The sequence below is a fragment of the Bufo gargarizans genome, unplaced genomic scaffold (assembly GCF_014858855.1).
Source record: "Bufo gargarizans isolate SCDJY-AF-19 unplaced genomic scaffold, ASM1485885v1 original_scaffold_860_pilon, whole genome shotgun sequence".
NCBI classification, from domain to species: Eukaryota; Metazoa; Chordata; class Amphibia; order Anura; family Bufonidae; genus Bufo; species Bufo gargarizans.
Window position 1 is genome coordinate 13,368 of NW_025334731.1, and position 72,089 is coordinate 85,456.

The 72,089-nt window shown below is 49.8% G+C and overlaps 1 protein-coding gene across 1 annotated transcript; it reads right to left on the bottom strand.

Moving 5' to 3' along the window:
- Positions 1–20,533: 20,533 nt before the first annotated feature.
- LOC122924153 lies at positions 20,534–35,074 on the bottom strand. Its single transcript, XM_044275090.1, has 3 exons — positions 34,988–35,074; positions 34,290–34,882; positions 20,534–20,657 (listed from the first exon to the last, which is right to left on the bottom strand). Exons 1-3 carry the CDS (start codon positions 35,072–35,074, stop codon positions 20,558–20,560), a joined length of 780 nt encoding a protein of 259 aa, XP_044131025.1. The 3' UTR covers positions 20,534–20,557.
- Positions 35,075–72,089: the final 37,015 nt, after the last annotated feature.

The window sequence follows — 72,089 nt, forward strand, 5'->3', positions numbered from 1 at the left end:
CTGGCAGAAGTGAAGGAACAGAGGGGCCAGGGAAGAAAAGTAAGCAAAAGACGCCTGCCCAACTGAGGCGTCAGGAAAATCGCCGAAGGGAGAGGGAGATGGGTGAATCCCGGGAACCTCAGGCAACTGGGGAAGCTGGGATGACCCCTGATCTCACCCCTGAGACTGCTGCTACTGCTGAGGCCCAAAGGGACAGTGAGCTGGATGAGGAAATTAGGAGGATCCAGGAAGAGGAAGGTGCCATCTCCTCATTATCCCCCCATGACGGGGGAAGTGGGGGATGGCAAAAGCAGGGTAATAAACGTACAGGGAAAAAGGGAGATTTAAGATCTTCTCCCACCCGCCAGATGCCAAAGGAAGGTACAACCAACCCCCCTCTGATTAGTCTCTCAAACCGGTTCCAAGCCATTGGTGACACCTCCCCCTCCTCAGGGGAGGGAGCCGGTGGGGAGGTTTCGGGAGTCGCGGTGACACCTGGGCCTGCGGGGGACGCCGAGCCTCCTTCTACTGGGGAAAACATGTCCTCAGGGGTGGGGGCTGGCTTGGAGTCAGAGCACAAGGGCAGAGGTGAAATGGACACATCTGTTTGTTTGAAGAGGGGTAAGCCATCATCTGATGAAAAAGTTGGTGGGGGCAGTGGGAAAAGAAAGCCATCTAATTCAATCACCCATGATGGCGGCACTCACTCCGTTGACGCTGGCGTCCATTAATGTCGCCAGCATTAAGTCAGATACGGCTAGATTTGCGGCCTTTGATTTTTTCAGCCGGGTTGAAGCTGACATTTTGTTTTTGCAGGAGACCAGGCTGCCAGATTTGGCATCTGTATTTAAAGCTAAAAGGGAGTGGCGACGCGGATCCTCCTACTGGTCTCTTGCGGCCGAGCCGTATAGCGGGGTGGCAGTCCTTTTTACTGCACCGGTAGAATGCCGACGGGTTATTGAATTAGAAATGGGGAGGTGCCTGATCCTGGATGTCCTCATGAGGGGACAAGAACTTCGTCTAATTAACATCTATGGTCCCCAGTCCAAGTGGGACCGTAAGTGTCTCTTCATGAGGATCAAGCCCTATCTTTTTACAAGTCGGCAGGTGGTCTTTGGAGGGGACTTCAATACTGTCACGAGGCCCCAGGATAGGGGAGGTTCCAGGGACAAGCTGACTTACGACAGCATTGCGCTTAATAAAATAGCTAGTGAGGCTCGTCTGGTGGATGTCCACATCCGGCACACCCCAGGCCACCCGGGGTTCACCTATCATAGGGCTAGTTGTAGGTCTAGAATAGACAGGTTTTATTTAAAGGAGGAAGCCGTCTCTTCAGCCGTGTCCGCTGTGGAGGTGGAGTTCTCCGACCACTGTATGATTTTGTTTTCTCTGAATGTTGCAGAGACCCCCCGAATGGGAAGGGGCTACTGGAGGCTCAATTCGTCTCTCTTGGAAGAAGCGGAGATAAGACAGTCCTTTGAGGATTTCGTTCAGAGCCAGGTACCATTGCTGGATCTCTGCGGCAGTAAGTCTGAGTGGTGGGAGATCTTCAAGGAAAGGGTGGGGAGATTCTTCCGCCAGCTCTCGAGCCTTAGGAGTCTGAGTAAGTATCGCCTGTATCAGGGCCTGAGGAGGAAACTCGAACGTCTTGTCTCGACTGGGGGTAGCCGTGAGGAGATCTCCAGAGTGAAGTCTTTGCTTATGAGGTGTCAGTACGATAGGCACGCATCTTTGGTTTTTGAGAGGGATTACGGGAAATACCGCTCGCCCGACCCTTACAAAAACTGCAGGATGTCAGTGAGTAGTAAGATTGTGTCAGGACTGATTGATAGTACGGGTTCTCTGAGAAGGTCCAGATCAGGGATTCTGGAGGTTGTCAGATCCTTTTACTCACATCTCATGGCAAGGAGGGATCTTGATCGTGATAAGATATCGGCTTTCCTGACTGAAACTGTCCCTGAACCAGGGGTAGACCCCTCTCTTGACGGTTTGACGGAAATGATCAGTGAAGAGGAAGTCAGTCTGGTGATTGAGGGGCTTGCTCCCAAAAAATCACCTGGTCCGGATGGCTTAACATCTGAGTTTTACAAGACCTTTAAGGACACCTTAGTTCCCCTCTTGACTGAGGTATTAAATGAGTGTCTCTCCTCGGGTACTCTACCAAAGTCAATGAGGAGGTCGGCCCTGATCATCCTGTCAAAGGGTAAAGATCCTTTCCACATTGAGAATTGGCGTCCCATAGCGCTCCTCGGTGTGGACAGAAAGATTTTGGCAAAGGTGCTATTTAATCGGCTGGTGAAGTTTGCACCCCAGCTCCTTTCTGGGGCCCAGCATTGCTCTGTTCCCGGCCACAGTACTTTTAGTGCTGTGCTCAGTGTCCGGGAGGCCGTGGAGCAGGGCAGGGCAGGTCACTGGAAGGGGTACATGCTGTCCTTGGATCAGGCAAAAGCATTTGATCGTGTTAACCACGAGTACCTCTGGTCTGTCCTTCTGAGATATGGCCTGCCCGGGGGGTTTGTTGATTGGCTTAAGACCTTGTATGCAGGGGCAGAGAGTTTCCCGCTTGTGAATGGTTGGATTGGGCGTCCTTTTGGGGTGGGATCTGGGGTTCGCCAGGGTTGTCCTCTGAGCCCGCTTTTGTACGTGTTCGCGATCGATCCCTTCCTTAGAGGGGTTGATCGTGGGCCGTTGGCGGGCATCGGGATGGACCGGGCGGCTCCGGAGACTACACTGAGGGTGGTGGCGTATGCTGATGACGTAACTATCTTTGTGTCTTCGAGAGGGGAGGCAGAGTGGGTACTGTCTGAGGTAGAGCGCTACTCAGAGTCATCTGGGTCCAAGATCAACCGAGATAAGTGTGAGAGTCTCTGGCTGGGAGGTGGAGATCCTGGTTTTGATCTCCCGGACACCCTTCCAGAGCCCCAGGAATCTACAAAAGTCCTCGGCATTGAATTTGGCCAGGGGGATTACCCCCATCAAAACTGGGATAGCAGGCTTAAGATTGCCGCTCAGAAGGTGGACCAGTGGAAGGGTTGGTCTTTAACCCTCAGGGAAAGGGTGAACATTATCAAAACCTACCTGATCCCTTTGCTGTTATATCTGGGCAGTGTGTGCGTCTTGCCGGAACCTTTCTGGACTCGGGTCTACAGTCTGTTCTTCCAGATGTTATGGGGAAACAGACTGAACCTTGTCAAGAGGGAGGTTACTTACCGTACGAAGAGACTAGGAGGGTTGGGTATGGTCAACCCTGTGGTGTTCCTGGTGAACACCTTTATTAAGATTAATCTCTCGAACCTCTGGCAAGAGAGGGCTCCTCTGTGGGTAGCCTCCTGTCGGGGATGGTTTCGGCCTTTCTTCCAGGAATGGGAGACAGGGGGGCAAGTGAAGGATCTCCGCACACCACATGGGCATCTCCCGGCTTATGCTGCCCTGGTTCTGAAGGTATTACGTCGGTGGGGTCTGGGGATGTGGGAAATCAGGACTCAGTCAAGGAGACTCCTTGACCAGAGGGTTCTGTTGACCCATTTCCAGAAACCTCTGGCCCTCAGGGACTGCCCAGGTCGGGATCTGAGGGTTGGGTTACGGCTTTTAAATTCCAATAGGATCCCCTTGAAGTTCTTTGACTTGACTTGGCGCTGCTTCCATGGGAAACTGTGTGTGAGGGACAATCTGAAGTGTAGGAGCTCTGAGGACAGGGGGTGTCCCCGTGAGGAGTGCGGTGGTGTGCTGGAAAGCATGGACCACTTCCTGCTTCATTGTCCCTTTAACACAGAGGTTTACACCAGGGTGGGGACCTCCATTGGCTGGCCTAGGCTGGTCACTCTCTCCTATGCGGAATGGGCCTATGGAGCATTCAGACACCTGGGTGGTAGGGACCTTTGCACTTTATTCCTAGTCAGCTCAGTGGTCAGGTACTACACGTGGCATGCACGGTGTTTAGTTTCGACGCAACGCAAAATCCTCCCCGAGGATGAGGTGGTTAGGAACATTCTCGGAGACCTGGTGAAGGTGCGCTCTCTGGAGTACGAGAGGTTGGGGGCGGGTAGAGCCTCTCTCCTCTGGAGGGGTTTTGCCTTTAGGGTACCCTAGCCTGTTGTCTCCCCTCCCGGTGGTGGGCTGAAGCTGACACTGTAGATTTTTGTTTTGTTTTGGTGGCTGTATGAGGACATAGGGCTTGCAGGCGCCAAACTTGGGCTTTAATGGGTTGTGTGTGGCTGAAAAGCCTCACGGTGGGTGGTGAGGTTAAGGTCTACTATGTAATGTACTATGTAATGTAGTTTATATGTCTTTATGTCTATATATATTTGTATAGGTTGAGTTGTCGGGTGTAGTGTTAGGTTGGGTGGTGGGTAAATGGGGGGAGGGTTCCATGGAACATTGGGGACTTTGGGACATATAAGAAAATCCTGGGCTGGTTCATGGACGTCTGTTATCATGTACTGGGGGCATGGGATGCGGGACCAGCTCAGGGACCAAAAAAAAAAAAAAAATAAATAAATAAATAAATATATATATATAATATATAAAAAAAAAAAAAAATTGTGTGTTGCATTGGGGTGGTGGTGGGTGGGCTTTTTGTAAGTTTAACTTCTGTATTTGTTAAGTGTAGGTGCAACCGGATCAGGAAGGTTAGTACATGTACATAGATATTGTAAATATTGTACATAGCTGGTGTTCTGTGGCGAGTGGGCTGGACCGGTGCTGTCTGCGCCACGCTGAGGAGCATCATGTCCTGTATGGTTGGTTTGGTCTCTGTTTTATATATTTATTTATCTGTTTGTTTTAAAATTTTAATAAAAGAAATACAGGATGAGTAATGTCTGTACACAGTGACTGCATACTGAGTGCAGCTCTGGAGTATAATACAGGATAAGAAATGTCTGTACACAGTGACTGCATACTGAGTGCAGCTCTGGAGTATAATACAGGATGAGTAATGTCTGTACACAGTGACTGCATACTGAGTGCAGCTCTGGAGTATAATACAGGATGAGTAATGTATGTACACAGTGACTGCACCAGCAGAATAGTGAGTGCAGCTCTGGAGTATAATACAGGATGTAACTCAGGATCAGTACAGGATAAGTAATGTATGTACACAGTGACTGCACCAGCAGAATAGTGAGCGCAGCTCTGGGGTATAATACAGGATTAAGGATCAGTACAGGATAAGTAATGTATGTACACAGTGACTGCACCAGCAGAATAGTGAGTGCAGCTCTGGGGTATAATACAGGATATAACCCAGGATCAGTACAGGATAAGTAATGTATGTACACAATGACTGCACCAGCAGAATAGTGAGTGCAGCTCTGGAGTATAATACAGGATGTAACCCGGGATCAGTACAGGATAAGTAATGTATGTACACAGTGACTGCACCAGCAGAATAGTGAGTACAGCTCTGCAGTATAATACAGGATGTAACTCAGGATCAGTACAGGATAAGTAATGTATGTACACAGTGACTGCACCAGCAGAATAGTGAGCGCAGCTCTGGAGTATAATACAGGATGTAACTGTATCCATCCTATATATTTTTTCTCCTTTTATGATCCATTCCAGATTTTGGCTCCTAACACTGCACCAGAAAACCTGACCATGTGACTGTATACTTACAATGCATCCGGAAAGTCCTCACATTCTGTTCTCTCGCTCCTTGTGCTATCAGTTCCTCTATCATTCTGTCCTGTCCCCATAATAAGAAAGTGACATAAGTCTTCAGCCCCTTTACTCAGTACATACGTCTTCAGCCTCCAGTCTTCTGGATTTGAGGATTTCCTGCAGTTCATCTCTGCAGATCCTCCCCAGCTCTGTCAGGTTGGATGGGAGCGGTTGGTGGACAGCCATTTCCAGGTCTCTCCAGAGGTGTTCCATTGGGTTCCATGTTCTGGCCCCTCAAAGACATTCCCAGTTGACCCTCTGCCGCTCCTGTGTTGTCCTGACCGTGTGCTTAGGGTCATTGTCTTGTTGGAAGGTGAACCTTCAGCCCAGTCTGAGGTCCAGAGCTCTGGAGCAGGTTCTCATTAAGAATATCTCTGGACTTTGTTCCATTCAGCTTTCCCTCCACCCTGACTGGTCTCCATGTCCCCCAGCATGATGTTCCCACCACCATGCTTCACTGTAGGGATAGTATTGGGCAGGTGATGAGCAGCACCTGGTTTCCTCCAGACATGATGCTGCCCCCACCATGCTTCACTGTAGGGATGGTATTGGGCAGGTGATGAGCAGCGCCTGGTCTCCTCCAGACATGATGCTGCCACCACCATGCTTCGCTGTAGGGATGGTATTGGGCAGGTGATGAGCGGCGCCTGGTCTCCCCCAGACATGATGCTGCCCCCACCATGCTTCACTGTAGGGATGGTATTGGGCAGGTGATGAGCGGCGCCTGGTCTCCCCCAGACATGATGCTGCCACCACCATGCTTCACTGTAGGGATGGTATTGGGCAGGTGATGAGCGGTGCCTGGTCTCCTCCAGACATGATGCTGCCACCACCATGCTTCACTGTAGGGATAGTATTGGGCAGGTGATGAGCGGCTCCTGGTCTCCTCCAGACATGATGCTGCCACCACCATGCTTCACTGTAGGGATGGTATTGGGCAGGTGATGAGCGGCGCCTGGTCTCCCCCAGACATGATGCTGCCCACCACCATGCTTCACTGTAGGGATAGTATTGGGCAGGTGATGAGCGGCGCCTGGTCTCCCCCAGACATGATGCTGCCACCACCATGCTTCACTGTAGGGATAGTATTGGGCAGGTGATGAGCGGCGCCTGGTCTCCTCCAGACATGATGTTCCCACCACCATGCTTCACTGTAGGGATAGTATTGGGCAGGTGATGAGCGGCGCCTGGTCTCCTCCAGACATGATGCTGCCCCCACCATGCTTCACTGTAGGGATGGTATTGGGCAGGTGATGAGCGGCGCCTGGTTTCCTCCAGACATGATGCTGCCACCACCATGCTTCACTGTAGGGATAGTATTGGGCAGGTGATGAGCGGCACCTGGTCTCCTCCAGACATGATGCTGCCACCACCATGCTTCACTGTAGGGATAGTATTGGGCAGGTGATGAGCGGCACCTGGTCTCCTCCAGACATGATGCTGCCACCACCATGCTTCACTGTAGGGATGGTATTGGGCAGGTAATGAGCGGCGCCTGGTCTCCTCCAGACATGATGCTGCCACCACCATGCTTCACTGTAGGGATAGTATTGGGCAGGTGATGAGCGGCACCTGGTCTCCTCCAGACATGATGCTGCCACCACCATGCTTCGCTGTAGGGATGGTATTGGGCAGGTGATGAGCGGCGCCTGGTCTCCCCCAGACATGATGCTGCCCCCACCATGCTTCACTGTAGGGATAGTATTGGGCAGGTGATGAGCGGCACCTGGTCTCCTCCAGACATGATGCTGCCACCACCATGCTTCACTGTAGGGATGGTATTGGGCAGGTGATGAGCGGCGCCTGGTTTCCTCCAGACATGATGCTGCCACCACCATGCTTCACTGTAGGGATGGTATTGGGCAGGTGATGAGCGGTGCCTGGTCTCCTCCAGACATGATGCTGCCACCACCATGCTTCACTGTAGGGATAGTATTGGGCAGGTGATGAGCGGCGCCTGGTCTCCCCCAGACATGATGCTGCCACCACCGTGCTTCACTGTAGGGATAGTATTGGGCAGGTGATGAGCGGCGCCTGGTCTCCTCCAGACATGATGCTGCCACCACCATGCTTCGCTGTAGGGATGGTATTGGGCAGGTGATGAGCGGCGCCTGGTCTCCCCCAGACATGATGCTGCCCCCACCATGCTTCACTGTAGGGATGGTATTGGGCAGGTGATGAGCGGCGCCTGGTCTTCTCCAGACATGATGCTGCCACCACCTTGCTTCACTGTAGGGATAGTATTGGGCAGGTGATGAGCGGCGCCTGGTCTCCTCCAGACATGATGCTGCCACCACCATGCTTCACTGTAGGGATAGTATTGGGCAGGTGATGAGCGGCACCTGGTCTCCTCCAGACATGATGCTGCCACCACCATGCTTCACTGTAGGGATGGTATTGGGCAGGTGATGAGCGGCACCTGGTTTCCTCCAGACATGATGCTGCCCCCACCATGCTTCACTGTAGGGATGGTATTGGGCAGGTGATGAGCGGCGCCTGGTCTTCTCAAGACATGATGCTGCCACCACCATGCTTCTCTGTAGGGATAGTATTGGGCAGGTGATGAGCGGCGCCTGGTCTCCCCCAGACATGATGCTGCCACCACCATGCTTCGCTGTAGGGATGGTATTGGGCAGGAGATGAGCGGCGCCTGGTCTCCTCCAGACATGATGCTGCCACCACCATGCTTCACTGTAGGGATGGTATTGGGCAGGTGATGAGCGGCGCCTGGTCTTCTCCAGACATGATGCTGCCCCCACCATGCTTCACTGTAGGGATGGTATTGGGCAGGTGATGAGCGGCGCCTGGTCTTCTCCAGACATGATGCTGCCCCCACCATGCTTCACTGTAGGGATGGTATTGGGCAGGTGATGAGTGGCGCCTGGTCTCCTCCAGACATTATGCTGCCCCCACCATGCTTCACTGTAGGGATGGTATTGGGCAGGTGATGAGCGGCACCTGGTTTCCTCCAGACATGATGCTGCCCCCACCATGCTTCACTGTAGGGATGGTATTGGGCAGGTGATGAGCGGCGCCTGGTCTCCTCAAGACATGATGCTGCCACCACCATGCTTCACTGTAGAGATGGTATTGGGCAGATGATGAGCGGCACCTGGTCTCCTCCAGACATGATGCTGCCACCACCATGCTTCACTGTAGGGATGGTATTGGGCAGGTGATGAGCGGCGCCTGGTTTCCTCCAGACATGATGCTGCCCCCACCATGCTTCACTGTAGGGATGGTATTGGGCAGGTGATGAGCGGCGCCTGGTTTCCTCCAGACATGATGCTGCCCCCACCATGCTTCACTGTAGGGATGGTATTGGGCAGGTGATGAGCGGCGCCTGGTCTCCTCAAGACATGATGCTGCCACCACCATGCTTCACTGTAGGGATGGTATTGGGCAGGTGATGAGCGGCGCCTGGTCTCCTCCAGACATCTGCACACAGGATCTCTGGAGCTCGGCCAGAGGGGCCATTGGGTTCTTGGTCTCCTCTCTTACCATGGCCCTTCTACTTAGTTTAGGGGCGGCAGCTCTAGGAAGAGTCCTGGTTCTTCTTCCATATAAGAATTATGGAGACCTCTGTGCTCCTGGGAACTTTCAGTGCAGCAGAAATGTCTCTGCGCCCTTCTCCAGATCTGAGCCTCCGCACAATCCTGTCTCTGAGCTCTACAGGCAGTTCTCTCCTCCTTGTGGCTTGGTTTTTGCTCTGATGCATTGTCAGCTGTGAGATCTTATATAGACAGGGCGGTGTCTTCCCAAATCATGGCCAATACCTGAATTTACCGCAGGTGACTCCAATCAAGACATAGAGCATCTCAGAGATGATCCTGAGAAATGGAGGCCCCAGAGCAAAATGTCAAGTGTCAGAGCAAAGGGGCTGAAGACTTATGTCCCGAGTAAAGGGGCTGAAGACTTATGTCCCGAGTAAAGGGGCTGAAGACTTATGTCCCGAGTAAAGGGGCTGAAGACTTATGTCCCGAGTAAAGGGGCTGAAGACTTATGTCCCGAGTAAAGGGGCTGAAGACTTATGTCCCGAGTAAAGGGGCTGAAGACTTATGTCCTGAGTAAAGGGGCTGAAGACTTATGTCCCGAGTAAAGGGGCTGAAGACTTATGTCCCGAGTAAAGGGGCTGAAGACTTATGTCCCGAGTAAAGGGGCTGAAGACTTATGTCCCGAGTAAAGGGGCTGAAGACTTATGTCCCGAGTAAAGGGGCTGAAGACTTATGTCCATGCAGTTTTTGTCTTTCCTTCTGATTTCTCACTGATGGCACGAGGAGCGATAGAGCAGAATGTGCGGACAGGGAAGGGGGGGGGGGGGGGGTGAGGACTTTCCGGATGCACTGTTTATAGGTTGTATAATGGTCGGACCGTCCTGGGACACGTCCAGACACCAGTGACTGGCAGCCATTAATCCCAGTGATGTTCCCTTCTACTGCCTTCTTGCAGACGGCTGCGGGGCTCTTCGGGGCGGTCATCCAGCTTTTGGAGGCGCCGCTGCTCTCCTCCGCTCAGTGAGGGCAGGTGTCAGCGCCCCCTGAGCCACACTTTCCAGGTCATGGGCCTATTATCCACATTCGGATGGCTGGCTGTAAGTGGACCCATCTGCGGTTTTCTGTTAACCCTTTCGGCTGCCGATCCCATAACATGAGACCTCCCAACAAGACGAGAACCCCGCACATTAACCCCTTCTCTTCATGAACAGTGACCATGATACCATCTAGTCATGTGCCTGAAGAAGAAACGGATTCCCAGAAACGCGGCGCCCATTATCTACAGTATATTCCCTTTATAAACCTTTCCCCAGTTTTATGGCAGCGTCCCCGGCAGTACACGATGACGTCACACCCGGCAGTACACGATGACGTCACACCCGGCAGTACACGATGACGTCACACCCGGCAGTACACGATGACGTCCCACCCGGCAGTACACGATGACGTCCCACCCGGCAGTACACGATGACGTCCCACCCGGCAGTACACGATGACGTCCCACCCGGCAGTACACGATGACGTCCCACCCGGCAGTACACGATGACGTCCCACCCGGCAGTACACGATGACGTCCCACCCGGCAGTACACGATGACGTCACACCCGGCAGTACACGACGACGTCACACCCGGCAGTACACGACGACGTCACACCCGGCAGTACACGACGACGTCACACCCGGCAGTACACGACGACGTCACACCCGGCAGTACACGACGACGTCCCACCCGGCAGTACACGACGACGTCCCACCCGGCAGTACACGATGACGTCCCACCCGGCAGTACACGATGACGTCCCACCCGGCAGTACACGATGACGTCCCACCCGGCAGTACACGATGACGTCACACCCGGCAGCACACGACGACGTCACACCCGGCAGCACACGACCACGTCACACCCGGCAGCACACGACCACGTCACACCCGGCTCATACACTCACATACTGGGCGCCCTTCATCTCACCTGGCGTGATGACTACCACTCCTATCATCTGCCAGGCATTTCCACTTTGCTTCCCCTAAGACTCAAATCACCTTGTGTTTCACCTTCAGAAAACGAGGCCGATGTCCTCCAGCCTCCGGACCGCGCCATATGCCGTTATACGGTCCATCTGCTGCTGCTTCCTCCCGGCGTCCATCATCAGCGCCCACCCTGCCAGGACCGGGGGCAGACGCCGAGTGACTACTCCCTGCACTATACGTCCGCAAGCAGATACACACAGCTGTGGAGCATGTGGCCCCCACAGACTGTGGCCTCTCTCATCAACACCCTCTCAGAGTGACACCACGGGCAGATAGAAAGCCAGTGTACGTGGCAGTCAGACCCCAGTATATAGGGGTGCAGACGTGGCTGTCAGACCCCAGTATATAGACGGTTGTATATAGCGGTACAGACGCGGCTGTCAGACCCCAGTATATAGACGGTTGTATATAGGGGTGCAGACGCGGCTGTCAGACCCCAGTATATAGACGGTTGTATATAGCGGTGCAGATGTGGCAGTCAGACCCCAGTATATAGACGGTTGTATATAGCGGTGCAGATGTGGCAGTCAGACCCCAGTATATAGCCGGTTGTATATAGCGGTGCAGACGCGGCGGTCAGACCCCAGTATATAGACGGTTGTATATAGGGGTGCAGACGCGGCTGTCAGACCCCAGTATATAGACGGTTGTATATAGGGGTGCAGACGCGGCTGTCAGACCCCAGTATATAGACGGTTGTATATAGGGGTACAGACGTGGCGGTCAGACCCCAGTATATAGACGGTTGTATATAGGGGTACAGACGCGGCTGTCAGACCCCAGTATATAGACGGTTGTATATAGGGGTACAGACGTGGCGGTCAGACCCCAGTATATAGACGGTTGTATATAGGGGTACAGACGCGGCTGTCAGACCCCAGTATATAGACGGTTGTATATAGGGGTACAGACGCGGCTGTCAGACCCCAGTATATAGACGGTTGTATATAGGGGTGCAGACGCGGCGGTCAGACCCCAGTATATAGACGGTTGTATATAGGGGTGCAGACGCGGCTGTCAGACCCCAGTATATAGACGGTTGTATATAGGGGTACAGACGCGGCTGTCAGACCCCAGTATATAGACGGTTGTATATAGCGGTGCAGACGCGGCTGTCAGACCCCAGTATATAGCCGGTTGTATATAGCGGTGCAGACGTGGCGGTCAGACCCCAGTATATAGACGGTTGTATATAGCGGTGCAGACACGGCTGTCAGACCCCAGTATATAGCCGGTTGTATATAGCGGTGCAGACGCGGCTGTCAGACCCCAGTATATAGACTGTTGTATATAGCGGTGCAGACGCGGCTGTCAGACCCCAGTATATAGACGGTTGTATATAGCGGTGCAGACGCGGCTGTCAGACCCCGGTATATAGACGGTTGTATATAGCGGTGCAGACGCGGCTGTCAGACCCCGGTATATAGACGGTTGTATATAGCGGTGCAGACGCGGCTGTCAGACCCCAGTATATAGCCGGTTGTATATAGCGGTGCAGACGCGGCTGTCAGACCCCAGTATATAGACGGTTGTATATAGCGGTGCAGACACGGCTGTCAGACCCCAGTATATAGCCGGTTGTATATAGCGGTGCAGACGCGGCTGTCAGACCCCAGTATATAGACGGTTGTATATAGCGGTGCAGACGCGGCTGTCAGACCCCAGTATATAGACGGTTGTATATAGCGGTGCAGACGCGGCTGTCAGACCCCAGTATATAGACGGTTGTATATAGCGGTGCAGACGCGGCTGTCAGACCCCAGTATATAGCCGGTTGTATATAGCGGTGCAGACGCGGCTGTCAGACCCCGGTATATAGACGGTTGTATATAGCGGTGCAGACGCGGCTGTCAGACCCCAGTATATAGACGGTTGTATATAGCGGTGCAGACGCGGCTGTCAGACCCCAGTATATAGCCGGTTGTATATAGCGGTGCAGACGCGGCTGTCAGACCCCAGTATATAGACGGTTGTATATAGCGGTGCAGACACGGCTGTCAGACCCCAGTATATAGCCGGTTGTATATAGCTGTGCAGACGCGGCTGTCAGACCCCAGTATATAGGGGTGCAGACGCGGCTGTCAGACCCCAGTATATAGACGGTTGTATATAGCTGTGCAGACGCGGCTGTCAGACCCCAGTATATAGCGGTGCAGACGCGGCTGTCAGACCCCAGTATATAGACGGTTGTATATAGCTGTGCAGACGCGGCTGTCAGACCCCAGTATATAGGGGTGCAGACGCGGCTGTCAGACCCCAGTATATAGCCAGTTGTATATAGCGGTGCAGACACGGCTGTCAGACCCCAGTATATAGACGGTTGTATATAGCGGTGCAGACGCGGCTGTCAGACCCCAGTATATAGACGGTTGTATATAGCGGTGCAGACGCGGCTGTCAGACCCCAGTATATAGCCGGTTGTATATAGCTGTGCAGACGCGGCTGTCAGACCCCAGTATATAGCGGTGCAGACGCGGCTGTCAGACCCCAGTATATAGCCGGTTGTATATAGCGGTGCAGACGCGGCTGTCAGACCCCAGTATATAGACGGTTGTATATAGCGGTGCAGACACGGCTGTCAGACCCCAGTATATAGCCGGTTGTATATAGCTGTGCAGACGCGGCTGTCAGACCCCAGTATATAGGGGTGCAGACGCGGCTGTCAGACCCCAGTATATAGACGGTTGTATATAGCTGTGCAGACGCGGCTGTCAGACCCCAGTATATAGCGGTGCAGACGCGGCTGTCAGACCCCAGTATATAGACGGTTGTATATAGCTGTGCAGACGCGGCTGTCAGACCCCAGTATATAGGGGTGCAGACGCGGCTGTCAGACCCCAGTATATAGCCAGTTGTATATAGCGGTGCAGACACGGCTGTCAGACCCCAGTATATAGACGGTTGTATATAGCGGTGCAGACGCGGCTGTCAGACCCCAGTATATAGCCAGTTGTATATAGCGGTGCAGACACGGCTGTCAGACCCCAGTATATAGACGGTTGTATATAGCTGTGCAGACGCGGCTGTCAGACCCCAGTATATAGCGGTGCAGACGCGGCTGTCAGACCCCAGTATATAGACGGTTGTATATAGCTGTGCAGACGCGGCTGTCAGACCCCAGTATATAGGGGTGCAGACGCGGCTGTCAGACCCCAGTATATAGCCAGTTGTATATAGCGGTGCAGACACGGCTGTCAGACCCCAGTATATAGACGGTTGTATATAGCGGTGCAGACGCGGCTGTCAGACCCCAGTATATAGCCAGTTGTATATAGCGGTGCAGACGCGGCTGTCAGACCCCAGTATATAGCCGGTTGTATATAGCGGTGCAGACGCGGCTGTCAGACCCCAGTATATAGACGGTTGTATATAGGGGTACAGACGCGGCTGTCAGACCCCAGTATATAGGGGTGCAGACGCGGCTGTCAGACCCCAGTATATGACGGTTGTATATAGGGGTGCAGACGCGGCTGTCAGACCCCAGTATATAGACGGTTGTATATAGCGGTGCAGACGCAGCTGTCAGACCCCAGTATATAGACTGTTGTATATAGGGGTGCAGACGCGGCTGTCAGACCCCAGTATATAGACGGTTGTATATAGCGGTGCAGACGCGGCTGTCAGACCCCAGTATATGACGGTTGTATATAGGGGTACAGACGCGGCTGTCAGACCCCAGTATATAGACGGTTGTATATAGGGGTGCAGACGCGGCTGTCAGACCCCAGTATATAGACGGTTGTATATAGCGGTGCAGACGCGGCTGTCAGACCCCAGTATATGACGGTTGTATATAGGGGTACAGACGCGGCTGTCAGACCCCAGTATATAGCCGGTTGTATATAGCGGTGCAGACGCGGCTGTCAGACCCCAGTATATAGCCAGTTGTATATAGCGGTGCAGACGCGGCTGTCAGACCCCAGTATATAGCCGGTTGTATATAGCGGTGCAGACGCGGCTGTCAGACCCCAGTATATAGACGGTTGTATATAGGGGTACAGACGCGGCTGTCAGACCCCAGTATATGACGGTTGTATATAGGGGTGCAGACGCGGCTGTCAGACCCCAGTATATAGACGGTTGTATATAGCGGTGCAGACGCAGCTGTCAGACCCCAGTATATAGACTGTTGTATATAGGGGTGCAGACGCGGCTGTCAGACCCCAGTATATACTGTAGACGGTTGTATATAGCGGTGCAGACGCGGCTGTCAGACCCCAGTATATGACGGTTGTATATAGGGGTACAGACGCGGCTGTCAGACCCCAGTATATAGCCGGTTGTATATAGCGGTGCAGACGCGGCTGTCAGACCCCAGTATATAGCCGGTTGTATATAGCGGTGCAGACGCGGCTGTCAGACCCCAGTATATAGACGGTTGTATATAGCGGTGCAGACGCAGCTGTCAGACCCCAGTATATAGACGGTTGTATATAGCGGTGCAGACGCGGCTGTCAGACCCCAGTATATAGACGGTTGTATATAGCGGTGCAGACGCGGCTGTCAGACCCCAGTATATACTGTAGACGGTTGTATATAGCGGTGCAGACGCGGCTGTCAGACCCCAGTATATAGCCGGTTGTATATAGCGGTGCAGACGCGGCTGTCAGACCCCAGTATATAGCCGGTTGTATATAGCGGTGCAGACGCGGCTGTCAGACCCCAGTATATAGACGGTTGTATATAGCGGTGCAGACGCAGCTGTCAGACCCCAGTATATAGACGGTTGTACATAGCGGTGCAGACGCGGCTGTCAGACCCCAGTATATAGGGGTGCAGACGCGGCTGTCAGACCCCAATATATAGCCGGTTGTATATAGCGGTGCAGACGCGGCTGTCAGACCCCAGTATATAGACGGGTGTATATAGCGGTGCAGACGCGGCTGTCAGACCCCAGTATATAGACGGTTGTATATAGCGGTGCAGACGCGGCTGTCAGACCCCAGTATATACTGTAGACGGTTGTATATAGCGGTGCAGACGCGGCTGTCAGACCCCAGTATATAGCCGGTTGTATATAGCGGTGCAGACGCGGCTGTCAGACCCCAGTATATAGCCGGTTGTATATAGCGGTGCAGACGCGGCTGTCAGACCCCGGTATATAGACGGTTGTATATAGCGGTGCAGACACGGCTGTCAGACCCCGGTATATAGACGGTTGTATATAGCTGTGCAGACGCGGCTGTCAGACCCCAGTATATAGGGGTGCAGACGCGGCTGTCAGACCCCAGTATATAGGGGTGCAGACGCGGCTGTCAGACCCCAGTATATAGACGGTTGTATATAGCTGTGCAGACGCGGCTGTCAGACCCCAGTATATAGCCAGTTGTATATAGCGGTGCAGACGCGGCTGTCAGACCCCAGTATATAGACGGTTGTATATAGCGGTGCAGACGCGGCTGTCAGACCCCAGTATATAGACGGTTGTATATAGGGGTGCAGACGCGGCTGTCAGACCCCAGTATATAGCCAGTTGTATATAGCGGTGCAGACACGGCTGTCAGACCCCAGTATATAGCCGGTTGTATATAGCGGTGCAGACGCGGCTGTCAGACCCCAGTATATAGACGGTTGTATATAGCGGTGCAGACGCGGCTGTCAGACCCCAGTATATAGACGGTTGTATATAGCGGTGCAGACGTGGCGGTCAGACCCCAGTATAGACGGTTGTATATAGCGGTGCAGACGCGGCTGTCAGACCCCAGTATATAGACGGTTGTATATAGGGGTACAGACGCGGCTGTCAGACCCCAGTATATAGACGGTTGTATATAGCGGTGCAGACGCGGCTGTCAGACCCCAGTATAGACGGTTGTATATAGCGGTGCAGACGCGGCTGTCAGACCCCGGTATATAGCCGGTTGTATATAGGGGTGCAGACGCGGCTGTCAGACCCTGGCTCTATCACAGCAGTGATCTCTCACCTCTATCATGGCAGTGACCTCACAGCTCGTACTGACCCTGGCTCTATCACAGCAGTGACCTCACAGCTCGTACTGACCCTGGCTCTATCACAGCAGTGACCCCACAGCTCGTACTGACCCTGGCTCTATCACAGCAGTGACCTCACAGCTCGTACTGACCCTGGCTCTATCACAGCAGTGACCCCACAGCTCGTACTGACCCTGGCTCTATCACAGCAGTGACCCCACAGCTCGTACTGACCCTGGCTCTATCACAGCAGTGACCCCACAGCTCGTACTGACCCTGGCTCTATCATAGCAGTGACCTCACAGCTCGTACTGACCCTGGCTCTATCACAGCAGTGACCCCACAGCTCGTACTGACCCTGGCTCTATCACAGCAGTGACCTCAAAGCTTGTACTGACCCTGGCTCTATCACAGCAGTGACCTCACAGCTCGTACTGACCCTGGCTCTATCACAGCAGTGACCCCACAGCTCGTACTGACCCTGGCTCTATCACAGCAGTGACCCCACAGCTCGTACTGACCCTGGCTCTATCACAGCAGTGACCCCACAGCTCGTACTGACCCTGGCTCTATCACAGCAGTGACCCCACACCTATATCAACCAAGTGAGCTAACTGCTCGTACTGACCCTGGCTCTATCACAGCAGTGACCCCACAGCTCGTACTGACCCTGGCTCTATCACAGCAGTGACCTCACAGCTCGTACTGACCCTGGCTCTATCACAGCAGTGACCCCACAGCTCGTACTGACCCTGGCTCTATCACAGCAGTGACCCCTCACCTCTATCATAGCAGTGACCTCACAGCTCGTACTGACCCTGGCTCTATCACAGCAGTGACCCCACAGCTTGTACTGACCCTGGCTCTATCACAGCAATGACCCCCGGCGCTAACCCCGATATTCGGGGTAATAAACATCCTGCGTGTGCGTATTGAGCCTCATTCACACAGTCAGTGCTCGGTCAGTGGAGGCTCCAGTCCTGGTTTTGGTTCAAAATCACTGATGGAAATCACTGACCAAACACTGATGTGTGACTGAGGGCTCACCGTGTGACGCTGGGGTCAGCGCCCTTTCTACTCCCCCCACCCAAGGCCATGATCCGGTTCCCACCCTACGCCTGTCTCTAAATATCCTGGCCAGGTGACTACTTAGGGGCCCCACTGGTATCTGGGGCCCGGGCAGCTGCCTCCGAACAACACCCCCGCCCAGGTACAACATGAGTGATCCACTAGATTCCTGTGATCTGTGTACATCTCCTGGATGCCCCCGTACCCCTATGACATAATCGATGACATCACAGAGTTCTGCAGCAGCTGCAATACAGACGGACGGACGTGCACTGACAACTGTGGGGCCGAATGGAGAAAGAGCCTGGCTCCGGTAGTCAGGGCCCAGTGAAGGGGTTAAGGTCAGCAGCAGAATCCTCGCCCGGCGTCCACAGGAAACGTCCTGGGCTTCAGACGAGGTCTGGGGCTGGAGATAGCGGCACCGGCCGCGTCATGGCGCAAATCTCATTGTGTCACATCCATGAATGACGAGAGAGCAGCTCGTGTGCGTCCAGGGCGCGGCCGCCTCACACTTATCTCGACACGCTGCAGATCTGTGAATGGGGGTCATCTGCCGTGTGCGATAAGGAGAGCACCACGGACAAGGAGGAAGCCTGAACGCCACGCACTACAGAGGGGCAAAGAACACACTCGCCACGGGCGGGGAAGCCTCCCACACTCGCCACGGGCGGGGAAGCCTCCCACACACACTTGCCACGGGCGGGGAAGCCTCACACACACACACTCGCCACGGGCGGGGAAGCCTCACACACACACACTCGCCACGGGCGGGGAAGCCTCACACACACACACACTCGCCACGGGCGGGGAAGCCTCACACACACACACACTCGCCACGGGCGAGGAAGCCTCCCACACACACACTCGCCACGGGCGGGGAAGCCTCCCACACACACACTCGCCACGGGCGAGGAAGCCTCCCACACACACACTCGCCACGGGCGAGGAAGCCTCCCACACACACACTCGCCACGGGCGAGGAAGCCTCCCACACACACACTCGCCACGGGCGAGGAAGCCTCCCACACACACACTCGCCACGGGCGAGGAAGCCTCACACACACACACACTCGCCACGGGCGAGGAAGCCTCACACACACACTCGCCACGGGCGAGGAAGCCTCACACACACACTCGCCACGGGCGAGGAAGCCTCACACACACACTCGCCACGGGCGAGGAAGCCTCACACACACACACTCGCCACGGGCGAGGAAGCCTCACACACACACACTCGCCACGGGCGAGGAAGCCTCACACACACACACACTCGCCACGGGCGAGGAAGCCTCACACACACACACACTCGCCACGGGCGAGGAAGCCTCACACACACACACTCGCCACGGGCGAGGAAGCCTCACACACACACACTCGCCACGGGCGAGGAAGCCTCACACACACACTCGCCACGGGCGAGGAAGCCTCACACACACACTCGCCACGGGCGGGGAAGCCTCACACACACACACTCGCCACGGGCAGGGAAGCCTCACACACACACACTCGCCACGGGCGAGGAAGCCTCACACACACACACTCGCCACGGGCAAGGAAGCCTCACACACACACTCGCCACGGGCGAGGAAGCCTCACACACACACTCGCCACGGGCGAGGAAGCCTCACACACACACACTCGCCACGGGCGAGGAAGCCTCACACACACTCGCCACGGGCGGGGAAGCCTCACACACACTCGCCATAGGCGAGGACGCCTTGTGTTTTGGTCAGATGTGTCACAGAATGTTACTGTGTATCACTAGATGGAATTCTTGGACAGTAATCTACTTTATTGAGTTTTTAGCAGACAATCCTATACCGTGATTATTGGTGGACGCCCAACAGCCGCGCGTCACATAAACCCACAAAGAGAGAAGAAAGGAAACATATTTATTAGAAAGAGAACTTAGAACAGCAGAACAGGAAGGGGGGGGGCAATGGTGAACACAACGGACACGACGAAGACGGTGGACACAACGGACACAATGGAGACGGTGGACACAATGGAGACGGTGAACACGATGGACACGACGAAGACGGTGGACACGACGAAGACGGTGGACACAACGGACACAATGGAGACGGTGGACACAACGGACACGGTGAACACGATGGACACGGTGCACACGACGCACACGGCAGAGCGTGTAGCTATGAGGATCAGACTGTCAATGAGCGGCACTTCTCTTTGGCCCTCGCCATGCATTATGTGACTGAATGTCTATAGGTGCCGTTAATTCTTATAAGGGTCGTGCTTCCGCGTGCGGTGCTGTCCCCTCACCTGTCACCCCTCACCCATCTATATACCGTACTATAGACGCCACCAGGGAAATACCCCCCCAGAACCCGCGCCTCCCCGAGGCTCTTACCAGCATGCCGTCAGCACACTTCTCAGCCATGTTGACGGGAAGAGGTGTCACACGTGTCCTCGCCGCTGGATCGCGCTGGAGAAGGTCGCAGCCGTCTGATCTCACTCCCGGAAATCTCCGAGCTGGAAAAAGACAAACAGCAGATTTATTACGAAGAAAGGAAACGCTGAGAATAAATTTGGGAAAGGCAGGTAAATAAGTCCCTGAAAAAGGGGACGCCAGGTGACAAGACAGGACCGCAGTCCCATGTAAATCAGGCTTCATCACTGTACTAGAACTGTCCTAAAACTAAATTGTGTTTCCATTCATTGCCATTTCCAAGATCTCTGCTTACTGTTAGTGAACAGAAAGAATCCATGGCTGAGGGTTTGTTACAGTGTATCAGTGTAGACAGCCCAGTAACAGCACAAATCAGCACCTTGGAGTCCAAATTGTTTTGTGCACAGGGAATATCTACACTGAAACATTGTAACAAACCCTCAACTGTGTGAGCAACAGGACTAAGTCAGGGAAGGTATTTTTATGTTTTGCTCCATTCACTGACAACAAGCAGAGAGTCCATTAAAAAGCGGCAGAAGTTTTTTATTACAGAGCCACAAAGGAGCCTGCGCCAGCCCCCTGGAGTGACAGTGAACGGGCGTGTTCCCCAAGATGTGAATATGGGGGGTCTCTGCTGCTGACCCCCCTTCTGTGTGTGCAAGAATCAGAATGATCACCCCCATCCTCCTAACCCTTCAAAAAGATGATTATAATGTAGATTACGCTGTGACATCAGGTGCAATACTGAGATACCCTCCAGACCCCAGTATATCCCCGCAGCGCCTCCCGCAGATCCTACAGATCCCTGCAGCGCCTCCCGCAGATCCTACAGATCCCTGCAGCGCCTCCCGCAGATCCTACAGATCCCCGCAGCGCCTCCCGCAGATCCCCGCAGCGCCTCCCGCAGAGCCTCCCGCAGATCCCCGCAGCGCCTCCCGCAGATCCTACAGATCCCCGCAGCTCCTCCCGCAGATCCTCCAGATCCCCGCAGCTCCTCCAGATCCCCGCAGCGCCTCCCGCAGATCCCCGCAGCGCCTCCCGCAGATCCCCGCAGCTCCTTCTATACATCTCCACCTACAGATCCCCATCTCTCTCAGGTCTGGACTTGTATCTGCACAAAATCTTGAGGAATGTCCCAAAGGGGAATAAAAAGTGAAAGAATCTGAAGAGGCTGCCCGAGGAGCTGCCATGGCAAACGTCTCCTGCACTCCGAATCCACATCAGCACACAGAGGCTGCGAGGCATCAGGACCAGGCGGGGGGGGGGGGGGGGCATCAAACATCAGGATCAGGCTGGGGGGGGGGACATCAAACATCAGGACCAGGCATCAAACATCAGGATCAGGCTGGGGGGGGGGCCATCAAACATCAGGACCAGGCTGTGGGGGGGGGGGGGGCATCAAACATCAGGACCAGGCTGTGGGGGGGGGGGGGGCGGCCATCAAACATCAGGACCAGGCTGTGGGGGGGGGCATCAAACATCAGGACCAGGCTGTGTGGGGGGGGGCATCAAACATCAGGACCAGGCTGTGTGGGGGGGGGCATCAAACATCAGGACCAGGCTGTGTGGGGGGGGGCATCAAACATCAGGACCAGGCTGTGTGGGGGGGGGGGGGGCATCAAACATCAGGACCAGGCTGTGTGGGGGGGGGCATCAAACATCAGGACCAGGCTGTGTGGGGGGGGGGGCATCAAACATCAGGACCAGGCTGTGTGGGGGGGGGGGGGGCATCAAACATCAGGACCAGGCTGTGTGTGGGGGGGGCATCAAACATCAGGACCAGGCTGTGGGGGGGGGGGCGGCCATCAAACATCAGGACCAGGCTGTGGGGGGGGGGCGGCCATCAAACATCAGGACCAGGCTGTGGGGGGGGGCATCAAACATCAGGACCAGGCTGTGGGGGGGGGGGGATCAAACATCAGGACCAGGCTGTGGGGGGGGCATCAAACATCAGGACCAGGCTGGGGGGTAGGTATAAATTATCAGGAGACCTCCAGAGGTGCAGCACCTAGAGGGCAGTTGCAGCAGAAATGCGCTTCCTTGTCATTTGAAGGGGTCTCATGGTCGGAGCCAAGAGACACAAGGACCCTGGAGCTGCTGGACACACAGACTGCGGGAAAAGAACTGGACACAGATCAAGCACAACGACCGCCGCCGCCCGGGGCAGGAGGGATTATAGAAGAAGAAGAAGAAGAAAGTCCCTTTATTGTCCCTCAGGGGGGACATTTTGGCCTAAGAGCAGCAATCACATCCACAACAGGAGCAAAATAAGAGTAAAAAGAAATGAAACAGTAAAATACAAGAAAAACATAACACAGAATTTACTTCAAAAAACACTACTGGGTTTCTGGTACCAGTGGTGGTTATAAATCCTCCCCGCTGCTGGGAGGAGGACCTCCGATAGCGTTCCTTGGTGCAGTCACTGAAGGAGCCACCACGGAGTCCAAGAAGGTCTTTAGGAGGGTCCCCTCCACCTCAGTCTCCAGTCCAGGCTGTTGTCCAGGAACTCAGAAGAGTCCACCACCTCAATGTCCGTTCAGCAGAGCAGAGGGCCTGTGTCCGCGGAAATCCACCACCAGCTCCGTGGTTTTGGCCGCGTTGATCTGGAGCTGGTTCCGCTGACTCCAGTCCACAGAATCCAGTGTCCCCAGTCCGTACTCCGAGTCCTGAGAGTCATCAGAGAACTTCTGTAGGAGGCAGCCTGGGGAGTGGATGGAGAAGTCCGCAGTGTAGAGGGTGAAGAGGACGGTGCCAGCAGAGGGCCCCGTGGGGCCCCCGTACTGCCGATCAGCACAACCCTGAGACCTTCTGTCAGGTGGTCCAGCATCCAATGTGACCTGTGGTGGTCCACCTCTGCCATCTCCAGAAAGGACATTCCAGGACTGTGGGGGAGGGGGCATCTCCTGGAGAGGACGAGAGCCGCACCCCCCACTACAGTGAGGTAACACCACGCTCTGGGGCCCCACCTGCCATGGACCAAGTATAATACTGGTGTCTCATGTCGCAGAGGGGCTTCTTGGGCCCCTAGGACTCCAGGGCCCGGGAGCGAGTGCCGCCTCTACAGCCCGGGCATACTGACGTTTGTTAAAGGTGCGGTGCTCGGGAAAACGCTTCTCCGGCCTAGAATAAAAAGTTCTAGAACTTTCTAAAAGACAAAGTTTCAATCCCTCCCCACATTCAAGATCTCTGCTTCCTGTCAGTGAATAGGAGCTTTCATTGTTCACACCCATAGGCTGAAAACACATCTTCCTGCTTACAGAGCTCAGGGGTTGTGACAATGTGTGAGCGGAACTCATCCGCAACGCAAGTCTCTGTATCTGAAGGACCGCTCTAGATGCCGAACCAGCAGGGGGCGGCAGAGGGGGCCCCAGAGGAGGTGAGCAGAGGACGACTGGAGTCTGACGTCCACAATGAATCTTTTCTGCTGTCCGTGAATTGGTTTTCTAACGTCAGAAATGGAATTGCAGCTCTGGATGTGAATGGAGTATAAGACAGGATGCGACAGCAGAATCGTGAGTGCAGCTCTGTATGTGACTGGAGTATAAAACGTGACAGAACTCAGGATCAGTACAAGCAGTAAAGTAAAGCACACAGCCTGCGATATGCTGCAGCAGGATCCCACTCAGGCTGCGATATGCTGCAGCAGGATCCCAGTCAGGCTGCGATATGCTGCAGAAATATCCCATGGGCAGATTTTGCTGCGGATTTTGGAGCCAAAGCCAGGAGTGGATTGTGAAGAAATGGCAGCTATAGAGGAAGACTTCATCCTGCAGGATCCAAAAACTGCCTGCGGTGTGCACAGCGCCAACGAGCCGCCCCAACAGCAGGACCTTCTGTAAAGTAACTGCAGGACCTTCTGTAAAGTAGCTGCAGGACCTTCTGTAAAGTAGCTGCAGGACCTTCTGTAAAGTAGCTGCAGGACCTTCTGTAAAGTAACTGCAGGACCTTCTGTAAAGTAACTGCAGGTCCTTCTGTAAAGTAACTGCAGGACCTTCTGTAAAGTAACTGCAGGACCTTCTGTAAAGTAACTGCAGGACCTTCTGTAAAGTAACTGCAGGACCTTCTGTAAAGTAACTGCAGGACCTTCTGTAAAGTAGCTGCAGGACCTTCTGTAAAGTAGCTGCAGCCGCCGATGAGGAAATTCACTGCGAGAAAACCCAAAAATATCAACCTAACAAATCTGGGAAAAGGGAACAGGAACCAAAGCTCCGATGACAAAACAGTCACCAAGCTGGAATTGTCTGACCATGATTATACCGCCGTCATAGTAAAGAGAGACTGCACTGACGAGGGGCCCGGAGGGTCCGAGTCATGAGGGGAGATTAGAAAAATGACATTTATTTAGTCTTGAGAAGAGACGTCTAAGGGGGAGATGATTAACCTGTACCAGTATATAAATGGGCCGTACAAAAAACCAGTGAAAAGCTGCTCCATGTAAAATGTGCTAAAAAAAACAAGAGGGCGCTGCCTCCGACTGGGGAGGAAAAAGCTTCTCTACTGTAAGAGCTGTGAATCTGTGGGATAGACACCTCCGGACGTGGTCACAGCAGGGACAGGGGACGGGTTTATACAAGGATTCTCTACTGTGAGAGCTGTGAATGTGTGGAATAGACACCTCAGGACGTGGTCACAGCAGGAACAGGGGACGGGTTTATACAAGGCTTCTTTACTGTGAGAGCTGTGAATCTGTGGAATAGACACCCCAGGAAGTGGTCACAGCAGGGACAGGGGACAGGTTTATACAAGGATTCTCTACTGTGAGAGCTGTGAATCTGTGGAATAGACACCACAGGACGTGGTCACAGCAGGAACAGGGGACGGGTTTATACAAGGCTTCTTTACTGTAAGAGCTGTGAATCTGTGGAGCAGTCACCTCCGGACGTGGTCACAGCAGGAACAGGGGACGGGTTTATACAAGGCTTCTTTACTGTAAGAGCTGTGAATCTGTGGAATAGACACCTCAGGACGTGGTCACAGCAGGAACAGGGGACAGGTTTATACAAGGCTTCTTTACTGTAAGAGCTGTGACTCTGTGGAGCAGTCACCTCCGGACGTGGTCACAGCAGGGACAGTGGACGGGTTATACAAGGATTCTCTACTGTAAGAGCTGTGACTCTGTGGAATAGTCACCTCCGGACGTGGTCACAGCAGGAACAGGGAACGGGTTTATACAAGGCTTCTTTACTGTAAGAGCTGTGAATCTGTGGAATAGACACCCCAGGACGTGGTCACAGCAGGGACAGGGGACAGGTTTATACAAGGATTCTCTACTGTGAGAGCTGTGAATCTGTGGAATAGACACCACAGGACGTGGTCACAGCAGGAACAGGGGACGGGTTTATACAAGGCTTCTTTACTGTAAGAGCTGTGAATCTGTGGAATAGACACCTCAGGACGTGGTCACAGCAGGGACAGTGGACAGGTTTATACAAGGCTTCTTTACTGTAAGAGCTGTGACTCTGTGGAATAGACACCACAGGGCGTGGTCACAGCAGGAACAGGGGACGGGTTTATACAAGGCTTCTTTACTGTAAGAGCTGTGAATCTGTGGAATAGACACCCCAGGACGTGGTCACAGCAGGGACAGGGGACAGGTTTATACAAGGCTTCTCTACTGTAAGAGCTGTGACTCTGTGGAGCAGTCACCTCCGTGGTCACAGCAGGGACAGTGGACGGGTTATACAAGGCTTCTTTACTGTAAGAGCTGTGACTCTGTGGAATAGACACCTCAGGACGTGGTCACAGCAGGGACAGGGGACGGGTTATACAAGGCTTCTTTACTGTGAGAGCTGTGACTCTGTGGAGCAGTCACCTCAGGACGTGGTCACAGCAGGGACAGTGGACGGGTTATACAAGGATTCTTTACTGTAAGAGCTGTGAATCTGTGAAGCAGTGTCCTCCGTGGTCACAGCAGGAACAGGGGACGGGTTATACAAGGCTTCTTTACTGTAAGAGCTGTGACTCTGTGGAATAGACACCTCAGGACGTGGTCACAGCAGGAACAGGGGACGGGTTTATACAAGGATTCTCTACTGTGAGAGCTGTGACTCTGTGGAGCAGTGTCCTCCGTGGTCACAGCAAGGACAGTGGACGGGTTTATACAAGGATTCTCTACTGTAAGAGCTGTGACTCTGTGGAGCAGTCACCTCCGGACGTGGTCACAGCAGGGACAGTGGACGGGTTATACAAGGATTCCTTACTGTAAGAGCTGTGACTCTGTGGAATAGACACCTCAGGACGTGGTCACAGCAGGGACAGTGGACGGGTTATACAAGGCTTCTTTACTGTGAGAGCTGTGACTCTGTGGAGCAGTGTCCTCCGTGGTCACAGCAGGGACAGTGGACGGGTTATACAAGGATTCTTTACTGTAAGAGCTGTCACTCTGTGGAGCAGTGTCCTCCGTGGTCACAGCAGGGACAGTGGACGGGTTATACAAGGATTCTCTACTGTAAGAGCTGTGAATCTGTGAAGCAGTGTCCTCCGTGGTCACAGCAGGAACAGGGGACGGGTTATACAAGGCTTCTCTACTGTTAGAGCTGTGAATCTGTGGAGCAGTGTCCTCCGTGGTCACAGCAGGAACAGGGGACGGGTTATACAAGGCTTCTTTACTGTAAGAGCTGTGACTCTGTGGAATAGACACCTCAGGACGTGGTCACAGCAGGAACAGGGGACGGGTTATACAAGGCTTCTCTACTGTAAGAGCTGTGACTCTGTGGAGCAGTGTCCTCCGTGGTCACAGCAGGAACAGGGGATGGTTTATACAAGGATTCTCTACTGTGAGAGCTGTGACTCTGTGGAGCAGTGTCCTCCGTGGTCACAGCAGGAACAGGGGACGGGTTATACAAGGATTCTCTACTGTGAGAGCTGTGAATCTGTGGAGCAGTGTCCTCCGTGGTCACAGCAGGAACAGTGGACGGGTTATACAAGGATTCTTTACTGTAAGAGCTGTGACTCTGTAGAGCAGTGTCCGCCGTGGTCACAGCAGGGACAGTGGACGGGTTATACAAGGATTCTCTACTGTAAGAGCGGTGACTCTGTGGAGCAGTGTCCTCCGTGGTCACAGCAGGGACAGTGGACGGGTTATACAAGGATTCTCTACTGTAAGAGCTGTGAATCTGTGGAGCAGTGTCCTCCGTGGTCACAGCAGGAACAGGGGACGGGTTATACAAGGATTCCTTACTGTAAGAGCTGTGACTCTGTGGAGCAGTGTCCGCCGTGGTCACAGCAGATACAGGGGACGGGTTATACAAGGATTCTCTACTGTAAGAGCTATGACTCTGTGGAGCAGTGTCCTCCGTGGTCACAGCAGGGACAGTGGACGGGTTATACAAGGATTCTCTACTGTAAGAACGGTGACTCTGTGGAGCAGTGTCCTCCGTGGTCACAGCAGGAACAGGGGACGGGTTATACAAGGATTCTCTACTGTGAGAGCTGCGAATCTGTGGAGCAGTGTCCTCCGTGGTCACAGCAGGAACAGTGGACGGGTTATACAAGGATTCTTTACTGTAAGAGCTGTGACTCTGTAGAGCAGTGTCCGCCGTGGTCACAGCAGGGACAGTGGACGGGTTATACAAGGATTCTCTACTGTAAGAGCGGTGACTCTGTGGAGCAGTGTCCGCCGTGGTCACAGCAGGGACAGTGGACGGGTTATACAAGGATTCTCTACTGTAAGAGCTGTGACTCTGTGGAGCAGTGTCCTCCGTGGTCACAGCAGGAACAGGGGACGGGTTATACAAGGATTCTTTACTGTAAGAGCTGTGAATCTGTGGAGCAGTGTCCTCCGTGGTCACAGCAGGAACAGGGGACGGTTTATACAAGGCTTCTCTACTGTAAGAGCGGTGACTCTGTGGAGCAGTGTCCGCCGTGGTCACAGCAGGGACAGTGGACGGGTTATACAAGGATTCTCTACTGTAAGAGCGGTGACTCTGTGGAGCAGTGTCTGCCGTGGTCACAGCAGGGACAGTGGACGGGTTATACAAGGCTTCTCTACTGTAAGAGCGGTGACTCTGTGGAGCAGTGTCTGCCGTGGTCACAGCAGGGACAGTGGACGGGTTATACAAGGATTCTCTACTGTAAGAGCGGTGACTCTGTGGAGCAGTGTCCTCCGTGGTCACAGCAGGAACAGGGGACGGGTTAAAAAGGGTTTAGATCAATTCTTAAAAGTAAATGACATTAATGCTTCTGAAAACGTGTAGAAATCCGGGTCTCGCTCGCGTCTTTATTTCCACTGTAATAACGATGTGACTATAATATACGCCGCCGCGGTGTTTTATAACTTGTGCCCCTGAACGGCGTCCACACCCCACGTCTGCGCCGCTGACCCCAGTACTAACAATGTCCCGGTTGGCGGTGGCGACTTGCGCGATACCTGCCGATGGGATTCTGCAGTGAGGAATAAATATAAACTCTCGGTTCTGCAAGTTTGGGAACAAATTGTGTTTTTGCAGAGCGTTGCCATGGAAGCCACGATTCCTGCAGGACACAAAGCCCGAGCGATTCCCTCGCTGCAGTCAGCCCCCGCTCCGCCATTGTGTGAATGAGCCCTCATCGAGACGGCCCAATCTGCCGCACTTAACCATTTGTTTCCCAGGCACTGTATGCAGACCACATTGATGACTACACGCTTATCACGTGGCGGTTGATGACGTTTGTCCGCATATTTAGACTCTGCTCTGTCCGATCTCCGTAACTTGCTCGCCCCTTGACCAGAACCTGCGCCATTCTGCGGATCCAGCAAGATTGATCAGTAGTGATCAGTAAAAACGGAAGCCGTGACGTGAAGAAAAGCTGCCTACTGTGAGCCGGCGGCGTGCAGTGGTCGCACCGTACGCGCTGTGCATCATACGGAGTTGTGTTCTGCTGCTCGGCGGGTGTCGGACCCCGAGGTCCTGCCTCCGGTCTTCACATTTCTTTGTCATAGAAAACAGTGAAAAACGCGGCAAAGAGGAAATCGTCTCAGAACGCGACAACTTCCCCAAAATGGTAAAGTAGAAAGTGAAAACGAGAGCGGTCGCCCCGAGTCACCATGACGTGCAGGTGCCAGGCCGCGGTCACATGACGCATACGGCGGTAATCATGGAAGATCCCAGTATGTCGCCACATGGGAAAGCAGAGATGTAATTGGTCAATATTGCGGGCGGCTCGGGAGTCATCAGTAACGCTCCGGGGGTCACAGACCTCCACAAACAGCACCTGAAACCTCAGCCTCCTGGGCCCCCGGGATCTGAGCAGAGATCGCTCACCGTTTTCCGTCCATTTCCTGTGATTTCTCTTATTTAACGCTGCGGACGATCGATGGCACGGAGCCGCACTCTCAGCATGCGGCTCCGTGCTGCCCACACCCGTCATGTCACCGAGACGTTGCCCTCTAACAAGTACCCCCCAAATATGAAAAGCAAAATGTGCGCCAAATGAGCATACGGCGCCAGACACTATAAAGGGGTGCAAAAGACCAATGTAAAAGAAAAAACGGAAGGTGAAACAGAAGCCGCCGCATGTCCCCGACCTCCCCTGCCCCTCGCTCGTGAACCCAAGATATCCATCACGGTAAATACAGTCAGAAGCAAGCACCGCCACCTCCGCCTGGAAGATACAGCAGCGCATGACGGAAGCGCGGACAGCTGCCGAGCCACCGCCGAGGTTAACGGCTGAGCGGCTGATTAATTAGACCGTGGGATTTGCAGCTAATCAGAGGAGTCAGCGGATGCTTGGCGGGCAGCGCAGCTGCTTCCTCACATGCAACAGACATAACAAGACGATCCGGACGGATCAGCCCCCCCAAATACACAAACCCCTCAAACCACAGTGACAGGCGGCCAATCAGCTCTGAACCAGCTGGGCGCCAAATGCGGAAGGCCGGTCGCCAACCCCCAAATGCGGGAGGCCGGTCGCCAACCGCCAAATGCGGAAGGCCGGTCGCCAACCCCCAAATGCGGGAGGCCGGTCGCCAACCCCCAAATGCGGGAGGCCGGTCGCCAACCGCCAAATGCGGGAGGCCGGTCGCCAACCCCCAAATGCGGGAGGCCGGTCGCCAACCGCCAAATGCGGGAGGCCGGTCGCCAACCGCCAAATGCGGGAGGCCGGTCGCCAACCGCCAAATGCGGAAGGCCGGTCGCCAACCGCCAAATGCGGAAGGCCGGTCGCCAACCGCCAAATGCGGAAGGCCGGTCGCCAACCGCCAAATGCGGAAGGCCGGTCGCCAACCGCCAAATGCGGAAGGCCGGTCGCCAACCGCCAAATGCGGAAGGCCGGTCGCCAAGCCCTACATCAGGAAAGGCTATGAGGCTGCAGCATGAAGGGGCAGTGGCCCTGCTCCAATGTCCCCCGGAGCTGCAGATGGGACCTGGAGCGCAGCTGAAGGACGTCACTAAGTGCCACGGGCATTAAATCTCCTCAGCTGGGTCCTGCCCCCCACTGCGCCCACTCTGTGGAAACCACCAGATGCCGAGAAACCGATCACACAGAATAGACAAATATCACATGGAGGCGCCGACTGTCCCCCCAAATCTACTGCTGAGTGAAAGAAGGATTTGGTTTGTAGGGTTTCACCCCTCAGGAGCCTTGTACCCCAAGAAAGGGTTTGGGGGACAGCAGGGACTACACACATCCGCTCATATCTGGCCCCTGTCCTTGACTCCATGCTGAGGGTTCTACCTGCACTGACACATTGTAACATACCCTCAGCTGTGGGAGAGGTATTAGGTCAGGACAAGATTTCAGCCTCTGGATATAAACAAAAATGTTCCTGTTCACTGACAGCAAGCATAGATCCTGACAAGGGTGAAGAAATCCCAGAACTGTCCATTATATAAGGGCTCCTCACCAGGATATGCTCCGAAATAGTGTGGGCGATGGTTACCCTATACACTCACACGTGTACTGCCCAACCCCCACAGATATACACTACATACAAAATACACCTGCATACGTAGCATGATGTCATCCTGTAGTGTAATACAGTCGTGTCGTGCAGCGTGGTGTAGTCGTGCAGTGTAGTTGTGAGGTGCGGGGCAGTGCAATTGTGAGCTGCGGTGCAGTGTAGTGTAGTTGTGAGGTGCAGTGTAGTCGAGCGGTGCGCCGCAGTTTAGTGTAGTTGTCAGGTGCGGCGTGGCGTAGTTGTCAGCTGCGGCGTGGCGTAGTTGTCAGGTGCGGCGTGGCGTAGTTGTCAGGTGCGGCGTGGCGTAGTTGTCAGGTGCGGCGTGGCGTAGTGTAGTTGGGAGGTGCAGTGTAGTGATGAGGTCCGGTGCAGTCGAGAGGAGAGGTGAGGTGCAGTGTAGTTGTGAGATGCAGTGTAGTGGTGCAGTCGGGAGGTGCGGTGCAGTCGGGAGGTGCGGTGCAGTCGGGAGGTGAGGTGCGGTGTAGTTGTGCGGTGCGGTGTAGTTGTGCGGTGCGGTGTAGTTGTGCGGTGCGGTGTAGTTGTGAGGTGGTGCAGTGTAGTTGTGCGGTGGTGCAGTGTAGTTGTGCGGTGGTGCAGTGTAGTTGTGCGGTGGTGCAGTGTAGTTGTGCGGTGGTGCAGTGTAGTTGTGCGGTGGTGCAGTGTAGTTGTGCGGTGGTGCAGTGTAGTTGTGCGGTGGTGCAGTGTAGTTGTGCGGTGGTGCAGTGTAGTTGTGAGGTGCAGTGTAGTTGTAGTTGTGAGGTGCAGTGTAGTTGTGAGGTGCAGTGTAGTTGTGCGGTGCAGTGTAGTTGTGCGGTGCAGTGTAGTTGTGAGGTGCAGTGTAGTTGTGAGGTGCAGTGTAGTTGTGAGGTGCAGTGTAGTTGTGAGGTGCAGTGTAGTTGTAGTTGTGAGGTGCAGTGTAGTTGTAGTTGTGAGGTGCAGTGTAGTTGTGAGGTGCAGTGTAGTTGTGAGGTGCAGTGTAGTTGTGAGGTGGTGCGGCTCAGTGCAGTGTATGTCATCTTGTTGTGCGTTACATCAGCTGCCACGTGTTGCACACTGCCTGTTGTGAGTGTCAGGCCCCGCCCCCTGCACATGGTATGCAAAGTAACACACAGACCAAACCCCCAGCACAGAGTAGAACACGGCACAGAGGCAAAGACCTAGAGCAGCCCTGAGAGACATCAGTGATCCTAACCCTCACAAACAAAGACCCCAAATAAAGGGGAGACCCCCCCCCCCGACTGTGAGCACCAGACCCCGAACAAAGGGGAGACCCCCGACTGTGAGCACCAGACCACGAACAAAGGGGAGACCCCCGACTGTGAGCACCAGACCCCAAATAAAGGGGAGACCCCCGACTGTGAGCACCAGACCCCAAATAAAGGGGAGACCCCCGACTGTGAGCACCAGACCCCGAACAAAGGGGAGACCCCCGACTGTGAGCACCAGACCCCGAACAAAGGGGAGACCCCCGACTGTGAGCACCAGACCCCGAACAAAGGGGAGACCCCCGACTGTGAGCACCAGACCCCGAACATAGGGGAGACCCCCCGACTGTGAGCACCAGACCCCGAACATAGGGGAGACCCCCGACTGTGAGCACCAGACCCCGAACATAGGGGAGACCCCCGACTGTGAGCACCAGACCCCGAACATAGGGGAGACCCCCGACTGTGAGCACCAGACCCCGAACATAGGGGAGACCCCCGACTGTGAGCACCAGACCCCGAACATAGGGGAGACCCCCGACTGTGAGCACCAGACCCCAAACAAAGGGGAGACCCCCGACTGTGAGCACCAGACCCCAAACAAAGGGGAGACCCCCGACTGTGAGCACCAGACCCCAAACAAAGGGGAGACCCCCGACTTTTAGCACCAGAGACAAAATAGCAGACCTCCTGACAACTCCATATACCTCCACACCAACAGTTCTATATACCACCTGACTGACAGCACCATGTACCCCCCGACAGCACCATGTACCCCCCCGACAGCTCCATGTACAACCCGACAGCACCATGTACAACCCGACAGCACCATGTACAACCCGACAGCACCATGTACAACCCGACAGCACCATGTACAACCCGACAGCACCATGTACAACCCGACAGCACCATGTACAACCCGACAGCTCCATGTACAACCCGACAGCACCATGTACCACCTGACAGCTCCATGTACAACCCGACAGCACCATGTACCACCTGACAGCTCCATGTACAACCCGACAGCTCCATGTACAACCCGACAGCTCCATGTACAACCCGACAGCACCATGTACCACCTGACAGCTCCATGTACAACCCGACAGCTCCATGTACAACCCGACAGCACCATGTACAACCCGACAGCACCATGTACCACCTGACAGCTCCATGTACAACCCGACAGCACCATGTACCACCTGACAGCTCCATGTACCACCTGACAGCTCCATGTACAACCCGACAGCACCATGTACCACCTGACAGCACCATGTACCACCTGACAGCTCCATGTACAACCCGACAGCACCATGTACAACCCGACAGCACCATGTACCACCTGACAGCTCCATGTACAACCCGACAGCACCATGTACCACCTGACAGCTCCATGTACCACCTGACAGCTCCATGTACAACCCGACAGCACCATGTACCACCTGACAGCACCATGTACCACCTGACAGCTCCATGTACAACCCGACAGCACCATGTACCACCTCAATGATAAACGTGCAGGATAGAGAACGTGTCTATAGGGCCAGTACCGTATATCCCCCTGACAGTATTATTACTGCACGTGTGTACTGGGACCAGTGCCCTGCGGCATGCACACAGTGAATGAGATTCCTTACCATGCTGTGAGTGGCTCCTGGAAGCTGAGTGGTCTCCAGTGGCTTCGGGGGGCCCCTGGTCTGTAGCTCCTGCAGTCTGTGAGTGGCCCCTGGTCTGTAGCTCCTGCAGTCTGTGAGTGGCCCCTGGTCTGTAGCTCCTGCAGTCTGTGAGTGGCCCCTGGTCTGTAGCTCCTGCAGTCTGTGAGTGGCCCCTGGTCTGTAGCTCCTGCAGTCTGTGAGTGGCCCCTGGTCTGTAGCTCCTGCAGTCTGTGAGTGGCCCCTGGTCTGTAGCTCCTGCTGTCTGTGAGTGGCCCCTGGTCTGTAGCTCCTGCTGTCTGTGAGTGGCCCCTGGTCTGTAGCTCCTGCAGTCTGTGAGTGGCCCCTGGTCTGTAGCTCCTGCTGTCTGTGAGTGGCCCCTGGTCTGTAGCTCCTGCTGTCTGTGAGTGGCCCCTGGTCTGTAGCTCCTGCTGTCTGTGAGTGGCCCCTGGTCTGTAGCTCCTGCTGTCTGTGAGTGGCCCCTGGTCTGTAGCTCCTGCTGTCTGTGAGTGGCCCCTGGTCTGTAGCTCCTGCAGTCTATGAGACTCCGGGGAGACGCTGCTCTCTCTAGAGTCCAACTGACATTGGGGGGGTGTTTCTTAAAGGCAAAGTTGCATCATTCTCGGCAGCTGTAGAGGGAGGGGAGGGGCCCGGCCCCTGCATCAGCTCCGCCTCCTGCTCACGGTGGAGATGACGCGCCGGTACCGGGCCGTTACTGGCTCAGCCGCCGCTGCCCGCGCCAGCTCTCGGTCACGTGACGCCGGATACATTGTAGCAGCCGCGCTCCATCCTTCATTCCTTGGGGTCTATTTATTGTTATGTATTATTATGTCAGATTCTTCCACCAGCAGTTTTAGGGGAGGGGGGGCTCCTGTCCCAGGGGGGTCGGATGCACCAGAGGGGGCTTCCTCCTCACCTTGGTCCTGGAGACCCCTCACCTCTCACAGGTGGTCGGTCTGGAGGTGCGGATTCTACAAAGTTCTGGATTTTTTCTGTAGGAATTATTATTATTATGGTGCAGATTTGGTTGTGGATTCTCCATTCAAAACGCAGTGGAGGCGATTTCCATTCCCATAGGGGAAGATGTGGTAGATTCCACCATATGTGAGTGCACTCCTCCCATCATCCACAGGGATCACTAGCTGCACCTCCCATCATCCCAATGCTTCTAGTGCCCCTCAGTGAGGGGAGGGGGGTCAGTGACCTTCCATGGTGGGGGATGAGCGCAGACAGAAGTGGACGGAGTTTTATGCAGTTTTACAGTCAGAGGGCGTCATGTAAAACTCCCATCATTTGCATTACGTACAACCTCAAGTCTTCCGCTTTTAGAATGCGCTGTAAGGCGCAGGTGTGACAGGTGCATGCACAGGAGACGGGGCCATATGTTCACTCCCATAGGTGCCAGCAGCAGTACAGCCCAATCTGCCAACTGCACCATTTGCTCCAGTGCAAGTAAAAGGAAAATCCAAAGAATATCGACTAGAAAAGTTCTGATGTTCTGTCTGCAGCTCCGGGGTCAGACTACACAGGGGTTGTTTGCAGTCTGTTACCATGACGATGCATGGCGACGCTTAGGAGCTGGGGATAGGAAATTAGATTAACCTCTTCCCTCCCTTCCTAACCCTGTGTGACGTGCAGATCACAAGTGAGTGGATTTGTCATAAAAAGTCCCGTAGAATGGCGCATGTGGCAATAACCGGCCGAGGACTCGCACAATGCAGAAAAGACGCAGAGTGGGAGGGATGAGGAATGCTGTGAGTAAAAAGACCCCGAGTAACATAGTAACATAGTATATAAGGCTGAAAAAGCCCCCGTCCGTCCAGTTCGGCCGGTTATTCTGCAAGTTGATCCAGAGAAACATAACCCCTGAGGTAGAAGCCAGTTGTCCTCACGTAGAGGAGCTTTCATGGGTCCGGACTTTATAGACTAAGTTTCAGGGTATGTGAGGCATACAGCGGGCATCTAATGGCGCTTACTGTTTTGTCTGGGCACCGCTCCGTTCGCCCACTGTGGCCCCTGTTAAATTCTCCTGCCTTGTATGCTAATTTTCGCATCAGAACAGGGAGGAGGAGACTGCCCTGTTTCTCAGTGGGCGTCTCCTTCTCCCCTGGCTGTGAGCTGTCCAACAGCAGCGCAGAGCGTCACAGCGAGTATGCCCTACATACCCTGATAGTCTCACTGCTCTTACCGTAAAGAGTCCATAGTCTCACTGCTCTTACCGTAAAGAGTCCATAGTCTCACTGCTCTTACCGTAAAGAGTCCATAGTCTCACTGCTCTTACCGTAAAGAGTCCATAGTCTCACTGCTCTTACCGTAAAGAGTCCATAGTCTCACTGCTCTTACAGTATAGAGTCCATAGTCTCACTGCTCTTACCGTAAAGAGTCCATAGTCTCACTGCTCTTACAGTATAGAGTCCATAGTCTCACTGCTCTTACAGTAAAGAGTCCATAGTCTCACTGCTCTTACAGTAAAGAGTCCATAGTCTCACTGCTCTTACAGTAAAGAGTCCATAGTCTCACCGCTCTTACAGTATAGAGTCCATAGTCTCACTGCTCTTACCGTATAGAGTCCATAGTTTCACTGCTCTTACAGTATAGAGTCCATAGTCTCACTGCTCTTACAGTAAAGAGTCCATAGTCTCACTGCTCTTACAGTATAGAGTCCATAGTCTCACTGCTCTTACAGTAAAGAGTCCATAGTCTCACTGCTCTTACAGTATAGAGTCCATAGTCTCACTGCTCTTACAGTATAGAGTCCATAGTCTCACTGCTCTTACAGTATAGAGTCCATAGTTTCACTGCTCTTACAGTAAACAGTCCATAGTCTCACTGCTCTTACAGTATAGAGTCCATAGTCTCACTGCTCTTACAGTAAAGAGTCCATAGTCTCACTGCTCTTACAGTATAGAGTCCATAGTCTCACTGCTCTTACAGTATAGAGTCCATAGTCTCACTGCTCTTACAGTACAGAGTCCATAGTCTCACTGCTCTTACAGTAAAGAGTCCATAGTCTCACTGCTCTTACAGTATATAGTCCATAGTCTCACTGCTCTTACCGTATAGAGTCCATAGTCTCACTGCTCTTACAGTATAGAGTCCACAGTCTCACTGCTCTTACAGTATAGAGTCCATAGTCTCACTGCTCTTACAGTACAGAGTCCATAGTCTCACCGCTCTTACAGTACAGAGTCCATAGTCTCACTGCTCTTACAGTACAGAGTCCATAGTCTCACTGCTCTTACAGTATAGAGTCCATAGTCTCACTGCTCTCACAGTATAGAGTCCATAGTCTCACTGCTCTTACAGTATAGAGTCCATAGTCTCACCGCTCTTACAGTATAGAGTCCATAGTCTCACTGCTCTTACAGTATAGAGTCCATAGTCTCACTGCTCTTACAGTAAAGAGTCCATAGTCTCACTGCTCTTACAGTACAGAGTCCATAGTCTCACTGCTCTTACAGTAAAGAGTCCATAGTCTCACTGCTCTTACAGTACAGAGTCCATAGTCTCACTGCTCTTACAGTAAAGAGTCCATAGTCTCACTGCTCTTACAGTATAGAGTCCATAGTCTCACTGCTCTTACAGTACAGAGTCCACAGTCTCACTGCTCTTACAGTAAAGAATCCTCTTCTATGTTTGTGTACAAACCTTCTTTCCTCCAGACGCAGAGGATGTCCCCTCGTCACAGTCCTGGGGATAAATAGATGATGGGAGTGATCTCTGTACTGACCCCTGATATATTTATACAGAGTTATTAGATCTCCCCTCAGTCGTCTTTTTTCTAAAGTGAATAACCCTAATGTTGATAATCTTTCTGAGACCTGTAGTCCCCCATAATAACCACCTCATTATGATTTGCCGCCTCGTTAATCTCGTTCAGCAGCAGGTTTTCTGTGGACTCTGGTATATTAGGTGGTTTATAGTAAACTCCTATTAGTAATTTATTATAGTTTTTGCCTCCGTGTATCTCTCCCCACACTGACTCCACATGTCCATGTCCCTCACCTATATATTCCCGGAGTGTGGGCTTTAGACAGGACTTTACATAAAGGAGAACCCCTCCCCCTCTCCGGTTTTGACGTTCTTTTCTAAACAGACTGTAACCCTGTACATTAACCGCCCAGTCATAGCTATCATCCAGCCGTGTCTCAGTTATTCCCACTGTCATAGCTATCATCCAGCCGTGTCTCAGTTATTCCCACTGTCATAGCTATCATCCAGCCGTGTCTCAGTTATTCCCACTGTCATAGCTATCATCCAGCCGTGTCTCAGTTATTCCCACTGTCATAGCTATCATCCAGCCGTGTCTCAGTTATTCCCACTGTCATAGCTATCATCCAGCCGTGTCTCAGTTATTCCCACTGTCATAGCTATCATCCAGCCGTGTCTCAGTTATTCCCACTGTCATAGCTATCATCCAGCCGTGTCTCAGTTATTCCCACTGTCATAGCTATCATCCAGCCGTGTCTCAGTTATTCCCACTGTCATAGCTATCATCCAGCCGTGTCTCAGTTATTCCCACTGTCATAGCTATCATCCAGCCGTGTCTCAGTTATTCCCACTGTCATAGCTATCATCCAGCCGTGTCTCAGTTATTCCCACTGTCATAGCTATCATCCAGCCGTGTCTCAGTTATTACCACTGTCATAGCTATCATCCAGCCGTGTCTCAGTTATTCCCACTGTCATAGCTATCATCCAGCCGTGTCTCAGTTATTCCCACTGTCATAGCCATCATCCAGCCGTGTCTCAGTTATTCCCACTGTCATAGCTATCATCCAGCCGTGTCTCAGTTATTCCCACTGTCATAGCTATCATCCAGCCGTGTCTCAGTTATTCCCACTGTCATAGCTATCATCCAGCCGTGTCTCAGTTATTCCCACTGTCATAGCTATCATCCAGCCGTGTCTCAGTTATTCCCACTGTCATAGCTATCATCCAGCCATGTCTCAGTTATTACCACTGTCATAGCTATCATCCAGCCGTGTCTCAGTTATTCCCACTGTCATAGCCATCATCCAGCCGTGTCTCAGTTATTCCCACTGTCATAGCTATCATCCAGCCGTGTCTCAGTTATTCCCACTGTCATAGCCATCATCCAGCCGTGTCTCAGTTATTCCCACTGTCATAGCTATCCTCCAGCCGTGTCTCAGTTATTCCCCCTGTCATAGCTATCATCCAGCCGTGTCTCAGTTATTCCCACTGTCATAGCTATCATCCAGCCGTGTCTCAGTTATTCCCACTGTCATAGCTATCATCCAGCCGTGTCTCAGTTATTCCCCTGTCATAGCTATCATCCAGCCGTGTCTCAGTTATTCCCACTGTCATAGCTATCATCCAGCCGTGTCTCAGTTATTCCCCCTGTCATAGCTATCATCCAGCCGTGTCTCAGTTATTCCCCCTGTCATAGCTATCATCCAGCCGTGTCTCAGTTATTCCCACTGTCATAGCTATCATCCAGCCGTGTCTCAGTTATTCCCACTGTCATAGCCATCATCCAGCCGTGTCTCAGTTATTCCCACTGTCATAGCTATCATCCAGCCGTGTCTCAGTTATTCCCACTGTCATAGCTATCATCCAGCCGTGTCTCAGTTATTCCCACTGTCATAGCTATCATCCAGCCGTGTCTCAGTTATTCCCACTGTCATAGCTATCATCCAGCCGTGTCTCAGTTATTCCCACTGTCATAGCTATCATCCAGCCGTGTCTCAGTTATTCCCACTGTCATAGCTATCATCCAGCCGTGTCTCAGTATTCCCACTGTCATAGCTATCATCCAGCCGTGTCTCAGTTATTCCCACTGTCATAGCTATCATCCAGCCGTGTCTCAGTTATTCCCACTGTCATAGCTATCATCCAGCCGTGTCTCAGTTATTCCCACTGTCATAGCTATCATCCAGCCGTGTCTCAGTTATTCCCACTGTCATAGCTATCATCCAGCCGTGTCTCAGTTATTCCCACTGTCATAGCCATCATCCAGCCGTGTCTCAGTTATTCCCACTGTCATAGCCATCATCCAGCCGTGTCTCAGTTATTCCCACTGTCATAGCTATCATCCAGCCGTGTCTCAGTTATTCCCACTGTCATAGCTATCATCCAGCCGTGTCTCAGTTATTCCCACTGTCATAGCTATCATCCAGCCGTGTCTCAGTTATTCCCACTGTCATAGCTATCATCCAGCCGTGTCCTCAGTTATTCCCACTGTCATAGCTATCATCCAGCCGTGTCTCAGTTATTCCCACTGTCATAGCTATCATCCAGCCGTGTCTCAGTTATTCCCACTGTCATAGCTATCATCCAGCAGTGTCTCAGTTATTCCCACCTGTCATAGCTATCATCCAGCCGTGTCTCAGTTATTCCCACTGTCATAGCTATCATCCAGCCGTGTCTCAGTTATTCCCACTGTCATAGCTATCATCCAGCCGTGTCTCAGTTATTCCCACTGTCATAGCTATCATCCAGCCGTGTCTCAGTTATTCCCACTGTCATAGCTATCATCCAGCCGTGTCTCAGTTATTCCCACTGTCATAGCTATCATCCAGCCGTGTCTCAGTTATTCCCACTGTCATAGCTATCATCCAGCCGTGTCTCAGTTATTCCCACTGTCATAGCTATCATCCAGCCGTGTCTCAGTTATTCCCACTGTCATAGCTATCATCCAGCCGTGTCTCAGTTATTCCCACTGTCATAGCTATCATCCAGCCGTGTCTCAGTTATTCCCACTGTCATAGCTATCATCCAGCCGTGTCTCAGTTATTCCCACTGTCATAGCTATCATCCAGCCGTGTCTCAGTTATTCCCACTGTCATAGCTATCATCCAGCCGTGTCTCAGTTATTCCCACTGTCATAGCTATCATCCAGCCGTGTCTCAGTTATTCCCACTGTCATAGCTATCATCCAGCCGTGTCTCAGTTATTCCCACTGTCATAGCTATCATCCAGCCGTGTCTCAGTTATTCCCACTGTCATAGCTATCATCCAGCCGTGTCTCAGTTATTCCCACTGTCATAGCTATCATCCAGCCGTGTCTCAGTTATTCCCACTGTCATAGCTATCATCCAGCCGTGTCTCAGTTATTCCCACTGTCATAGCTATCATCCAGCCGTGTCTCAGTTATTCCCACTGTCATAGCTATCATCCAGCCGTGTCTCAGTTATTCCCACTGTCATAGCTATCATCCAGCCGTGTCTCAGTTATTCCCACTGTCATAGCTATCATCCAGCCGTGTCTCAGTTATTCCCACTGTCATAGCTATCATCCAGCCGTGTCTCAGTTATTCCCACTGTCATAGCTATCATCCAGCCGTGTCTCAGTTATTCCCACTGTCATAGCTATCATCCAGCCGTGTCTCAGTTATTCCCACTGTCATAGCTATCATCCAGCCGTGTCTCAGTTATTCCCACTGTCATAGCTATCATCCAGCCGTGTCTCAGTTATTCCCACTGTCATAGCTATCATCCAGCCGTGTCTCAGTTATTCCCACTGTCATAGCTATCATCCAGCCGTGTCTCAGTTATTCCCACTGTCATAGCTATCATCCAGCCGTGTCTCAGTTATTCCCACTGTCATAGCTATCATCCAGCCGTGTCTCAGTTATTCCCACTGTCATAGCTATCATCCAGCCGTGTCTCAGTTATTCCCACTGTCATAGCTATCATCCAGCCGTGTCTCAGTTATTCCCACTGTCATAGCTATCATCCAGCCGTGTCTCAGTTATTCCCACTGTCATAGCTATCATCCAGCCGTGTCTCAGTTATTCCCACTGTCATAGCTATCATCCAGCCGTGTCTCAGTTATTCCCACTGTCATAGCTATCATCCAGCCGTGTCTCAGTTATTCCCACTGTCATAGCTATCATCCAGCCGTGTCTCAGTTATTCCCACTGTCATAGCTATCATCCAGCCGTGTCTCAGTTATTCCCACTGTCATAGCTATCATCCAGCCGTGTCTCAGTTATTCCCACTGTCATAGCTATCATCCAGCCGTGTCTCAGTTATTCCCACTGTCATAGCTATCATCCAGCCGTGTCTCAGTTATTCCCACTGTCATAGCTATCATCCAGCCGTGTCTCAGTTATTCCCACTGTCATAGCTATCATCCAGCCGTGTCTCAGTTATTCCCACTGTCATAGCTATCATCCAGCCGTGTCTCAGTTATTCCCACTGTCATAGCTATCATCCAGCCGTGTCTCAGTTATTCCCACTGTCATAGCTATCATCCAGCCGTGTCTCAGTTATTCCCACTGTCATAGCTATCATCCAGCCGTGTCTCAGTTATTCCCACTGTCATAGCTATCATCCAGCCGTGTCTCAGTTATTCCCACTGTCATAGCTATCATCCAGCCGTGTCTCAGTTATTCCCACTGTCATAGCTATCATCCAGCCGTGTCTCAGTTATTCCCACTGTCATAGCTATCATCCAGCCGTGTCTCAGTTATTCCCACTGTCATAGCTATCATCCAGCCGTGTCTCAGTTATTCCCACTGTCATAGCTATCATCCAGCCGTGTCTCAGTTATTCCCACTGTCATAGCTATCATCCAGCCGTGTCTCAGTTATTCCCACTGTCATAGCTATCATCCAGCCGTGTCTCAGTTATTCCCACTGTCATAGCTATCATCCAGCCGTGTCTCAGTTATTCCCACTGTCATAGCTATCATCCAGCCGTGTCTCAGTTATTCCCACTGTCATAGCTATCATCCAGCCGTGTCTCAGTTATTCCCACTGTCATAGCTATCATCCAGCCGTGTCTCAGTTATTCCCACTGTCATAGCTATCATCCAGCCGTGTCTCAGTTATTCCCACTGTCATAGCTATCATCCAGCCGTGTCTCAGTTATTCCCACTGTCATAGCTATCATCCAGCCGTGTCTCAGTTATTCCCACTGTCATAGCTATCATCCAGCCGTGTCTCAGTTATTCCCACTGTCATAGCTATCATCCAGCCGTGTCTCAGTTATTCCCACTGTCATAGCTATCATCCAGCCGTGTCTCAGTTATTCCCACTGTCATAGCTATCATCCAGCCGTGTCTCAGTTATTCCCACTGTCATAGCTATCATCCAGCCGTGTCTCAGTTATTCCCACTGTCATAGCTATCATCCAGCCGTGTCTCAGTTATTCCCACTGTCATAGCTATCATCCAGCCGTGTCTCAGTTATTCCCACTGTCATAGCTATCATCCAGCCGTGTCTCAGTTATTCCCACTGTCATAGCTATCATCCAGCCGTGTCTCAGTTATTCCCACTGTCATAGCTATCATCCAGCCGTGTCTCAGTTATTCCCACTGTCATAGCTATCATCCAGCCGTGTCTCAGTTATTCCCACTGTCATAGCTATCATCCAGCCGTGTCTCAGTTATTCCCACTGTCATAGCTATCATCCAGCCGTGTCTCAGTTATTCCCACTGTCATAGCTATCATCCAGCCGTGTCTCAGTTATTCCCACTGTCATAGCTATCATCCAGCCGTGTCTCAGTTATTCCCACTGTCATAGCTATCATCCAGCCGTGTCTCAGTTATTCCCACTGTCATAGCTATCATCCAGCCGTGTCTCAGTTATTCCCACTGTCATAGCTATCATCCAGCCGTGTCTCAGTTATTCCCACTGTCATAGCTATCATCCAGCCGTGTCTCAGTTATTCCCACTGTCATAGCTATCATCCAGCCGTGTCTCAGTTATTCCCACTGTCATAGCTATCATCCAGCCGTGTCTCAGTTATTCCCACTGTCATAGCTATCATCCAGCCGTGTCTCAGTTATTCCCACTGTCATAGCTATCATCCAGCCGTGTCTCAGTTATTCCCACTGTCATAGCTATCATCCAGCCGTGTCTCAGTTATTCCCACTGTCATAGCTATCATCCAGCCGTGTCTCAGTTATTCCCACTGTCATAGCTATCATCCAGCCGTGTCTCAGTTATTCCCACTGTCATAGCTATCATCCAGCCGTGTCTCAGTTATTCCCACTGTCATAGCTATCATCCAGCCGTGTCTCAGTTATTCCCACTGTCATAGCTATCATCCAGCCGTGTCTCAGTTATTCCCACTGTCATAGCTATCATCCAGCCGTGTCTCAGTTATTCCCACTGTCATAGCTATCATCCAGCCGTGTCTCAGTTATTCCCACTGTCATAGCTATCATCCAGCCGTGTCTCAGTTATTCCCACTGTCATAGCTATCATCCAGCCGTGTCTCAGTTATTCCCACTGTCATAGCTATCATCCAGCCGTGTCTCAGTTATTCCCACTGTCATAGCTATCATCCAGCCGTGTCTCAGTTATTCCCACTGTCATAGCTATCATCCAGCCGTGTCTCAGTTATTCCCACTGTCATAGCTATCATCCAGCCGTGTCTCAGTTATTCCCACTGTCATAGCTATCATCCAGCCGTGTCTCAGTTATTCCCACTGTCATAGCTATCATCCAGCCGTGTCTCAGTTATTCCCACTGTCATAGCTATCATCCAGCCGTGTCTCAGTTATTCCCACTGTCATAGCTATCATCCAGCCGTGTCTCAGTTATTCCCACTGTCATAGCTATCATCCAGCCGTGTCTCAGTTATTCCCACTGTCATAGCTATCATCCAGCCGTGTCTCAGTTATTCCCACTGTCATAGCTATCATCCAGCCGTGTCTCAGTTATTCCCACTGTCATAGCTATCATCCAGCCGTGTCTCAGTTATTCCCACTGTCATAGCTATCATCCAGCCGTGTCTCAGTTATTCCCACTGTCATAGCTATCATCCAGCCGTGTCTCAGTTATTCCCACTGTCATAGCTATCATCCAGCCGTGTCTCAGTTATTCCCACTGTCATAGCTATCATCCAGCCGTGTCTCAGTTATTCCCACTGTCATAGCTATCATCCAGCCGTGTCTCAGTTATTCCCACTGTCATAGCTATCATCCAGCCGTGTCTCAGTTATTCCCACTGTCATAGCTATCATCCAGCCGTGTCTCAGTTATTCCCCACTGTCATAGCTATCATCCAGCCGTGTCTCAGTTATTCCCACTGTCATAGCTATCATCCAGCCGTGTCTCAGTTATTCCCACTGTCATAGCTATCATCCAGCCGTGTCTCAGTTATTCCCACTGTCATAGCTATCATCCAGCCGTGTCTCAGTTATTCCCACTGTCATAGCTATCATCCAGCCGTGTCTCAGTTATTCCCACTGTCATAGCTATCATCCAGCCGTGTCTCAGTTATTCCCACTGTCATAGCTATCATCCAGCCGTGTCTCAGTTATTCCCACTGTCATAGCTATCATCCAGCCGTGTCTCAGTTATTCCCACTGTCATAGCTATCATCCAGCCGTGTCTCAGTTATCCCACTGTCATAGCTATCATCCAGCCGTGTCTCAGTTATTCCCACTGTCATAGCTATCATCCAGCCGTGTCTCAGTTATTCCCACTGTCATAGCTATCATCCAGCCGTGTCTCAGTTATTCCCACTGTCATAGCTATCATCCAGCCGTGTCTCAGTTATTCCCACTGTCATAGCTATCATCCAGCCGTGTCTCAGTTATTCCCACTGTCATAGCTATCATCCAGCCGTGTCTCAGTTATTCCCACTGTCATAGCTATCATCCAGCCGTGTCTCAGTTATTCCCACTGTCATAGCTATCATCCAGCCGTGTCTCAGTTATTCCCACTGTCATAGCTATCATCCAGCCGTGTCTCAGTTATTCCCACTGTCATAGCTATCATCCAGCCGTGTCTCAGTTATTCCCACTGTCATAGCTATCATCCAGCCGTGTCTCAGTTATTCCCACTGTCATAGCTATCATCCAGCCGTGTCTCAGTTATTCCCACTGTCATAGCTATCATCCAGCCGTGTCTCAGTTATTCCCACTGTCATAGCTATCATCCAGCCGTGTCTCAGTTATTCCCACTGTCATAGCTATCATCCAGCCGTGTCTCAGTTATTCCCACTGTCATAGCTATCATCCAGCCGTGTCTCAGTTATTCCCACTGTCATAGCTATCATCCAGCCGTGTCTCAGTTATTCCCACTGTCATAGCTATCATCCAGCCGTGTCTCAGTTATTCCCACTGTCATAGCTATCATCCAGCCGTGTCTCAGTTATTCCCACTGTCATAGCTATCATCCAGCCGTGTCTCAGTTATTCCCACTGTCATAGCTATCATCCAGCCGTGTCTCAGTTATTCCCACTGTCATAGCTATCATCCAGCCGTGTCTCAGTTATTCCCACTGTCATAGCTATCATCCAGCCGTGTCTCAGTTATTCCCACTGTCATAGCTATCATCCAGCCGTGTCTCAGTTATTCCCACTGTCATAGCTATCATCCAGCCGTGTCTCAGTTATTCCCACTGTCATAGCTATCATCCAGCCGTGTCTCAGTTATTCCCACTGTCATAGCTATCATCCAGCCGTGTCTCAGTTATTCCCACTGTCATAGCTATCATCCAGCCGTGTCTCAGTTATTCCCACTGTCATAGCTATCATCCAGCCGTGTCTCAGTTATTCCCACTGTCATAGCTATCATCCAGCCGTGTCTCAGTTATTCCCACTGTCATAGCTATCATCCAGCCGTGTCTCAGTTATTCCCACTGTCATAGCTATCATCCAGCCGTGTCTCAGTTATTCCCACTGTCATAGCTATCATCCAGCCGTGTCTCAGTTATTCCCACTGTCATAGCTATCATCCAGCCGTGTCTCAGTTATTCCCACTGTCATAGCTATCATCCAGCCGTGTCTCAGTTATTCCCACTGTCATAGCTATCATCCAGCCGTGTCTCAGTTATTCCCACTGTCATAGCTATCATCCAGCCGTGTCTCAGTTATTCCCACTGTCATAGCTATCATCCAGCCGTGTCTCAGTTATTCCCACTGTCATAGCTATCATCCAGCCGTGTCTCAGTTATTCCCACTGTCATAGCTATCATCCAGCCGTGTCTCAGTTATTCCCACTGTCATAGCTATCATCCAGCCGTGTCTCAGTTATTCCCACTGTCATAGCTATCATCCAGCCGTGTCTCAGTTATTCCCACTGTCATAGCTATCATCCAGCCGTGTCTCAGTTATTCCCACTGTCATAGCTATCATCCAGCCGTGTCTCAGTTATTCCCACTGTCATAGCTATCATCCAGCCGTGTCTCAGTTATTCCCACTGTCATAGCTATCATCCAGCCGTGTCTCAGTTATTCCCACTGTCATAGCTATCATCCAGCCGTGTCTCAGTTATTCCCACTGTCATAGCTATCATCCAGCCGTGTCTCAGTTATTCCCACTGTCATAGCTATCATCCAGCCGTGTCTCAGTTATTCCCACTGTCATAGCTATCATCCAGCCGTGTCTCAGTTATTCCCACTGTCATAGCTATCATCCAGCCGTGTCTCAGTTATTCCCACTGTCATAGCTATCATCCAGCCGTGTCTCAGTTATTCCCACTGTCATAGCTATCATCCAGCCGTGTCTCAGTTATTCCCACTGTCATAGCTATCATCCAGCCGTGTCTCAGTTATTCCCACTGTCATAGCTATCATCCAGCCGTGTCTCAGTTATTCCCACTGTCATAGCTATCATCCAGCCGTGTCTCAGTTATTCCCACTGTCATAGCTATCATCCAGCCGTGTCTCAGTTATTCCCACTGTCATAGCTATCATCCAGCCGTGTCTCAGTTATTCCCACTGTCATAGCTATCATCCAGCCGTGTCTCAGTTATTCCCACTGTCATAGCTATCATCCAGCCGTGTCTCAGTTATTCCCACTGTCATAGCTATCATCCAGCCGTGTCTCAGTTATTCCCACTGTCATAGCTATCATCCAGCCGTGTCTCAGTTATTCCCACTGTCATAGCTATCATCCAGCCGTGTCTCAGTTATTCCCACTGTCATAGCTATCATCCAGCCGTGTCTCAGTTATTCCCACTGTCATAGCTATCATCCAGCGTGTCTCAGTTATTCCCACTGTCATAGCTATCATCCAGCCGTGTCTCAGTTATTCCCACTGTCATATCTATCATCCAGCCGTGTCTCAGTTATTCCCACTGTCATAGCTATCATCCAGCCGTGTCTCAGTTATTCCCACTGTCATAGCTATCATCCACCCGTGTCTCAGTTATTCCTCCTCACACATCACTCCTTCCATTCATTCCATCCCCTCCCCCCGTTCCACTACCTCGCCCCTCACTCATTCTGTCCTAATGCAGCTGGTCTTTCACTGCCAGCTTGGCTCTGAGGTCCTGTCGCCACCTCCAGTGCTGGGCTGCACTGTAAAGCATCATAGTCACACAAGGTAACGCAGCATATTTCATATTTGATAACAGCGGAGGCCGTACTGAAATCTTCTACCCCGGCAGCAATGGACACACAGGAGCAGCAGAGACATCAGTGGTAGTATTATTTATTATTATAGCGCCATTCCTTCCATAGCGCTGTACATATGATAAGAGGTGCCCACACATAATACAGACAATTGCACTTATCGTAAACCAGACGAGATTACTACATACAGATATATACAGCCACCACTAGAGGGCGCTCAGGAGATTACTGCATACAGATATATACAGCCACCACTAGAGGGAGCTCAGGAGATTACTGCATACAGATATATACAGCCACCACTAGAGGGAGCTCAGGAGATTACTGCATACAGATATATACAGCCACCACTAGAGGGAGCTCAGGAGATTACTACATACAGATATATGCAGCCACCACTAGAGGGAGCTCAGGAGATTACTACATACAGATATATACGGCCACCACTAGAGAGAGCTCAGGAGATTACTACATACAGATATATACAGCCACCACTAGAGGGAGCTCAGGAGATTACTACATACAGATATATACAGCTACCACTAGAGGGAGCTCAGGAGATTACTACATACAGATATATACAGCCACCACTAGAGGGAGCTCAGGAGATTACTACATGTAGATATATACAGCCACCACTAGAGGGAGCTCAGGAGAGTACTCCATACAGATATATACAGTCACCACTAGAGGGAGCTCAGGAGATCACTACATACAGATATATACAGCCACCACTAGAGGGAGCTCAGGAGAGTACTCCATACAGATATATACAGTCACCACTAGAGGGAGCTCAGGAGATTACTACATACAGATATATACAGTCACCACTAGAGGGAGCTCAGGAGATTACTACATGTAGATATATACAGCCACCACTAGAGGGAGCTCAGGAGATTACTACATGTAGATATATACAGCCACCACTAGAGGGAGCTCAGGAGATTACTGCATACAGATATATACAGCCACCACTAGAGGGAGCTCAGGAGATTACTACATACAGATATATACAGCCACCACTAGAGGGAGCTCAGGAGCTTACTGCATACAGATATATACAGCCACCACTAGAGGGAGCTCAGGAGCTTACTGCATACAGATATATACAGCCACCACTAGAGGGAGCTCAGGAGATTACTACATGTAGATATATACAGCCGCCACTAGAGGGAGCTCAGGAGATTACTACATGTAGATATATACAGCCGCCACTAGAGGGAGCTCAGGAGATTACTACATACAGATATATACAGCTGCCACTAGAGGGAGCTCAGGAGATTACTGCATACAGATATATACAGCCGCCACTAGAGGGAGCTCAGGAGAATACTACATATAGATATATATAGCCACGACTAGAGGGAGCTCAGGAGAATACTACATATAGATATATACAGACACCACTAGAGGGAGCTCAGGAGAATACTACATACAGATATATACAGCCACCAGTAGAGGGAGCTCAGGAGATTACTACATACAGATATATACAGCCACCACTAGAGGGAGCTCAGGAGAATACTACATACAGATATATACAGCCACCACTAGAGGGAGCTCAGGAGATTACTACATACAGATATATACAGCCACCACTAGAGGGAGCTCAGGAGAATACTACATATAGATATATATAGCCACGACTAGAGGGAGCTCAGGAGAATACTACATATAGATATATACAGACACCACTAGAGGGAGCTCAGGAGAATACTACATACAGATATATACAGCCACCAGTAGAGGGAGCTCAGGAGATTACTACATACAGATATATACAGCCACCACTAGAGGGAGCTCAGGAGATTACTACATACAGATATATACAGCCACCACTAGAGGAAGCTCAGGAGATTACTGCATACAGATATATACAGCCACCACTAGAGGGAGCTCAGGAGATTACTACATGCAGATATATACAGCCACCACTAGAGAGAGCTCAGGAGATTACTACATACAGATATACGGCCACCACTAGAGGGAGCTCAGGAGATTACTACATACAGATATATACAGCCACCACTAGAGGGAGCTCAGGAGATTACTACATACAGATATATACAGCCACCACTAGGGGGAGCTCAGGAGAATACTACATATAGATATATATTGCCACGACTAGAGGGAGCTTAGGAGAATACTACATATAGATATATACAGCCACCACTAGGGGGAACTCAGGAGAGTACTGCATACAGATATATACAGTCACCACTAGAGGGAGCTCAGGAGATTACTGCATACAGATATATACAGCCACCACTAGGGGGAGCTCAGGAGATTACTACATACAGATATATACAGCCACCACTAGGGGGAGCTCAGGAGATTACTGCATACAGATATATACAGCCACCACTAGAGAGCGCTCAGGAGATTACTGCATACAGATATATACAGCCACCACTAGAGGGAACTCAGGAGATTACTACATGTAGATATATACAGCCACCACTAGAGGGAGCTCAGGAGATTTATACATATAGATATATACAGCCACCACTAGAGGAAGCTCAGGAGATTACTACATACAGATTATATAGCCACCACTAGAGGGAGATCACTACATACAGATTATATAGTCATCACTATAAGGGAGCTCACTACATACAGATTATACAGTCACCACTAGGGGGAGCTCACTACATACAGATTATACAGTCACCACTAGAGGGAGCTCACTACATACAGATTATACAGCCACCACTAGAATGAGCTCACTACATACAGATTATACAGCCACCACTAGAGGGAGCTCACTACATACAGATTATACAGCCACCACTAGAATGAGCTCACTACATACAGATTATACAGCCACCACTAGAGGGAGCTCAATACATACAGATTATACAGTCACCACTAGAGGGAGCTCACTACATACAGATCATACAGCCACCACTAGAGGGAGCTCACTACATACAGATTATACAGCCACCACTAGAGGGAGCTCGCTACATACAGATATATACAGCCACCACTAGAGGGAGCTCACTGCATACAGATTATACGCCACCACTAGAGGGAGCTCACTACATACAGATTATACAGCCACCACTAGAATGAGCTCACTACATACAGATTATACAGTCACCACTAGAGGGAGCTCACTACATACAGATTATACAGCCACCACTAGAATGAGCTCACTACATACAGATCATACAGTCACCACTAGAGGGAGCTCACTACATACAGATTATACAGTCACCACTAGAGGGAGCTCACTACATACAGATTATACAGCCACCACTAGAATGAGCTCACCACATACAGATTATACAGCCACCACTAGAGGGAGCTCACTACATACAGATCATACAGTCACCACTAGAGGGAGCTCACTACATACAGATCATACAGTCACCACTAGAGGGAGCTTACCACATCTGCACCAGTGCAGCTCTGGAGTATAATACCGAATGTAACTGAGGATCAGTATAGGATAAGTAATGTATGTACACAGTGACCGCACCAGCAGAATAGTGAGTGCAGCTCTGGAGTATAATACAGGATGTAACTCAGGATCAGTACAGGATAAGTGATGTATGTACACAGTGACCGCACCAGCAGAATAGTGAGTGCAGCTCTGGAGTATAATACAGGATGTAACTCAGGATCAGTACAGGATAAGTAATGTATGTACACAGTGACTGCTCCAGCAGAATAGTGAGTGCAGCTCTGGAGTATAATACAGGATGTAACTCAGGATCAGTGCAGGATAAGTAATGTATGTACACAGTGACTGCACCAGCAGAATAGTGAGTGCAGCTCTGGAGTATAATACCGAATGTAACTGAGGATCAGTACAGGATAAGTAATGTATGTACACAGAGACTCCACCAGCAGAATAGTGAGTGCAGCTCTGGAGTATAATACAGGATGTAACTCAGGATCAGTACAGGATCAGTAATGTATGTACACAGTCACTGCACCAGCAGAATAGTGAGTGCAGCTCTGGAGTATAATACAGGATGTAAATCAGGATCAGTACAGGATAAGTAATGTATATACACAGTGACTGCACCAGCAGAATAGTGAGTGCAGCTCTGGAGTATAATACAGGATGTAACTCGGGATCAGTACAGGATAAGTAATGTATGTACACAGTGACTGCACCAGCAGAATAGTGAGTGCAGCTCTGGAATATAATACAGGCTGTAACTCAGGATCAGTACAGGATAAGTAATGTATGTACACAGTGACTGCACCAGCAGAATAGTGAGTGCAGCTCTGGAGTATAATACAGGATGTAACTCAGGATCAGTACAGGATAAGTAATGTATGTACACAGTGACTGCACCAGCAGAATAGTGAGTGCAGCTCTGGAGTATAATACAGGATGTAACTCAGGATCAGTACAGGATAAGTAATGTATGTACACAGAGACTCCACCAGCAGAATAGTGAGTGCAGCTCTGGAGTATAATACAGGATGTAACTCAGGATCAGTACAGGATCAGTAATGTATGTACACAGTCACTGCACCAGCAGAATAGTGAGTGCAGCTCTGGAGTATAATACAGGATGTAAATCAGGATCAGTACAGGATAAGTAATGTATATACACAGTGACTGCACCAGCAGAATAGTGAGTGCAGCTCTGGAGTATAATACAGGATGTAACTCGGGATCAGTACAGGATAAGTAATGTACACAGTCACTGCACCAGCAGAATAGTGAGTGCAGCTCTGGAGTATAATACAGGATGTAACTCGGGATCAGTACAGGATAAGTAATGTATGTACACAGTGACTGCACCAGCAGAATAGTGAGTGCAGCTCTGGAGTATAATACAGGCTGTAACTCAGGATCAGTACAGGATAAGTAATGTATGTACACAGTGACTGCACCAGCAGAATAGTGAGTGCAGCTCTGGAGTATAATACAGGATGTAACTGAGGATCAGTGCAGGATAAGTAATGTATGTACACAGTGACTGCACCAGCAGAATAGTGAGTGCAGCTCTGGAGTATAATACCGAATGTAACTGAGGATCAGTACAGGATAAGTAATGTATGTACACAGAGACTCCACCAGCAGAATAGTGAGTGCAGCTCTGGAGTATAATACAGGATGTAACTCAGGATCAGTACAGGATCAGTAATGTATGTACACAGTCACTGCACCAGCAGAATAGTGAGTGCAGCTCTGGAGTATAATACAGGATGTAAATCAGGATCAGTACAGGATAAGTAATGTATATACACAGTGACTGCACCAGCAGAATAGTGAGTGCAGCTCTGGAGTATAATACAGGATGTAACTCGGGATCAGTACAGGATAAGTAATGTATGTACACAGTGACTGCACCAGCAGAATAGTGAGTGCAGCTCTGGAGTATAATACAGGCTGTAACTCAGGATCAGTACAGGATAAGTAATGTATGTACACAGTGACTGCACCAGCAGAATAGTGAGTGCAGCTCTGGAGTATAATACAGGATGTAACTCAGGATCAGTACAGGATAAGTAATGTATGTACACAGTGACTGCACCAGCAGAATAGTGAGTGCAGCTCTGGAGTATAATACAGGATGTAACTCAGGATCAGTACAGGATAAGTAATGTATGTACACAGAGACTCCACCAGCAGAATAGTGAGTGCAGCTCTGGAGTATAATACAGGATGTAACTCAGGATCAGTACAGGATCAGTAATGTATGTACACAGTCACTGCACCAGCAGAATAGTGAGTGCAGCTCTGGAGTATAATACAGGATGTAAATCAGGATCAGTACAGGATAAGTAATGTATATACACAGTGACTGCACCAGCAGAATAGTGAGTGCAGCTCTGGAGTATAATACAGGATGTAACTCAGGGATCAGTACAGGATAAGTAATGTACACAGTCACTGCACCAGCAGAATAGTGAGTGCAGCTCTGGAGTATAATACAGGATGTAACTCAGGATCAGTACAGGATAAGTAATGTATGTACACAGTGACTGCACCAGCAGAATAGTGAGTGCAGCTCTGGAGTATAATACAGGCTGTAACTCAGGATCAGTACAGGATAAGTAATGTATGTACACAGTGACTGCACCAGCAGAATAGTGAGTGCAGCTCTGGAGTATAATACAGGATGTAACTGAGGATCAGTGCAGGATAAGTAATGTATGTACACAGTGACTGCACCAGCAGAATAGTGAGTGCAGCTCTGGAGGATAATACAGGATGTAACTCAGGATCAGTACAGGATAAGTAATGTATGTACACAGTGACTGCACCAGCAGAATAGTGAGTGCAGCTCTGGAGTATAATACAGGCTGTAACTCAGGATCAGTACAGGATAAGTAATGTATGTACACAGTGACTGCACCAGCAGAATAGTGAGTGCAGCTCTGGAGTATAATACAGGATGTAACTCAGGATCAGTACAGGATAAGTAATGTATGTACACAGTGACTGCACCAGCAGAATAGTGAGTGCAGCTCTGGAGTATAATACAGGATGTAACTCAGGATCAGTACAGGATAAGTAATGTATGTACACAGTGACTGCACCAGCAGAATAGTGAGTGCAGCTCTGGAGGATAATACAGGATGTAACTCAGGATCAGTACAGGATAAGTAATGTATGTACACAGTGACTGCACCAGCAGAATAGTGAGTGCAGCTCTGGAGTATAATACAGGATGTAACTCAGGATCAGTACAGGATAAGTAATGTATGTACACAGTGACTGCACCAGCAGAATAGTGAGTGCAGCTCTGCAGTATAATACAGGATGTAACTCAGGATCAGTACAGGATAAACACCTGTTTTTCAGACTGAGGCCTCTTTCACACTACTGTTTTTTTCTTCCGGGCCGTTTTTTGCGTTCCGTATATGGTCCTTATACGGAACCATTCATTTCAATGGTTCCGCCCAAAAAATGGAATGTATTCCGTTTGCATTCTGTTTCCGTATTTCCATTTTTCCGTTCTGTTTAAAGATAGAACATGTCCTATTATTGCCCGCAAATCACGTTCTGTGGCTCCATTCAAGTCAATGGGTCCGCAAAAAAACGGAACACATATGTAATTACTGTATATGCCGGAAACAAAAAAACGGAACAACGTTTTCATGAAAAACGGACCGCAAAACACTGAAATAGCCATACGGTAGTGTGAAAGAGACCTGAATGTGTAAAATCCGGGTGGTGTTCACAGGAGCCGGAGGCTGATCTCCTGGAAGGTCCTGGAAACACTAAACTGTGAGATAGTCTGCAGCAGGGTCAGAGTTCAGGAGATGTAACTGGATCACCGGGTCACAGGTCAGCACATGCTGGTGATCCTGACCTCGGCATTTTTGGCATATGCACGTCGCAGATTCGGTTGCAAAGGGGATTTGCGGCCGAATCTGCAAATTCTTTTCCTTCCACTCCACGTACACCAGTTCTGAAAAGGGGGCATGGCGCTGACAGGTTAGAGGGGGGCAGCAGGCCGTCTCAGTCCTCATTTTCTATGCCAGTTGTTGGTGTAGAAAATGATCTAAATCTGTGCCAGCGCCGCCACATAATGTAGGCGCATCAAGCGCCAGCGCCGGGGGATTAAGACCGGCGTCTAAAACACCAGTCTTAGTAAGTGACCCCATATGTATCTATATGTGTCCGTCTATACATACTGTATCTATATGTATCCATATGTCTGGGTGTTTATCTATATGTATCCATATGTCTGGGTGTTTATCTATATGTATCCATATGTCTGGGTGTTTATCTATATGTATCCATATGTCTGGGTGTTTATCTATGTGTCTATATGTATCCATATGTCTGGGTGTTTATCTATAAGTGTCTATATGCATCCATATGTCTGGGTGTTTATCTATATGTATCCATATGTCTGGGTGTTTATCTATAAGTGTCTATATGTATCCATATGTCTGGGAGTTTATCTATATGTATCCATATGTCTGGGTGTTTATCTATATGTATCCATATGTCTGGGTGTTTATCTATATGTATCCATATGTCTGGGTGTTTATCTATATGTATCCATATGTCTGGGTGTTTATCTATGTGTCTATATGTATCCATATGTCTGGGTGTTTATCTATAAGTGTCTATATGCATCCATATGTCTGGGTGTTTATCTATATGTATCCATATGTCTGGGTGTTTATCTATAAGTGTCTATATGTATCCATATGTCTGGGAGTTTATCTATATGTATCCATATGTCTGGGTGTTTATCTATATGTATCCATATGTCTGGGTGTTTATCTATATGTATCCATATGTCTGGGTGTTTATCTATATGTATCCATATGTCTGGGTGTTTATCTATATGTCTATATGTATCCATATGTCTGGGTGTTTATCTATAAGTGTCTATATGCATCCATATGTCTGGGTGTTTATCTATATGTATCCATATGTCTGGGTGTTTATCTATAAGTGTCTATATGTATCCATATGTCTGGGTGTTTATCTATAAGTGTCTATATGTATCCATATGTCTGGGTGTTTATCTATATGTATCTATACGTATCCATATGTCTGGGTGTTTATCTATAAGTGTCTATATGTATCCATATGTCTGGGTGTTTATCTACAAGTGTCTATATGTATCCATATGTCTGGGTGTTTATCTATATGTATCTATATGTATCCATATGTCTGGGTGTTTATCTATAAGTGTCTATATGTATCCATATGTCTTGGTGTTTATCTATATGTATCCATATGTCTGGGTGTTTATCTATAAGTGTCTATATGTATCCATATGTCTGGGTGTTTATCTATATGTATCTATATGTATCTATATGTCTGGGTGTTTATCTATAAGTGTCTATATGTATCCATATGTCTGGGTGTTTATCTATATGTATCCATATGTCTGGGTGTTTATCTATATGTATCCATATGTCTGGGTGTTTATCTATGTGTCTACATGTATCCATATGTCTGTGTGTTTATCTATATGTATCCATATGTCTGGGTGTTTATCTATATGTATCCATATGTCTGGGTGTTTATCTATATGTATCTATATGTATCCATATGTCTGGGTGTTTATCTATAAGTGTCTATATGTATCCATATGTCTGGGTGTTTATCTATAAGTGTCTATATGTATCCATATGTCTGGGTGTTTATCTATAAGTGTCTATATGTATCCATATGTCTTGGTGTTTATCTATATGTATCCATATGTCTGGGTGTTTATCTATAAGTGTCTATATGTATCCATATGTCTGGGTGTTTATCTATATGTATCTATATGTATCTATATGTCTGGGTGTTTATCTATAAGTGTCTATATGTATCCATATGTCTGGGTGTTTATCTATATGTATCCATATGTCTGGGTGTTTATCTATATGTATCCATATGTCTGTGTGTTTATCTATGTGTCTATATGTATCCATATGTCTGGGTGTTTATCTATGTGTCTACATGTATCCATATGTCTGGGTGTTTATCTATGTGTCTACATGTATCCATATGTCTGGGTGTTTATCTATGTGTCTACATGTATCCATATGTCTGTGTGTTTATCTATATGTATCCATATGTCTGTGTGTTTATCTATGTGTCTATATGTATCCATATGTCTGGGTGTTTATCTATGTGTATCCATATGTCTGTGTGTTTATCTATATGTATCCATATGTCTGTGTGTTTATCTATAAGTGTCTAAATGTGTCCATATGTCTGGGTGTTTATCTGTAAGTGTCTATATGTATCCATATGTCTTGGTGTTTATCTATAAGTGTCTATATGTATCCATATGTCTGGGTGTTTATCTTTAAGTGTCTATATGTATCCATATGTCTGGGTGTTTATCTATAAGTGTCTTTATGTATCCATATGTCTTGGTGTTTATCTATATGTATCCATATGTCTGGGTGTTTATCTATAAGTGTCTATATGTATCCATATGTCTGTGTGTTTATCTATATGTATCTATATGTATCTATATGTCTGGGTGTTTATCTATAAGTGTCTATATGTATCCATATGTCTGGGTGTTTATCTATATGTATCCATATGTCTGGGTGTTTATCTATATGTATCCATATGTCTGTGTGTTTATCTATGTGTCTATATGTATCCATATGTCTGGGTGTTTATCTATGTGTCTACATGTATCCATATGTCTGTGTGTTTATCTATATGTATCCATATGTCTGGGAGTTTATCTATATGTATCCATATGTCTGGGTGTTTATCTGTAAGTGTCTATATGTATCCATATGTCTGTGTGTTTATCTATAAGTGTCTAAATGTGTCCATATGTCTGGGTGTTTATCTATAAGTGTCTATATGTATCCATATGTCTGGGTGTTTATCTATATGTATCCATATGTCTGGGTGTTTATCTATATGTATCCATATGTCTGTGTGTTTATCTATGTGTCTATATGTATCCATATGTCTGGGTGTTTATCTATGTGTCTACATGTATCCATATGTCTGTGTGTTTATCTATATGTATCCATATGTCTGGGAGTTTATCTATATGTATCCATATGTCTGGGTGTTTATCTGTAAGTGTCTATATGTATCCATATGTCTGTGTGTTTATCTATAAGTGTCTAAATGTGTCCATATGTCTGGGTGTTTATCTGTAAGTGTCTATATGTATCCATATGTCTGGGTGTTTATCTGTAAGTGTCTATATGTATCCATATGTCTGGGTGTTTATCTATAAGTGTCTATATGTAATGGTATCCGTATGTGTCTGTGTATATGACCCTTCTTGCCCATGAGTTGAGTGCTACTTAGGCCCCTTTTACACAAGCGACTTTTCCGCGCGGGTGAAATGCGTGACGTGAACGCATAGCTCCCGCACTGAATCCTGACCCATCCAGACCGTGTACATGAGCATTTTTTTTGGACGCATCAGTTCTGCGTTGTGCGAGACTCACATCATGTTCTATATTCAGCGTTTTTCATGCAACGCAGGCCCCATAGAAGTGAAAATCGCATCGCATCAGAAAGCAAGTGCGGGTGCGATGCGTTTTTCACTGATGGTTGCTAGGAGATGTTGTTTGTAAACCTTCAGTTTTTTTTTTTTTTTAACGCGCATGAAAAACGCATTGCTCCTGCGCGGAAAAAAATGTACAACCGAACGCAATTGCATACAAAACCTACTGAACTTGCTTGCAAAATGGTGCGAGTTTCACTGAACGCATCCGGAGCCGATCCGTCACGCTCGTGTGAAAGAGGCCTTACTCCTCTCCTCACTCCGGTGCGAGTCTCTTCCTCTGTCTTAGGCCTCTTGCACACGGCCGTTATGCATACGTTCCGTGCATAGGGGACTGTCATTTGCAGTCCACAATACACAGGCAATGTCCGTGCGGCGGCCGGGACGGATTGAGACCCATTCAACTTGAATGGCTCCGTGATCGGTCCGCACCACAAAAAAAATAGAACAAGTTTTGTTTTTTTAGCGGTGCGAAGGCACAGACAGAAACACCATGGAAGCACTCCGTAGAGCTTCCGCGGGGTTCCGATCCGTGCTTCCGTTCCCTATCTCCGTGATTGCGGACCCATTCAAGTGAATGGGTCCACATCCGTGATGCTAAGTGCACACGGGCCGGTGCCCGTGCATTGCGGACCCGCCATATGCAGCCTAAAATACGGTCATGGGCACACAACGTTCGTGTGCAAGAGGCCTTATGCTGAGATCTTTCCTCAGAGTCGGTTTCCATCCTCTTATGATCGCATAGGTAGAAAATCCAGAAAATGTAATGAAATTCTCGATGAAGACAAAACAGAATCACAGCAGAATAATCTTCAGAGCTGCTCTCATCAGAAAGTTAGTTGGTAAAGACACAAATATCAGTGCAAGACTTTCTTACTGACATAGAGGAGTGTATATGACCGACTGATGATGACCAAGCAATGATAACCCACCAGCGATGACCAGCCAGTAATGACTCACAAGTGATGACCTGCCAACGATGACCCACCAGTGATGACCAGCCAACGATGACCCACCAGTGATGACCAGCCAGTAATGACCCACCAGTTATGACCAGCAAACGATGACCCACCAGTGATGACCAGCCAACGATGACCCACCAGTGATGATCAGCCAGTAATGACCCACCGGTGATGACACAACAGTGATGACAGCCAGAGATACCCACTGGTGATGACCAGCCAACGATGACCCACCAGTGATGACCAGCCAACGATGACCCACCAGTGATGACCAGCAAATGATGACCCACCAGTGATGACCAGCCAGTAATGACCCACCGGTGATGACTAACCAGCGATGACACAACAGTGATGACAGCCAGAGATACCCACCAGTGATGGCCAGCCAACGATGACCCACCAGTGATGACCAGCCAGTAATGACCCACCAGTGATGACCAGCAAACGATGACCCACCAGTGATGACCAGCCAGTAATGACCCACCAGTGATGACCAGCCAACGATAACCCACCAGTGATGACCAGCCAACGATGACCCACCAGTGATGATCAGCCAGTAATGACCCACCGGTGATGACACAACAGTGATGACAGCCAGAGATACCCACTGGTGATGACCAGCCAACGATGACCAACCAGTGATGACCAGCCAGTAATGACCCACCAGTGATGACCAGCAAACGATGACCCACCAGTGATGACCAGCCAGTAATGACCCACCAGTGATGACCAGCCAACGATGACCCATCAGTGATGACCAGCCAGTAATGACCCACCAGTGATGACCAGCAAACGATGACCCACCAGTGATGACCAGCCAACGATGACCCACCAGTGATGACCAGCCAACGATGACCCACCAGTGATGATCAGCCAGTAATGACCCACCGGTGATGACACAACAGTGATGACAGCCAGAGATACCCACCGGTGATGACCAGCCAACGATGACCCACCAGTGATGACCAGCCAGTAATGACCCACCGGTGATGACCAGCAAACGATGACCCACCAGTGATGACCAGCAAATGATGACCCACCAGTGATGACCAGCCAACGATGACCCACCAGTGATGATCAGCCAGTAATGACCCACCGGTGATGACACAACAGTGATGACAGCCAGAGATACCCACTGGTGATGACCAGCCAACAATGACCAACCAGTGATGACCAGCCAGTAATGACCCACCAGTGATGACCAGCAAACGATGACCCACCAGTGATGACCAGCCAGTAATGACCCACCAGTGATGACCAGCCAACGATGACCCATCAGTGATGACCAGCCAGTAATGACCCACCAGTGATGACCAGCAAACGATGACCCACCAGTGATGACCAGCCAACGATGACCCACCAGTGATGACCAGCCAACGATGACCCACCAGTGATGATCAGCCAGTAATGACCCACCGGTGATGACACAACAGTGATGACAGCCAGAGATACCCACCAGTGATGACCAGCCAACGATGACCCACCAGTGATGACCAGCCAATGATGACCCAGCAGTGATGACCAGCAAATGATGACCCACCAGTGATGACCAGCCAGTAATGACCCACCGGTGATGACTAACCAGCGATGACACAACAGTGATGACAGCCAGAGATACCCACCAGTGATGACCAGCCAACGATGACCCACCAGTGATGACCAGCCAGTAATGACCCACCAGTGATGACCAGCAAACGATGACCCACCAGTGATGACCAGCCAACGATGACCCACCAGTGATGACCAGCCAACGATGACCCACCAGTGATGACCAGCCAACGATGACCCACCAGTGATGACCAGCCAACGATGAACCACCAGTGATGACCAGCCAACGATGAACCACCAGTGATGACCAGCCAACAATGACCCACCAGTGATGACCAGCCAATAATGACCCACCAGTGATGACCAGCCAATAATGACCCACGGGTGATGACAGCCAGATGACACAACAGTGATGATCAGCCAATGATGACCCACCAGTGATGACCAGCCAACGATGACCCACCAGTGATGACCAGCCAGTAATGACCCACTGGTGATGACTAACCAGCGATGACACAACAGTGATGACAGCCAGAGATACCCACCAGTGATGACCAGCCAACGATGACCCACCATTGATGACAAGCCAACGATGACCCACCAGTGCTGACCAGCCAACGATGACCCACCAGTAATGACCAGCCAATAATGACCCACTGGTGATGACCTACCAGCGATGACACAACAGTGATGACAGCCAGAGATACCCACCAGTGATGATCAGCCAATGATGACCAAGTGTCACGAACCAGCAGGTGGGAATCCACTGTGCCACGTGTCCTACTTCCTCTAAGAGCGTTGTCTAAGTGAACCCCTCGATCTTCACAGTACCCCTGGTACTGTGGGGATAGACTTTCCTGAGGAGAACACCAGGTCACTACCTCTTGAGGAGGATTGACACACAAGGCAGCTGGTCCAGGCGGACCAGGGGGAACCTGAGAAAGGTACCAGAGGTACAGCTGTTGTACAGAGTCGTAACCAGGAGCAACAGCATGGACCGAAGGATGGGGCAGAGGTGAAGTCAGACAGGCAATAGGTCAGAGCAGGTGGAACAGCTACAGGTCAGGCAATCTGGTTCGGCAACAGGAGAGTCAAGGCAAGCAGGCAGGGATCAAACAGGTAGCAGAATCCAGGAATACAAGTACGAGTCAGGAACACAAGCAGATATCAGGAACCTAAGCAGGAAACAAGGACATTGACACAGACATCTGGGAAGGGGGCTGAGCCACTTATATATGTGCAGAAGGGCTAGGTTTTGTTGGCGAGGTCACATGGTTCAACTCCTAAAACACTGGAAGTGACGTGGTCCGGCCCTTAAGAAAATGTTGCAGGAAACAAGCAGCAAGCATGCTGTGGCCAGGGCTGAAAGGAGACACTGGCAGCAGATCACCGCTGAACACGGGACCAGGGACCGCGGGGGTAAGCAGGGGAACAGCGGCGCACAACAGCCACTGTTACACCAAGCACCCCACCCTTTCCTCTCATTTCAGCTGAGGACTTGGCCAAATATTTCAGACCCTCTACACAACTGCTCGGTCCTCCTCTCCCAAAACCCGCTTCTCCACCATTACAGAAGAAGAACTCTCCACTCTACTCTCCAGATTACATCTCACCACATGTGGACCTGGCCTGATCCCACCTCATCCCTAACCTCACCACAGTGTTTATGCCAGCCCTAACTCATCTCTTCACCCTATCACTAACCTCTGGTGTCTTCCCCTCTCCTTTTAAACATGCTACCATTACACCCATCCTCACAAAGCCTTCACTTGACCCATCTTCTTTGTCCAGTTATCGCCCCATATCACTTCCTCCATATGCCTCAAAGCTACTTGAGCAACATGTCCATTCTGAACTGTCCTCTCACCTCTTCTCCTGCTCCCTCTTTGACGCCTACAATCTGGCTTCCAACCCCATCACTCAACCGAGACTGCCCTTACCAGTCACCAATGACCTACTAACAGCCAAAATCAAGAAACAATACTCTGTCCTCCGTCTCCTTGACCTGTCCTCTGCCTTTCCCATTATTCTGTCCTCCTTCTCCTTGACCTGTCCTCTGCCTTCCCCATTACTCTGTCCTTCTTCTCCTTGACCTGTCCTCTGCCTTCGACACTGTCGACCACTCCCTTCTGTTGCAAACTCTCATCTCTTGGCATCATGGACCTGGCCCTCTCCTGGATCACATCATACCTCACAGACCGGATGTTTAGCGTCTCCCACTCCTGCACCACCTCCTCGTCTTTATTCCCTCTTTGTTGATGTCCCGCAAGGCTCTGTCCTAGGACCCCTGCTCTTCTCTATCTACACTTTTGGCCTGGGACATCTCATAGAGTCCCATGGCTTTCAGTATCACTCCTACGCTGACGACACAAAGATCTACCTCTCTGGTCCAGACATCACCACCTTATTATCCAGAATCCCACAATGTCCATCTTCTATATCATCCTTCTTCGCCTCTCGCTTTCTAAAACTTAACATGGATAAAACAGAATTCCTCATCTTTCCCCCATCCTGGTCAATCCTATCCATCACGATCAATGGCTGCACACTCTTCCCAGTCAACCAAGCCCGCTGCCTCAGAGTGACCTTGGATTCTGCCCTCTCCTTCCGACCACACATCCAAGCCCTTTCCACCACCTGCCGCCTCCAACTAAAAAACATCTCCCGCATCCGCGCTTTCCTCAACTTTGAGTGCAAAAATGCTTGTACATGCCCTCATCATCTCCCGCCTAGACTACTGCAACACTCTCCTCTGTGGCCTCCCATCTTACACTCTCACATCCCTCCAATCTATCCTCAACTCTGCTGCCCGACTAATCCACCTCTCACCCTATTATTCCTCTGCCTCTCCTCTGCCAATCCCTTCACTGGCCCCCATCGCCCAATGAATTCACTTCAAAGTACTAACAAATACATACAAGGCGTCCACAACCTGTCCCCTCCCTACATCTCTGAGCTCCCGATACACCCCCACACGCACTCTCCGATCCGCACAGGACCTCCTTCTCTCCTCTTATCGTCTCTTCCCACAATCTCCTCCAGGATTTCTCCCGCGCATCCCCCAGACTCTGGAACGCGCTGCCCCAACATATCAGACTCTCACCTACAGTGGAATCCTTCCAAAGAAACCTGAAAACCCTCCTCTTCAGACAAGCCTACAACCAGTGACCCTGCTGCCTCTATACCGCCATGACCAGCTTCACCTGCACCTACTGTGTCCTTCTCCTACACCATGTAGATTGTAAGCCTCGCGGGCAGGGCCCTCTCTCCTTCTGTACCAGTCTGTAACTCGTCTTGTTTATGATTAGTGCAATTGTCTGTATTATGTGTGTGCACCGCTTATCATATGTACAGCGCTATGGAATGAATGGCGCTATAATAATAAATAATAATAATCAACCACCAGTGACGACCTATCAATGATGACCAACCAGCGATGACTAGACAGTAATGACCAGTCAGAGAGAACCAGCCAATGATGACCCACCAGTGATGACCAGCCAGTGATGACCAGCCAGAGATACCCACTAGTGATGACCAGCCAATGATGACCAGCCGGAGATACCCACCAGTGATGACCAGCCAGAGATAAACAGTCAGTGATGGCCAGTCAATGATGAGCAATCAATAATGAACCACCAGTGACGACCTATCAATGATGACCAACCAGCGATCACTAGACAGTAATGACCAGTCAGAGAGAACCAGCCGATGATGACCCACCAGTGATGACCAGCCAATGATGACCCACCAGTGATGACCAGCCAGAGATAAACAGTCAGTGATGGCCAGTCAATGATGAGCAATCAATAATGAACCACCAGTGACGACCTATCAATGATGACCAACCAGCGATCACTAGACAGTAATGACCAGTCAGAGAGAACCAGCCAATGACGACCCACCAGTGATGACCAGCCAATGATGACCAGCCAGAGATACCCACCAGTGATGACCAGCCAGAGATAAACAGTCAGTGACGCCCAAACAATGATAATCCACTGATGATGACCACCAATTGTTGGTCAATGGATTCTGGGCATTCTCATCAGTCTGCGGCTGTGGACGAGACGTGGAGGATCTGTAGAGTGTTGACCGTCTCTCGTGTCTTGCTTGTCCAGTGTGTCAGGTGCGGTCAGCTTCACGCACCAGGTAACATGCAGTAATCTGCCCCCTGTATAATTGAGAGGTGACCTGTATCTATAGAATAACCAGCCTCCGGTGACCTCTGAGGTCCTAGTGACCATGAAGTGAAGCAGATGACATCTAGCGGCTGCAGACAGAAGCCTCATTTCTCAGTAATCTGCTCTTTCTGCCCCGATTCCGGACCTGGGAGGAGAGGGCGATATATAAGGGAAGAAGGGAAGGGATGATGGGAGTCCAACCGAGCAGGTGCTGCCCACCTCAGTCCAGGGACCCCACCTGTCACCTGCATTGCTTTTTTTGATAAGATGAGAACATTACACCCATTGGAATGGACGGAGTTACATAATGAGGGTTTTCCTCTGAGGAATCTCCACATTTCACAATATCTTGTGGTCTCATTCCCCGATCCATTGTGACATTGACAACCGCTGATCGGGGACGATGATGGTGCCAGATGACATCACAGGAATCAGAACAACTTCCTGTTGGTTGGGTGTGATGATTTTGTCGCTGTATATCAGAGATCAGCAAACTGACACTCTAGCAGTGTTGCAACTACAACTCCCAGCATACCCAGTGTACATGCTGGGAGTTGTGGTTTCACCACAGCTAGGGTGCTGGTTGTTACTGATCCCTGCTGTAGAGGCAGCGATTACCACCTAATCGGATCAGCCGTATCATCAGTGAGTCTAATACAAGGAGATTAGAAATCTGAATGTCAGCCGTCTGTGTAATCTGTGGCAGTGGAGGCCGCAGCCTTCACTGAGGAGGATGCAGATAATGAACAGGTCCACAAGAAGCTGCAGATGGGTGATAAGCCCCGCCCTCTGCTGGGTGTACAGATAAGCCCCCTCCGAGTGCATCCTTCTACAGGGGGCTCGGGTCATGTGAGCCCTAATTCTACCTATGATAAGACCGCAATCAATATGGCTGCCGTTCCGGACATGGCGGGTGATGAAATTAGTGTGGAAACATGGGAAGCCATCTTCTGGGACCACCATGAAAAGTGTGACGTCCTCGCTCTGTTCTGACTGTAGGAAGAAAGTTTCCATGAATTAAACTAAGTGACCATCAATAATCATCTATAATCCAAATAACCAATAATCATCAATAGAGGCCTAAACCAAGAGCAAAAGCGGAGACGCCGAGCGCAAGAGCAGAAAGATCATATTTATCTGCGCGTTCACACTGGAGGGTCCGCGCCAAAGCCGGAGCACAATCTGTCCAGTAAGTTCTGTGCGCGCAGGATCCAAAGTGTGAACACGGCCTCAAACTGGATCTCATGGTCTGCGGTGTCACATTGTATAACAGAGCGGCATTCTGTTACATTGTGTTACATTGTATAACAGAGCGGCATTCTGTTACATTGTGTCACATTGTATAACAGAGCGGCATTCTGTTACATTGTGTCACATTGTATAACAAAGCGGCATTCTGTTACATTGTGTCACATTGTATAACAGGGCGGCATTCTGTTACATTGTGTCACATTGTATAACAAGCGGCATTCTGTTACATTGTGTCACATTGTATAACAGGGCGGCATTCTGTTACATTGTGTTACATTGTATAACAGGGCGGCATTCTGTTACATTGTGTCACATTGTATAACAGGGCGGCATTCTGTTACATTGTGTCACATTGTATAACAGGGCGGCATTCTGTTACATTGTGTCACATTGTATAACAAAGCGGCATTCTGTTACATTGTGTCACATTGTATAACAGGGCGGCATTCTGTTACATTGTGTCACATTGTATAACAAAGCGGCATTCTGTTACATTGTGTCACATTGTATAACAGAGCGGCATTCTGTTACATTGTGTCACATTGTATAACAGAGCGGCATTCTGTTACATTGTGTCACATTGTATAACAGGGCGGCATTGTGTCACATTGTATAACAGAGCGGCATTCTGTTACATTGTGTCACATTGTATAACAGGGCGGCATTCTGTTACATTGTGTCACATTGTATAACAGGGCGGCATTCTGTTACATTGTGTCACATTGTATAACAGGGCGGCATTCTGTTACATTGTGTCACATTGTATAACAGAGCGGCATTCTGTTACATTGTGTCACATTGTATAACAGGGCGGCATTCTGTTACATTGTGTCACATTGTATAACAGGGCGGCATTCTGTTACATTGTGTCACATTGTATAACAGGGCGGCATTCTGTTACATTGTGTCACATTGTATAACAGGGCGGCATTCTGTTACATTGTGTCACATTGTATAACAGAGCGGCATTCTGTTACATTGTGTCACATTGTATAACAGAGCGGCATTCTGTTACATTGTGTCACATTGTATAACAGAGCGGCATTCTGTTACATTGTGTCACATTGTATAACAGGGCGGCATTCTGTTACATTGTGTCACATTGTATAACAGGGCGGCATTCTGTTACATTGTGTCACATTGTATAACAGGGCGGCATTCTGTTACATTGTGTCACATTGTATAACAGGGCGGCATTCTGTTACATTGTGTCACATTGTATAACATGAGCGGCATTCTGTTACATTGTGTCACATTGTATAACAGAGCGGCATTCTGTTACATTGTGTCACATTGTATAACAGGGCGGCATTCTGTTACATTGTGTCACATTGTATAACAAGGGCGGCATTCTGTACATTGTGTCACATTGTAACAGGGCGGCATTCTGTTACATTGTGTCACATTGTATAACATCAGACGGCCCATTCTGTTACATTGTGTCACATGTATAACAGAGCGGCATTCTGTTACATTGGTCACATTGTATAACAGGGCGGCATTCTGCTACATTGTGTCACATTGTATAACAGGGCGGCATTACTGTGAATTGTGTCACATTGTATAACAGAGCGGCATTCTGTTACATTGTGTCACATTGTATAACAGAGCGGCATTCTGTTACATTGTGTCACATTGTATAACAGAGCGGCATTCTGTTACATTGTGTCACATTGTATAACAGAGCGGCATTCTGTTACATTGTGTCACATTGTATAACAAGCGGCATTCTGTTACATTGTGTCACATTGTATAACAGAGCGGCATTCTGTTACATTGTGTCACATTGTATAACAGAGCGGCATTCTGTTACATTGTGTCACATTGTATAACAGAGGCGGCATTCTGTTACATTGTGTCACATTGTATAACAGGCGGCATTCTGTTACATTGTGTCACATTGTATAACAGGGCGGCATTCTGTTACATTGTGTCACATTGTATAACAGAGCGGCATTCTGTTACATTGTGTCACATTGTATAACAGAGGCGGCATTCTGTTACATTGTGTCACATTGTATAACAGGGCGGCATTCTGTTACATTGTGTCACATTGTATACAGAGCGGCATTCTGTTACATTGTGTCACATTGTATAACAGAGCGGCATTCTGTTACATTGTGTCACATTGTATAACAAAGCTGCATTCTGTTACATTGTGTCACATTGTATAACAGGGCGGCATTCTGTTACATTGTGTCACATTGTATAACAAGGCGGCATTCTGTTACATTGTGTCACATTGTATAACAAAGCGGCATTTTGTTACATTGTGTCACATTGTATGACAGAGCGGCATTCTGTTACATTGTGTCACATTGTATAACAGGGCGGCATTCTGTTACATTGTGTCACATTGTATAACAGAGCGGCATTCTGTTACATTGTGTCACATTGTATAACAGAGCGGCATTCTGTTACATTGTGTCACATTGTATAACAGGGCGGCATTCTGTTACATTGTGTCACATTGTATAACAAAGCGGCATTCTGTTACATTGTGTCACATTGTATAACAGAGCGGCATTCTGTTACATTGTGTCACATTGTGCAACAAAGCAGCATTCTGTTACATTGTGTCACATTGTGCAACAAAGCAGCATTCTGTTACATTGTGTCACATTGTATGACAGAGCGGCATTCTGTTACATTGTGTCACATTGTATAACAGGGCTGCATTCTGTTACATTGTGTCACATTGTATAACAGAGCAGCATTCTGTTACATTGTGTCACATTGTATAACAGGGCGGCATTCTGTTACATTGTGTCACATTGTGCAACAAAGCTGCATTCTGTTACATTGTGTCACATTGTATAACAGGGCGGCATTCTGTTACATTGTGTCACATTGTATGACAGAGCGGCATTCTGTTACATTGTGTCACATTGTGCAACAAAGCTGCATTCTGTTACATTGTGTCACATTGTATAACAAAGCTGCATTCTGTTACATTGTGTCACATTGTATAACAGGGCGGCATTCTGTTACATTGTGTCACATTGTATAACAGGGCGGCATTCTGTTACATTGTGTCACATTGTATGACAGAGTGGCATTCTGTTACATTGTGTCACATTGTATAACAAAGCGGCATTCTGTTACATTGTATGACAGAGCGGCATTCTGTTACATTGTGTCACATTGTATAACAGGGCGGCATTCTGTTACATTGTGTCACATTGTATAACAGGGCGGCATTCTGTTACATTGTGTCACATTGTATAACAGGGCGGCATTCTGTTACATTGTGTCACATTGTATAACAGAGCAGCATTCTGTTACATTGTGTCACATTGTATAACAGAGCGGCATTCTGTTACATTGTGTCACATTGTATGACAGGGCGGCATTCTGTTACATTGTGTCACATTGTATAACAAAGCGGCATTCTGTTACATTGTGTCACATTGTATAACAGAGCGGCATTCTGTTACATTGTGTCACATTGTATAACAAAACAGCATTCTGTTACATTGTGTCACATTGTATAACAGAGCGGCATTCTGTTACATTGTATGACAGAGCGGCATTCTGTTACATTGTGTCACATTGTATAACAAAGCGGCATTCTGTTACATTGTGTCACATTGTATAACAGAGCGGCATTCTGTTACATTGTGTCACATTGTATAACAAAGCGGCATTCTGTTACATTGTGTCACATTGTATAACAAAGCGGCATTCTGTTACATTGTATGACAGAGCGGCATTCTGTTACATTGTGTCACATTGTATAACAAAGCGGCATTCTGTTACATTGTGTCACATTGTATAACAGAGCGGCATTCTGTTACATTGTGTCACATTGTATAACAGAGCGGCATTCTGTTACATTGTGTCACATTGTATAACAGAGCGGCATTCTGTTACATTGTGTCACATTGTATAACAAAGCGGCATTCTGTTACATTGTGTCACATTGCATAACAGAGCGGCATTCTGTTACATTGTGTCACATTGTATAACAGAGCGGCATTCTGTTACATTGTGTCACATTGTATAACAGGGCGGCATTCTGTTACATTGTGTCACATTGTATAACAGGGCGGCATTCTGTTACATTGTGTCACATTGTATAACAGGGCGGCATTCTGTTACATTGTGTCACATTGTATAACAGAGCGGCATTCTGTTACATTGTGTCACATTGTATAACAAAGCGGCATTCTGTTACATTGTGTCACATTGTATAACAGAGCGGCATTCTGTTACATTGTGTCACATTGTATAACAAAGCGGCATTCTGTTACATTGTGTCACATTGTATAACAGAGCGGCATTCTGTTACATTGTGTCACATTGTATAACAGAGCGGCATTCTGTTACATTGTATGACAGAGCGGCATTCTGTTACATTGTGTCACATTGTATAACAGAGCGGCATTCTGTTACATTGTGTCACATTGTATAACAGAGCGGCATTCTGTTACATTGTGTCACATTGTATAACAAAGCGGCATTCTGTTACATTGTGTCACATTGTATAACAGGGCGGCATTCTGTTACATTGTGTCACATTGTATAACAGAGCGGCATTCTGTTACATTGTGTCACATTGTATAACAAAGCGGCATTCTGTTACATTGTGTCACATTGTATAACAAAGCGGCATTCTGTTACATTGTGTCACATTGTATA

Excerpts from the sequence above, each read along its gene's own strand:
- LOC122924153 (XM_044275090.1), bottom strand. The coding sequence starts at position 35,074 with ATGTATCCGGCGTCACGTGACCGAGAGCTGGCGCGGGCAGCGGCGGCT. Across the intron at positions 34,883-34,987 it reads ACCGGCGCGTCATCTCCACC|TTGGACTCTAGAGAGAGCAG; the intron begins GTGAGCAGGAGG and ends CCCCAATGTCAG. Across the intron at positions 20,658-34,289 it reads CAGGAGCCACTCACAGCATG|CTCGGAGATTTCCGGGAGTG; the intron begins GTAAGGAATCTC and ends GTCTTTTTCCAG.